The sequence below is a fragment of the Homo sapiens genome, chromosome 2 (genome assembly GCF_000001405.40).
Source record: "Homo sapiens chromosome 2, GRCh38.p14 Primary Assembly".
NCBI lineage: Eukaryota > Metazoa > Chordata > Mammalia > Primates > Hominidae > Homo > Homo sapiens.
Window position 1 is genome coordinate 120,523,115 of NC_000002.12, and position 69,787 is coordinate 120,592,901.

At 51.2% G+C, this 69,787-nt stretch overlaps 1 long non-coding RNA gene across 4 annotated transcripts, besides 6 other annotated features; it reads right to left on the reverse strand.

Moving 5' to 3' along the window:
• Nucleotides 1-19,790: 19,790 nt before the first annotated feature.
• On the reverse strand, nucleotides 19,791-31,533 carry LOC105373585 (uncharacterized). Of its 4 annotated transcripts, XR_007087218.1 has the most exons (5): nucleotides 28,774-30,271; nucleotides 24,132-24,223; nucleotides 22,725-23,645; nucleotides 21,103-21,268; nucleotides 19,791-20,212 (listed from the first exon to the last, which is right to left on the reverse strand). It is a non-coding gene; the product is annotated as an uncharacterized LOC105373585 (long non-coding RNA). The 4 variants fall into 4 exon arrangements; XR_002959417.2 differs by lacking the exon at nucleotides 24,132-24,223; XR_001739681.3 differs by lacking the exons at nucleotides 19,791-20,212; nucleotides 24,132-24,223 and adding exons at nucleotides 30,435-30,955; nucleotides 31,363-31,533 and having other exon boundaries at nucleotides 20,762-23,645; nucleotides 28,774-30,210.
• Nucleotides 20,397-21,596: an enhancer, noted in NCBI's record as "BRD4-independent group 4 enhancer chr2:121301087-121302286 (GRCh37/hg19 assembly coordinates)". NCBI's record gives its function as "activates an origin of replication core promoter dependent on BRD2, P300/CBP, MED14 and CDK7 cofactors, and independent of BRD4, by STARR-seq in HCT116 cells {active_cell/tissue: HCT116}" and the evidence as "EXISTENCE:reporter gene assay evidence [ECO:0000049][PMID:35650434]".
• Nucleotides 28,749-28,898: an enhancer, noted in NCBI's record as "active region_16461". NCBI's record gives its function as "activates an Ori minimal core promoter by ATAC-STARR-seq in GM12878 lymphoblastoid cells {active_cell/tissue: GM12878}" and the evidence as "EXISTENCE:reporter gene assay evidence [ECO:0000049][PMID:35858748]".
• Nucleotides 29,913-30,042: a silencer, noted in NCBI's record as "silent region_11919". NCBI's record gives its function as "represses an Ori minimal core promoter by ATAC-STARR-seq in GM12878 lymphoblastoid cells {active_cell/tissue: GM12878}" and the evidence as "EXISTENCE:reporter gene assay evidence [ECO:0000049][PMID:35858748]".
• Nucleotides 36,817-37,318: an enhancer, noted in NCBI's record as "H3K4me1 hESC enhancer chr2:121317507-121318008 (GRCh37/hg19 assembly coordinates)". NCBI's record gives its function as "activates a minimal SCP1, AML or CMV promoter by ChIP-STARR-seq in naive H9 embryonic stem cells {active_cell/tissue: H9 hESC(naive)}" and the evidence as "EXISTENCE:reporter gene assay evidence [ECO:0000049][PMID:30033119]".
• Nucleotides 51,897-52,499: an enhancer, noted in NCBI's record as "NANOG hESC enhancer chr2:121332587-121333189 (GRCh37/hg19 assembly coordinates)". NCBI's record gives its function as "activates a minimal SCP1, AML or CMV promoter by ChIP-STARR-seq in naive H9 embryonic stem cells {active_cell/tissue: H9 hESC(naive)}" and the evidence as "EXISTENCE:reporter gene assay evidence [ECO:0000049][PMID:30033119]".
• Nucleotides 65,010-65,903: an enhancer, noted in NCBI's record as "NANOG-H3K27ac-H3K4me1 hESC enhancer chr2:121345700-121346593 (GRCh37/hg19 assembly coordinates)". NCBI's record gives its function as "activates a minimal SCP1, AML or CMV promoter by ChIP-STARR-seq in primed H9 embryonic stem cells {active_cell/tissue: H9 hESC(primed)}" and the evidence as "EXISTENCE:reporter gene assay evidence [ECO:0000049][PMID:30033119]".

Here is a 69,787-nt window from a genome sequence, read left to right on the forward strand (position 1 = left end):
CGCAGTATCCAAGCATGTAACATTGCAGAGAAAATGGCTGGGGGAGCAGAGGAGCAGCCACCCCTTACTACATTCCCCAAAGGGGCTCAGGTCACCCCAATGGGATGTTTTGAATGAACATGTCACTCTGATCATTACTGAGATCATGAAGAAAAGCCTTAAAGGAAGCAGCCTGAACACCAGGGCCAGTCCCTGTGATTCACAGCATAAGAGATCTGTGCCTAGACCAAGAGATGAGCTGATAAGGAGGAGGAGGGATCAGCTTTTGAATGTGCTTGCTTGCGCCCCACCAGGCAAGACCCTCCACTGAATGACGGGGGCTGAGGAGGCAGCACAGGGCACCAGTGAGGCCATTTATTGGCTGTGTGACCTTGCACTATTTACTTAACTTCTCTGTGCCTCAGTTTCCTTCCTTATAAAATGGAGGTAATAACAATATCTACTCATTGAGAATTTCAGTCCATTAATATATGTAAAATTTTTAGAATGGTCCCTGGGGCAAAATAAGCAATTTGTTATGATAATACCACTATTATTATGCTTACTGTAGAGAAGCGCTTAACACACTTTTACTGTAAACCTGTTGGGAGTTTAATTGTGTCCCCGCAAAAGAGAGGTGAAAGTCCTAGACCCTGGTACATGTGATCGTGACCTTACTTGGAGATGGGATCTTTGCAGATGCAATCCAGTAACTATGAGTAGATCTTCCTGGAGTAGGGTAGGCTCTGTGCTATGTGACTGTGTCCTTGGAAGAGAAGAGACAAGAGACACACGCACAGGGAGAAGTCCATGAGACGACAGGGGCGGAGGTGGGAGTGATGTCACTATAGACCATGGAGCACCAAGGACTGGCGGCCACACCAGGAGTTAGGGAGATTCAGGGTGACTTCCACCCAGTCTCAGAGGAGGCAGGCCCTGCGGCCAGCTTCATCTTGGACTTGTGGCCTCCAGAACTGTGAGACAGACATTTGTTTGAAGCCACTCTGTTTGTGGCACTTTGTTACAGGAGCCTAGGAAACTAATATGATAACCAAACAAATGACTACAGGCTGGGAAGGAAGTCCCCAGCAAATGGTAGCTGCTCATTTAGGGCTGGCGGATCCATGCTGTGGGAGGTGGAGGATGTGAAGAAGCCAGACTCGAAGAGGGCTGAGCATCTGCTCCCTGCTCCCGGGTCTGGCTGTGGGCTCCAATGTGGCTCACAGGGACCCACGGGGCTGGCCAGCCTGTGGAAAGCACTGCTTCTGCTTTCTGATGTGCATGTCTGACCTCGAGGCCATGGGTCAGCCATCAAAGGTGAAGAGGGTGCGGGCACGGAGTCTTGCTGACAGAGTCAAGGGTCTCCAGATCAGCAACACCTCCAAGAGGATGCAGCTGCCTTTGAACCAAGCATTCTGGACAGACAGAAAACAGGCCCTGGGGCAGGGTCTCCTCCCTCCTTGAGCCTCCGTCCCCCTCGCTAAGGCCCCCCTTACAGAAGACTGTGCCCACTCTCACACCTACTTGGTCCAAACACCTTGAATCTTAGCAAGAGCCCTGGAGAAGTATTTCGGAAGCCCTGTGAGGGGGTGCTGAGACCCCGGGTTAGAAGGAGCATCCCCGTGTGCTCCCCGGGTTTGGAGTGGGGCATTTACACAGTGTAACTTCCTTAACCTTCACAGCCGACTTGATAGGAGGGCACCACTATGCCTATGTTACAAATGTGGAAACTGAGGTTCACTGGATTAAGTAACTTGTCCAAAGGCACAAACTAAGCCAAGGTCAGAGTTAGGCTTTGACCCTGGTTCCCTCTGACCTCACAGCCTGAGCCCTCTACCTGCTGTTTCCCTTTTTAAGGAGAAAAATTTCCCTTCTGGCTCTTCCGATTCCATTTACTTACCTTGAAACCCCTTTCTCTTCCCAGTAGTTAGGGATGCCAGTGCCATTAATAATTCTTTGTAGGTGCAATTCTGAGTCCCTTCCCAAACCAGTCAATATTTTCCCCCAGGGCCCTTGAAATGTCAGGCTCTACAGAAAGAGCAGACGCAGAAATTGGGGAAGGCAGGAAAAATCCTGGGGTGTGAATCCTACACTTGGCTCAGCCATTAACTTTTTCCAGAACCCTAGGCAGGAGACAGGAACTTCCTGTGCTTTCGATGTCCTGTGTATGAGTTACCTGTTGGAAGTGACAAACTGCCCCAAACTTGGTGACTGAAAAACAGATTTGCTCAGGACTCTTGCCAGCCCCGTTTATTCAGTCATCTGGAGGCCTTCTAGAGGTCCGCGATGGCCTCTTGCTGGCATCCAGCCAAGGCTGCCAGAGGGCAAGCCCCGGCTCATCAGCCCTCTGCTGGCCTCACCTCGGCTAATGCCAAGCAAGTCACATGGCCAAGTCCAGGGTCAACGTGGGAGGGTCACAGGGCATGTATACCAGGAAGTGGGATTGATTGGGGGCATTTATGTAACAATCTGCCGCTTCCTGTATGTCTCAAATTAAACATTCTAAAATGCAGAAAAACATTCCTAGATCAAGTCGTTTTGCTGTCATTGTCTCTGCGTGAAATAACATTCATGTAGGGCTTTACGATTGACAAAGAAACCACTTTTGACATAATGATGCTGTTTAATGTATCCACCTACCCTCTGAGAGAGAGGTCATTTTGTAAATTGGAGAAGCGAGATTTGGAAAAGTTAAAGCAACTTGTACAGGCACAGGTTAACAAGTGGGGTGGGGGCAGGACCCAGGCCAGACAGCATCTGAAGCCCATTTACCCTTCCCACGTGGACGCATCTGTCCCTCTGAGTTACTGTCGTCCCTGGACCCTGCCAGAGCAGGGCTCAGCACGGGCTGAGGCCCTCTCCCCTGGCAAAGGGGCTGCCTTAGGAAGAACCCAGAGCCATGTGTGGTTATCCAATCGTTGTGAAGTCTGGGAGAGAGGTGAGATGGGCATCTCACGTCGGAGAACCAGCTTTGCTGCCCCACCCAGGGGCCATTCCCATGGGAAGGGCACAGCTGCAGCGACTCACACACCCACTGTCTGATGAGTCTCCACGAGAAATGGCTCAGGACCTGTGGAAGGAGAGGGTCCCGGAGGTTAGGCTGGGGCCCCCGGGGAAGGCTGAAAAAGCTGCGATTCCTCAGCTGCAGCAGCCAAGTTGAATGGCCTGGTGCCCTTGTTTCCCTGCTGAGTGTGGTTCCACAGCACCGGAGCAAGCTGCGACTGTGCCGTCACCAGCCTCAGAAAGTCCCTCTCTGGACCAAGGGCTGCTTCCTACTATAGACTTGGGCTTCCGTCTCATCCAGGGTCTCATTTGGGACGCGTTGTTCCTTCTGGCAGTGACGCCATCACCTGCTTCTAGAAGGGAACCTGCCCATTCATGTGGGCGGGCAGCTGCTGAAGAGGGAAGATTCATTGTTTAGGACCATTTGCATAAGTAACGTGTGCTGCCTGCAGGAGGAAAAAGAGGCTACTCTGCGCTCCTGGGCTACTTCTCAGAGTAGATTCCAGCACATCTTCCTTTCCAGATTGACTTCAGGTCACACATACATATGAACACAGATGACACACTGGAGTGAGGCCCCAGGCACACATCTGATGTACAGGCGTCCATCTGTGGAGCGAGCCCACACAACATACAGTGACACTTTACACGGGTGTGTATATGTGTACCTTAACATGAAATCTGTATATAAGCACCACGTATGTGCATACTCTATGTAAGTGTGGTTAGACACACGCACCTGGTATTTATGTGCCATTTCTATAACTAGGCAGGTCAGCTCTGGACACGCGCACCTGTGTGCACTATGTCTGCACCCACACCCGCATAGCATGTGTTTGCATATGCTGTAGGAGCATCTGTCTATAAACACACATTGTAAGTCCTGTATGTATGTTGTGTATGTACTCATAAATATGCAGTCTGTTTACTCTAAATTCCTTATAAACGCACACAGCACACGGGCATGGGCACCTGAATGCCTGCGTGTGTGTGCACGTGGACACTGATGCGCCCATTCCTGTCTTTTGGAGTCAGTTGTTGCCTGGGCTAGCCCTGCCTCGGCCCCAGGTTCCACCTTTGTGTTTGTAAACAGTTCTGGCGCCGTCCCTCCATCACAGCTTAATAGATATTGTGCCTGAGCTCTTCTAATCCTCCCATGATTCAATCCCCTAATCACAGAGCCTGATCTCTTGGAATATCTGCTTGGAAAGGAGAGGGGATGTGGCTGGTCTCATGGCTGTTGGAAAGAAGGGACTCATTCCTCCCTTGTCCCGCCCAGATGCTGTGGGGCTCTCCAGGTGTGACTGAGCTTGGGACCAGGGCACACTGAGCCTGCCGCTGGCTCTGAGAGAGGGCTCTAAGGGCCAGGCCTGGATCTCCATGACACCTGGCACCTCCTCCAGGAAGCCCCTCACCCCGCTCTCCCTGGCACTGCTCTGACTGGACCTAGCACTCCACTGCACTGAAGTCTCTTGGGTCTCCTTGTCTGTCACCTAGCAGCTGTCTCTGATGTGCAGGCTGGGGGTGGTGGGTGGGGGTACAATGCCTCTTCTCTACTCCTCAGGTCCTGTGAGGAGGGATTCCTGCCAAGCACCCCCAGCCTCCTGCCCCAGCTCCCACCTCTTACCCCAGAGCGGGAGGAGCGCCCGGGGAACACACACTCAGCAAGCGGCTGCGCTCCTCAGAGCTGCTGGTGCCTGGGGATGAGTCCTGGGTGGGCCGTGTCCCGTTGCTGCCCCTCACCAAACCACAACCTCCACTCCAGCCTCTTCCTGTCAAAACTGGTGTTGTTATCTCCATCTGCCAGGATTTTAACCTCCCAATTAGTTCCAAAGTTGAGTTGAAACAATGTTTTTTGTTTTTGTTAATTCAGTCTACTCTAACCCCAAATTATTGAAGCCCGTTGTGTTCCAGTCACCACACATGACACAGGAGACCCCTGACAGTGAAGCAGACATAGTCCCTGTCCTCATGGAATGCAGGGTCATGTGGGGAGGAGAACAGCAGGCAAAGCAAGCCACACCCGATGTGTAATTACACTGTGGCAAGGGCTTGGAAGGAAAGGGAGAGGCTACTGAGACAGAAGAACGGTCTGGGCAAGGAAGGGTCCAGATAGAGCAGTCAATGAAGACCTCTCCTGGGAGAAACAGGACAGATGAGAGTCAGTCTTGCAAAAAACTAGAACAGGGAGTGCTGGGGTGGCGGAAAAGGCAAGTGCAAAGGCCGTGGGGTGGAGTGTGGCCGGCACGTGGTGAGGGAAGGAAGAGGGGCAAAAGCCGAGGCTGGAAAGGGAGGCAGGCTCATCCATCCATGGAAGCAAAGTGGGTTCTGTCTGAAGGGGGCTGGGAAGCCTTGGAAGGTTTTGGGGTGGGCAATGGGCAGTCACGTGATTCTTGAGTTTAAAGAGCACTCTGGCAGCCCTGAGGTCAGAGAGGAAGTGGGCTGCAGGGAGAGGATGAACTCTGTGCTTTCCATGAGCACTGCCTGGCAGCCACTGAGCTGGCCTAGACCTCCATCCTCTCAAATCAGCCCTGCAGAGTGGCGGCGCTGCTGCTGCCTGCCCCCAGCCCACAGGCGAAGGCAGTGCTAGAGAACAGGGCCAGCCGTGCTGCTATTCAGACAAGAGAAACACCACCGGCAGCAACAGGCATTTTCTCCTTCAGTCCTCACACCCTCTAGCAGGGGACACTATTTGTATCTCCATTTGTCAAACACGAAGCTGAAGCCCAGGGAAGTTAGGTGACTTACCCAAGGTCACACAGGCCTTGGAGTACCAGGCATGAACCACAGCTGGCCACCACCCACACAGCTGGAGAGATTGGGATGCCTGTCCTCGCTCTTCCCGAAGGGCTGTATTTTGTCCATGGTGAAGATGCTCTCCTTTCATGCCTCACCAAGCTTGTTCAAACATTCGTAAAAGACACAATAACTGCTATCGTGTTTGCTTATTTCAGAAAAAAACCTGGTCTTTATTCTTTGGAGGGATCGTCCAGGTCAGGGTGGAGACATGCGTGGGGAGACAGGGATGCAGTCGCCACCTCCCCCAGCAGGCTCCCTAAATGGTGCTTTTTCCATGGCTGTTAAGATGATGATGAAAAGATGAGAACAGAGTGGGTGCAATCGGTTGGGAGGCAGCAAAGCAGGAGCTGCAGGGGTGCCTCTTTAATGTGCTCACTCCCTGCCAGCTAGCGGCGGCCCAACCCCGATGGCAGCACACAGGCAAGCCATTAATGGGGACCCTATGAACCCACAATATCCCAACATCGAGTCCTGACAGCCCAGAAGGGGGGAAACGTAACTGCTGGAGATTTGATAGACTTGTTAAAAATACTTGAAGCCCACCACTTAAATGGTGAAACATGCTGGAAAATGTTCTACTTGATAACACAAAATCTCAAAGCAAGGTCATGATGGTCATCTGCTAACTGACTGAGACCACAGTGTCATGTTGTCTGTGACTCCTTTCCCAGCCTGCATGGGTACACAAGTGCGCACACACACATATCCTTCATGTGCACACACACACACATGCAAACTCACACACACCTCCATACACGTACATGCACATACATATCCTTCATGTGGACACACATGTGCACTCATACACACACACACATCTCCATACGTGTGCACACACACACACTCACACAGAGACATACTTTTTCCTTGCTTAGCTTATAATTCAGAGACATGGATTCAGAGACATCTCATCAGGCCTCCATGCAATGCAAATTTTTCTGCCCATCACACTTCTTTTTCTTCCAGTTCATCAATTCTCTTTTCGGCTGTGGCCATTTGTTTTTCATTTCAGTAACCATGCTTTTCATTTGCGGAAGTCCTATTTCATGCTTTTGCAAGTTTACCTCTTCTTTTTTTAATAGTGTCCTGTTTTTAATTAATTTTTCTTGTCCTTTTATCTGTAATGACTTGAAGTGCAATTAGTTTGCAGTCTCTTTCATGTTATTCTCGTTTCCATTCTTGGGGTGCCTGCGTGGATCTGGGGTTTGCTTCCTCATGGGGTGTGTGCCTGTTTATCTCAGCAGGGGTTGTTTTCAGAGTCCCACGTGTGGGTGGTGGAACAAGCTCTGCAGAGAGGTTTGGCTTTCCATTCTTCCAGGGCTCCAGGGGTTTCCCTGGCTCTGCACTGGGTTTCACGTTAGTTTCTTGGCTGGGGATTCCTGCCAGGCATGCCTTGAAGCTCCACTTCCCCGCACAGCATAGGCTTGGGCCTTCAAACTCTCACCAAAGACTTTTTAAATCCCACTCAGAGCCCTACGCAGAGGGAACATACTCTCTTTTCTGGGTGAGTGGGTGGCATTTTCAAGTCCCATTGTCACAGACTGGGGCTGCCTTTCAAGGGTCTTAGTATTCTGTAAGGGTCTCCTTTTTCAGTTGCCCACCTGCACAGGCCAAGGCCATAGCCTGCTCCCACTGGGCATTCAACCCCAGCTTCCAGCACCAGCAGACTCTAACTGGGCTGGAAACAGCTACGGGCATCTGAGGTGTTGGCCCGAGAATTTGTGTTATGTGTTTGTTACTGGCCCAGGGAGTTCCCTTTAAGATCAGCTCTATATTTAAAACATGAAAATTAAACCATTTTGTGCATCAAAAGACATTATCAACAAAATAGAAAGTCAGCCCATAGAATGGGAGGAAAATCTACAAATCATATACGCAGAAAAATTACAGCATTCTTAAAATCAGCAGAAAAACCAACAGCCCACTTCAAAAATGAGCAAAGGACATACACAAATATTTTTCCAAAGAAGATATATGAATGGCCAATAAGCACATGAAAAGATGCTCAACATCACAACTCATCAGGGAAATGCAAATCAAAACCACAGTGAGATGCTACATGACACCTGTTAAGCCGGTCACCACCAAAACAGAAAATAACACGGTTGGCGAAGATGTGGAGGAACTGGAACGCCTGGACTCTGTTGGTGAGAATGTAAAATGGTGCAGCAGCTGTTGCAAACAGTATGGAGGTGCCTCAGAAGATTAAAAATAAAATTACTATGTGATCCAGCAATTCTACTTCTGGGTATATACTCAAAGGAACTGAAAGCAGGGTCCTGAAGAGATATTTGCACACTCATGTTCATAGCAGCCTTATTCACAATAGCCAAAAAGTGGAAGCAACGCAGGTGCCTATCGACAGATAAATGGATAAACAAGATATGATCTATCCATAGAATGAAATACTATCCAGCCTCAAAAAGGAAGGAAATTCTGACACACACTACAACTTGGATGAACGTTGAGGACAGTATGCTAAGTGAAATGTGGCAGTTGCAATAGGACAAATACTGTATGATTCCACTTATCTGAGGCACCTAAATAGTCAAATCCATAGAAAAAAAAAATGATGGTTTCCAGAGGCTGGAGAAAGGGAGAATGAAGAGTGATTAATGGGTGCAGAGTTTCAGTTCTGCAAGATGGAAAAAGTGCTAGCATGGATAGTGGTGATGATTGCACAACAATATGAATGCACTTAATGCCAGTGAACTGCATACTTAAAAATGGCTAACATGGTAAGTGCTGTGTTATGTGTATTATACCACTGCAAAAAACTGCACAAAAGATATTCCCCCAAAGATCTGTTAGCTTGTATATAGCATTACTCTATGTTTGTGTCAGAAGAGAGGGGTCTACATTAATTCAGTCTGCCATGTTGTCAGAAGGTCAAGTTCTTGCATCCCTCCCTTCCACTCGTCCTTTTTAGTTTTTAAAGGATTTGTAAACATGAATTTAGTGATTACTTCTGTGATCTTATTTGTGGTAAGAATGATCACAAGATTGGGATGAGACTGAGCCATGTCAAGGGAATGGATGCTATAAGCCCATCAAGCAGGTGCAGAAACTTAGCCTCAGAAAGATTTTGTAATGTACCCAAGCTGCACACCTGCCAAGCATTGGAAACAAGATTCAAATTCAGGATGTTCAAGTCCATGTGCTTTCACCTATCAGATGCCTCCTGAGCAGAGCCCTGCTGCCCCTCCTGTGGGAAGCTGTGGAATAGCACGTGGAAGGTGGGCAGTTGTTGGATAAACAGTGTGGGTGGACCTCTGTTCAGGAAGACTTCCTGCAGAAAGTGAACTTGGTGAAGTCCTCAAGGGGCCAGAGGCCTTCTTCAGAGGCTCCCCCTCTCCCTTGGGTCACTCAGTCTCCCCTCCTCCTCAGCCTTCCCCCTCCACTGCCCCAAAGGGAGACACATCTCGGTCAGCTGAGTGTTGTGTTGCCTTCCCAGGAAGTCTGCCTCTGCCAGAACATTCTGTCCATCAGTTCACATGTGTGTCTGATCTTTGTGGACGCATGAGTTTGGACAGCTGTCCTGGACTGCGTGCAGCTGAGACCACTTCTTGACCTTGAATGTCTCCAAGAGGGCCAGCCTCTCCCTCAAAGACCTGCAGACCAGAAAAGCCCAGGGAAGGCCAATAGGGCAACTCATAGCTGGCTGGGCCAGAGCTCCTGGAGCCAGGCCCATGGCCACCAGAAAACAGACTAGTTTCTTGAGACCAGGAAACCAACGTGGGTAGGGAAAGGCCATCAGCTTCAATGGGGGCAGATCTGAGTTCGAATCCTGGCTTTGCTTTAACCTCTCTGTGTCTCAGTTTCTCATCTGCGAAATGGTTTATAGTGCCCGCTTTGTAGAGAGGTCTAGAGAATTACAGAATCATGTACGTGAAGTGTTAGACCAGGAAGAGAGTAGGCGTTCCATGCACAGTAGCCCGAGCCTCTCAAAGCACCCTGAGAAGTCACCGCGCTCCCAGAAGTGTGAGGGGAGCTCTGATAAGCTATTGTTGACTTCAGCTTTGGGGTGGGAGGGGGATCGATTGGAGCTGGGGAAGGACAGGAGGTGGAAAAGAGCAACCTTAAACTTGAATGGGCTCAGAGTCGCAGTAGGGCGGACCGTGTGGGAACTCTCTATGCTCTCTTCCGAACTGTAAATCTAAAACCGCTCTGACATAAAAGTGGACTTAGTGTCCATGGGTCTTGTTAAATGCAGATTCCGAGGCAGCAGGTCTGGGTGGGGCCTGAACGTTTTTTTGTGTTACTCAGCTGTTCCCAAGTCTTTGGACCTCATTCTGGGGGCAAGGGAGTAGTGCATCCACGTGAAGGGTAGGGGACTCTGACAAGAGGGAGGTGCCCTGGGTGGAGGTGCGGCTCCCCCTTCAGTGAGGTGGCATGGCCTCGTAACACTTTCAATACTGGGCTCACCTCCTGCTGCTGCTGAGGAGGAGGATGAAGATGAGGACAAGATGAAGGCCCTGTGGGGGCTGGGGAGGGGCCCTGCAGAAACCACATGTGAGTTGGTTGTCCCTCCTGCCTGGCTCCCAGCCCGCCAGCCCCTCCCCTCTGCACCCCGAGAGGAAGGCATGGTGGACACTTGACATTTGTGGGAGGCAAGAAGCCACTTCCCTGAAAGTCACCTGAAGCCTTAAATGCCCCAGCTGACCCTGGGATTTTCCAAGTCTGGATCCTTCCCCTTCATAGTGGAAGCTGGGAGCTGTCCCTGGGACCCATCTCCCCACGGGGACAGGGGCCAGGAAACGGCTGCTTCTGCCCCTGGGAGTTGAAGGTGGCACCTGAAGCCCTTGGAAGTCTGGGTTCCCATGGAGAGATCAGGGCCTGGTCCCCATCCTGAGCCCCCGGCGTGGACAGGCTGGGGCCTGGCCAGGCCAAGCAGGCACAGCCTTCCCACAGCTGCCGGGGACCGGCTGCCTCCTCCCCAGCCTTTGTTCTTCCTCAGCCCTTCTCTCCATCCACTGCATCACCACCTGCCTGAGGGGGTTTTACTCCAGTGGGCCTGCTCAGACAGCTGCCTGCCACAGGGGCCACAGCCCGGGGTGGGGAGTCAGGGTGCCTGTTCCCAACCATCCGTTTGGTCTTTCCCCTTTCCATGCCTCAGTTTCCCAGCTATGATGCAGGGGTTGGACAGGATGGTTTCCTCGTGCTTCTCCAGCTCTAACCACCTCGGGTCTGTGGCAGTGAGTTGGAGCCAGGGGGCCTCCCAGTCCCAGCTGCCTGCTCCCAGCCCTGCCTGTGCCCATACCTCTGTGTGCCCCGCCATGCTGCTCTATCCATGCTCTTCACCTGTGTCCAGGGCAGCTCTGGCCAGGCCAGGAGGTGGGGGAAGCTGAAATGCAGCCTCCCTGGCCTTGCGCCCTGGCTCAGGGCCTGTCCTCCTACAGGCTGCTTTGGACTGCTGGCACCATCTCAGCCTTGAGAGTGAGCCCCTTGGGGGCACTGACACTGGCATCCCTGCACCTCACCAGCCCAGCTCGCTGTGGGGCTAAGGGAAGGCTTGGGATGGGCAAATGACGCTGCCTCTGCCCTGGAGTTAGGATGCTCCTGCGTCTGCCCACATGGCCCTCCCAGAAGGGGTCAGCAAGTGGCTGCGGCAGGGGGTTCCAGAACTAGAGTGAGAGGGATCCCCCAGGCTTCAGGGCATCAGTCAGGGCTTATAAATGTAAAGCACAGTTAAAGCCGAGGAGCCCAAGGCCAGATCCAAGGCACAGAGGCCACCATGGTCACCACATCAAACCACTGGGCTGGGGTCAGCCGAGGGCAGCCTAGGAGCCACCAGGACCAGCAGGGCAGTGGGTCTCACCTCAGAGGCTGTCCAGACAGCTACAGGCCTGGGGCTGGGCTGGCTCAGAGGCCCAAAGGGAGAGCTGAGAAAGAAATGACACCCCCCTGGTCACCCCTCAAAAAACATCCATGAGGGCATGTCAAGGACCTTCCTCTGGGTCCTCCTTGCTTTTGGCTGCATTTTCCTTCTAATCCTCTGGGACCCCAGGGCCCCCAACCTGAGGAACAGTGACAGGTGCAAGCCCGAGGTTTGCACCCCATCGCAGTGAGGCAGCTATCAGTGCCGGGGTTCCCTGCCCCAGGCAGGCTTAAGGCAGTGCATGGGCGGTGGGCAGCAGCCTCCCTCCCCAGAACTGAGACACTACCTCAGCCATGACACCAGGACGAGCCCAGCCAGCCCCTTCCCCCAAATCTTCCTCTTGTCGCCATCCAGAGAGGCCAAGACCCCCTTCCCCTTGGAGTTGGGAGAGTATCTCTTCCCACTGGGGGTCCACCAGGACAGAGGAAAGCCTGATGCTATCTCGAGAGGGTCTGCCAGGCTGCCGACGTTAGGTACTCTGGGACAGGAGCCTCAGGCAGCCTCCCAAACTGCACTGGGCCCACCCAGAACCAACTTCCACTGGGGTCTCAGAGCCCCTGAGCAATGGGGAGTGACCAAGTTCTGAGCCAGTGGAGCCTGGTTAGAGTCAGGGGGGCCCAAAGGCCAGATGGTCCCAGAAAAGGTGACTTTTGATTTGACCCCGTAGTGTTGCCCCTGCCAGAGGAGAACTGAGGCAAAAGGACAGGGATCCCAGCATGGGGGAGCCAGCATCCGTGGGGCAATGAGCATGGGGTGCCAGAACTGCTTCCCAGTGGAGCCCTGGTCTACCCAGACAAAACCGGAAGAATATGAGCACTGGCACCCCATGGGCTGGACCCCCAAATGCGGCTCCCCACCAACTGAGTGTCTGTGGCAGGGGGGCTTTACCTCTGCATCTCAACTCATCGTCTTCACAATGGGATGGGAGCATCATTGCCTTCCGAGGGTTCTTGGGAAGGCCCAGCAAGATGATGCCTATAAGGCACCCGGCAGTGTGACCAGGACGGGGAAGATGCCCAATAAATGGAAGATGATGAAGATATAACAATAACAACCACCACAACAGTAATCATCATCATCAATATGGTGATTATCATTTTCTCATTATACAATGATACATTAATCCAGCACAGGATTCTGTCTCCAGCAGAAACTGAGGGATAGACCCAAATGGCCTTAAAATATACTGTGGTTAATTATTCTGGTCCTTAATGTTTATGGCAACCTTGACTGCTTGCTAAGTGCTTTCCCATATAGGATGGTCCAAAACAGGCTTCAACAGGTGAGTCTCTACTGTGTGCCAGACACAGCCACCCTTTGCCTGGGATCAGGGTGCATTGAATGCCCACCGTGCAGCCCCCTTAAAGGTCACACAAGACAGCCATGGTCCTTGCCTCGTGGAAGGGGACAAGAGAATGAAGAGGGGTTTACAAAGAGCACAGAGTAATGCTGACATAAGAGCTAAAGCTACAGAAGGAAAAAAAAACTGAGACTTGGCAGAGTCAGTCACTGGCCCAAGGTCACCCCCTGGTCTTGGCAGAGGTGAGGGCAGCACAGGGTTTGATTGCAAAGCCCAGGCTCTTTCACAGAGCGTCACAAAGTGCTGGTTGAATTTATGCCACCATCGCCACACTACAGGGCTGGCACCTTCCACTCCCGCCTTGAGGCAGGGCTCATGGCCTCCACTGCTGCTTGGACTGAATGAGTCCACCCACAATCCATAGGTTGGAACCTAGTCACCAAGGTGATGGTATTAGGAGGTGGGGCCTCTGTGGGGGGTGATCAGGTCATGGCAGGGGAGCCCTCAGGAATGGGATTAGTGCCCTCATACAAGAGCTCTGCCACCCCTTCTGCCACATTAAGGATGCAGTGAGAATATGGCTGTCTGGGAACCAGGAAGCAGGCCTCAGCAGACACCAAACCTGCTGGTGCCTTGATCTTGGACTTCCCAGCCTGCAGTACTGTAAGAATTCCATTTCTGTTGTTTATAAGTCACCCAAACAAAGTACTATCTATTTTGTTACAGCAGCCCAAATAGACAGAGACAATCACAGTGCAACCACCTTGAATCCACCAGCCCCTAGGGACCCCAATTTCCCTGTGTTCTTGGATCCCACGCCATGGAGACTACACAGAGTAAATGCTCAGGAAACACTTGCTGGGAGAAACTTCTTCAGAGCAAGCTCCTTCCAGCTCTGACAGGCCATGGGTCTGGCAGGGTCTGCCATGTTGACTGGGCTTTAGCTTGGCAGGTTAGGCAGTGAGCAGAGAGCAGAACCCCACAACAGGAAGGCGGGGGGCATAAGTGTGGCGGCCCCCCCTTCCATAGCCACACGTCGTCTCTAACCACTCGTCAGTCAGAGATCTTCCCAAGGAATAGAGGGGTGGCATTGGAATCCTCCTGTCGTCAGTGCTTCAGGCTGCGCCGTGCCCTCAGTCCGCTAGATTCGAGGGGAGCATGAAGCTTCCCTCCATCCCTGCCCTTGGTGGTAGGATGGGGGTAGGCAGAGACAGGAGAAATGTTGGGGGAAGGATGAAGAGCAGTGTGCAATCATCCAGAGAAGGGTACACAGGTGGGAGGCAGCACATAATAGGGACCAAGACTTCTCCATCCTTGAAGTCAATATCATCTATTTGTCATCCTCTTACGAGTCTTCAAGAAACAATAGAAATCAACAAGAATGAGCGGCAATAAGCCCATTAGCAAACAAGAAGGGAAATGACCAAGCTCATCAGTAATTAAAGAAATGCAACCAACAATCTTTCTTTCTTAATTATTGAAGAGGCAGTGATTTAAAAAATAAAATAAAATGGAAAACCCAGAGCCGCTGCCATAATAAGGTTAGTGCTGTGTGCTTGCTTGGTGGGGTGTCATTCTGCTGGCAGTTTGACCATAGGTATCAAGAGGCTTAAGAAGGATGATGGCTTATAATCCAGCAGCTGCATGTAGGGTATCTGAAATACAGACCAAACTTATGAACAAAGATGCTCACCATAGCGTCACTTATTATTTTGAAAAATAAGAAACAGCCTCAATGTCTTATAATAGAGGGTTGGTAAATAAATTACGGCCCATCCATTAGATAGAATATCAGGCAGCCAATAAGACGATTCTCAAAAAGGACTGCTAACAATGTGATGTGCCATTGGGATGGTCTGAGTAGAGCAGAGGGCTCTAGTTGACTTAAACAGTAAGGGGTGTGCTGTCTCTCAGAGCCAGAGGCAGGTCGTGGGACCTCATTCCCTCCAGCTCTCCCCTCGGATACCTCCTCTTGGCTCCTCCTAAAGCTGGTCTTGGGTTGCAAGGTGCAGCAGCTGGCCCGGGAATCCCATCCAGCTGCCACTGTGCCCAGAGGAGGAACAGGGACTTTCTCTTTCAGGATTGAGAAAACCCAAGAGGCCCCCAACAAACTTCCCCTTGGTCTTGTAGCCTGCAAGCGGGTGTAGGCCCATATGTAGACTAGTCCATGGCAGGGAGGGGACAGGCTCTACCAAACCTGGCTGTAGATGATGTCCAGGGTGGCTGCAGGCAGGACCTCCCACCTCACGTGGGAAATCATGTTACAGTGTAAAGCAGGAAAAGCAATAGCACCCCCAAAAAGTATATAACAGAAATTACCTCTACTGCCCTGGCAGCTCTCCTTTAATTTGAAATCATTTCAAAATAAAAAATATCTGAGATTACTTTCCTAGGTTACTTTAGCAAATCAGTGAGAGGTGAAGAGAGTGCACTGATGGTAGTAACATCTGTTTCTGTCATCATTTCCTTTTATTTTCTTGATAAAGAGGAATCAACTGTAACAACCTCGTTGGACTGTCTTGCAAGGGGTGGGTATTTAGTCAATACTAAAGCTATAGAACTGAAATATGCAAATAACAAATGTTTAAATTTGTTGCCTCCCCTTCCTAAATTGTATGTATAGCATGACCACAGTCTCAAACTGGGAGCAGAGCCAAAAGCTGGTGTGCAGGTAGTTTATTTGGAAACAGTTACCAGGGACTAGCCTGAGGGAACTGGAGAGAGAAAGGGGAGGAGGGAAAACGAATCCACCAAGAGCACATGGTTCTGTTGACCATCACTGTGGACAACTGGAGCTCCACCCCACTGGAGCCTTGTAAAATGTGGCTCAGACCAGCCACCCAGGAAACAAAATGGGGAGCGTTTGTCCACTGGGTCGCGTTCATGGGCAGAGCACACCGCACTTCTGGGCTGGCCATGCACAAAGGCTGAGGGCTGCAACATTGGAGAGGCACCAAGGGTGGTCACAGGCAAAGGGCCGTCACCTCTGCACAAAGCTGCTGCAAACCCACACGGAGCCAGTCTCCCTTGAAGTGGTGCCCAAGAGGTGTCTGAAACATCCTATAAAATCAAAAGCCCTGCACCCCGGCACACAGTGAGCTCGAGGGCACAGATTCTACCATAATCAGCTCTTCGGCACCACTGAAGGGAGGATCTCAACAAATGTTTGCTGAAAAAGAATGAAAAGCTGATAGAGGAAGGCACAGACAGGTTAATGGTTACCTTTGGGTGGGAGGTTAAGGGCTTCCCCCGACCCCATCTCTCTGTATTTCCTATGCTTTCTCTAATAGAAACGTTCTTTTCATGAGGAAAACATTGTATTTTCCTGTTTTAAATCCCCTCAATAATTTCAGAAGGTATTGCAGAGGAAGAGTGAGCCTCTGACAGATAAATGCTCTTTTCTCTCGAGTGATCTGATGACAAAGTCATCCACAGAGACTGGTGTTTCCCACTGGTCATTTTGATCTTAGCCAGCCGGTTGTCATAAATAAAAGGGCCGTCCCTCGCAGCCCAGAAGACAGGCCATGGGTTGAATGCTTTTGTTCTTTTTCTGGGAGTGAGGGGTACTGTAGACTGAACCAGGCACGTGGGCTAGAGAGGAAAGAACGCTGGCTTCAAAGCTGGCCAGGCTCTACTCCTGGCGATGCCCCCACCAGCCGAGTGACCTAGGGCAGGCATACAGCCTCTCTGATCCTCCAGTTGCTCTTCTCCAAAGCAGTTCCCGGCAGAGCTGGAGGAGGATCGGGAGCGAAGGGGCCTTCCTCACCCAGTGGGGCTCAACAAAGATCAGTTCTTGTGCCGTCCTTCCTGGTTTGTGATCAGACCATGCGAGGGAAAGCCGGCCCTGACAACTGCCTGCGGTGGGGAGCCAGGGAGGACAGGGCAGTGGGCGGGTGCAGCAGGCACAGCAGCCAGGACTCCCAGTGCCCGGGCCTGGGCCCATCCCCTTCACTGCATGGAGCACAGGTCAAGTGCCAAGTGTCCCGCGATGACCATTGATCACACAGCCCAAACAAGCCCGAGATTTGGTTTTATTTCTCCTCTGGAAATTTAAGGACAATAGCAGTCTCTTCCTTAGGAAACTTTGGAGTGGACCAAATCACATGTGCGTGGCACTTGATTAACAATGGCGCTACAAGGGAGTGTTTGATGTGCACCAGGGACTCTCAGCGTTTCAGTCCTCACCATAGACCTGCCAGCCCAATAGGAAACTGAGGTGGACAGCAGGGAGGAGAGTAACCTGTCCAAGGCCACATGGCTTAGTGGCTCAACTGGGAATGAGACCTGGTCTGACTTCAGAGCCTGAGCTCTGATCCCCTACGCTGTGAGTCTCTGGACACGGCGGTGCTGCTTGTTTATTTTTGCAGCGGGGTGCTGTTGTTGCTGACACGTCTGTGCCCATGTAAGGCTGGGCCTGCTGCTTCTGCTGGAGCTGGCCCTTTAAGCCTCCCGGGTGTGGGGAGCCTGCCCTATGGTGCAACCCTGTTCCCTGGAGCTGGCGGCATTACTGCTACAGTAAGGAATGTCCCTGGGGAGATTTAGTGCCTGGTGATAGACATGTGGGCTTGATTTACCCCCGCACTGCTCCATTCAGCCCTAGGCAGGCAGTGCACCGGGGCAGAGTTGGTGAATAACTAGAGAAACCAGAGGGGTGCACAGGGTGCTGGGCGAGGGGGCACGGAGCCCGCAACTGAAGGGCACTTTTCTGTGCCAGGCCTGTGATCTCAGCAACTACTCAAAACAAGCCTATCAGGTTACACATCCATTTTACAGAGGAGGAAACGGAGGCTCAGCGAGGTGAAGCCACCTGACCCAGGGAGTAGTCAAAAGAACTGAGGAAATCTTTGCTTACTGCAAGGAAGGGCCTCCTGGGACCATGGCATTTGTCTGAGCCTCTGGGACCAGGCCCTGGGGGCTCCGAGCCACTATCCCAGCCCTGCCAATCTTCCTGTCACCAGAATCCAGACCCTTCTCACAGGGCTCTCAGTTCTGCAAGCCCCCTGTTTCCAGTTAGTGAGAGACTCCCTTTATCAGCCTTGGCAAGGAGCCCTTCAGTCTGCCAAGCCCACCCCTGGGCCCTGGCAGGGTCTCTGGCAGGAATGGCTGGAGGGGCTTCCCTTTCTGTCTTCCATGCCGTCTGGGGACCTTCCCACCTCCTCCCCTTTGTCCTTGCTGTCTGCCGTCTGCCACCCCCTCTGCCCATCCCTCCTGTCCTGCCCAGGTGCCGCCTCTGCACAAGGCCTTCCCTGACTGTGCGCTCAGGGCTCTCCTCTTCTCTCTGGCCTTAGTGCCTGGTGACTGCACAGGATGGAGAGCTCAGCTCTGGCCTCTGCGGTTTTGCCCTCATTTCTGATCTCTCTCATCTGGCCACCTCCCCAGGAGATCTCAGGAAGATACCCTGCCAGGGCACCTTGAGAAGTCAGATGGTGCCATGGGCTCTTCCTCGCCTCCCAGCACCTGCCCAAAGCATCAGCCGGTGAGGACCTTAGCGCCCCAGTGCCCTCAGCTTCAGCAGCTGAAGGAGGCTGCTGGGCCTGGAGGGGAGCAGAGCTGGGCCAGCCAAGGGTGCGCATTGTGTGGCTATGCAGCCTGGGTGTGTCACCGCCTGGTACGCCCAGATGTAAGATGAGTGGGCTGACCCAATTCCTTTAATTCCATCCCTTTAGGAGACTGAGGTTCAGTCTCCACACTGTGCTCATTAAGGCAGGAAGGAGGGAGCTGCTCATGGCCCACAGTGGCCTATCATTTGGAGTTATTGAGCACAGACTGTGCCTGAGTTAGCCACAGAGCCCTGAAGGTGCTCCCGCCCCCCGGTGTCCTCATGAAACCTTGAGTTTCACTCATCACGGTGCTGCTATTGCAGATACTCTACTGGGCGGATGCCACCTGCCTGCTGCTTGCAGGATCGTAAATGGGCAGTGCCCAAGCAACAGAGCAGGTAAGCAAGGGAGGACATCCCCCGATTCCTCAATGGAGGAATCACCCCTTTCCCAGGGACACTGCAGATCTGGCTTAACTGGCCCTGGCGGAAGAGGACCTGGGATCCTTGATTCATTCACAATGTATCAACAATGCACCACATCTGTTGTGTTTGCTATTGCTTCTATTGCTTCCACTGCACCTGTTACCATCAGTATTAGTTCCCATGGGGCTACTGCAATGGTCACTGGATGGGAATCTGGAGACCTGGGTTCTAGGCTAGCCTCTGTGTGTCCTGAATTATTCACGTCACCTTTCTGTTGTGTTTGTCAGCACCCTCTCTGTTATAAAGAACAAAATCCCCAATAACACATTTCAAAAAGAGAATTTGTTGGTCACATAATTGAAAGCTCCCATAGTCTTGTGGGCTTGAGGTACAGGTTGACCCAGTGATTTTCGGAAGCATCAGGCTCTGGTGCTATTCTGCCATTCCTTTTGTCCTTCCTCCTGCAGTATACTGGGCTTTCTCCCTAGGCGCAGGCCCTTCAGGAGATCAGAAATACCTGCAACAATCCCAGGCCACATCTTCTCACATCCCTGATCCTGAGGAAGAGAGGGCCTGACTCCTCTCACTCCTGGCAGAAAGGATGCCCGTTGGGCTAGCTTAGGTCTCAGGCTGGTCCCCAAATCAATCACCATGACCAGAGGAACAGAACGTGGGGGTTGGCTTAGCTAGAATCAGAAGCCCACCTCTAAGACGAGGTGAAGTGGACTTTCCCAGGCCACATGGAGCAGTTAGGGAAGGCGAAGGTGGTTACGGATGGAGAGGATGCAACACAATTTACTTTGTTTGATTTTGGACAAATCAGTTACTCTTCCTGTCTCTACTTTTTCATTTACAAAATGAGAGCATTTGTCCAAAGTCCGTTTTCTTTATTTTTAAAAAGTATTTCACCTACCAAAATCAAAAGGATCCAAAGTCCCTTCTAAAGCTAATATTCTGAGACTGCCCGTCATCTTCATCTTCCGTGCTGAACCACTGAGACCACAGCAAGGGCCATAGCTTGCCTCATGCTGTCCATGAAGAAAGGGTTTCCTGGGCAAAATACTGAGACCAGGTCTTCACCAGCAAACAAGCATTGGTTGTGTTCTCGTTCTGTGCATGTGCACATGCTACTGCTGTGAAAAATCCTCGGAGGTATAAGGCCCAGTCCATGGAATTCGACAAACGTTGACTGGGTACCTACTGTGCACAGTGCAAATTAAACATAACAGTGACATGGTCCAGTTGGGAGATCTCCAGTTGCAAAGTCCATTGGTGCCTCCCAACAGTCCTGCGAGGTGGACAGATGACAAGAGAATAAGACAAAAGAGAGAGAGGCAAGAATGGCTCACGGTTGGTACGGCCATGACTGTTCTACGTGTTCAGGGGCAAGGCCGTGGCTCCAGGCTTAAGTGATTATGAAGGGGGAGTCACTTGAATGCACTTTGAAGGCAGGGCTGGCTACATTATTTGTGAGGCCCAGTGCAACGGGAAAACATGAATCCCTACTCAAAAAGCAGGAAAAAGTGCCTCTCAAGGTACTAACATATAAAGCTTTTTTCTTTCTTTTGTGGTTTCTCTCTCAACTTGTGATGTTTGTTTTGTTTGTTTGCTATTTAATGTTACTCTAGGTAAATAAAAGTAAAAACTAAATTATTAGTAAAGTTAAACTATTAGAATACATTTTACTCTTTATCTTTATAGTATACAATGGCAGTTTTAAATGCAAATATAAAAACATTTAACTCCTATGCAGAATCACTAAAATTACACACTTTGTATTTCAAAGCATATACAGCATATGTGTTTTGTTCTCACCAGAACAGTGGAAACAGTAGAATACTAACTCGACTGTTTTTATTTCACTTCTTATTATGCACACATTCTACCAACGCTCTCCACCTCAGCTCGCTGATGAGGAAGGAAAGACGTCAAGGAAAAGGAACTGCGGGTGGCCCTGTCTTTCCCGGTCCTTCCTTGTCATCATTTCCAGCACAAGTGGTTGCTCACACGGGGAAGCGATGCAAGGAAGAGAGGATATGACAGGGCTCCTTCATCATGTGTGTTTCTCAGAATGCCACGGCCTTCTGTCTGCGCTAGGAGCAAGTTCTGGTTGGAATGGAAAGCGAGACCTTTCGCAGTTGCCAGCGCCCCCCGTGCTCAGCTGCAGGAGTAACTCACTTCTCTTGTACTCAGTGAATGTCGCTGAACTCTCCTGCATCGTGGGCTCCCTGGAGTTCTGTGCTCTGGGGCATCACAAACGCTGGAGGTGAATGCAGCAGCCAGGAACGGGTTTGTGCGGATCTCCTCTTCTCCTTTGCAGGCCCCAATATCCCATTGGATTTCACTCCCAAAACACAAGATAAAAGATAAAATTATCAAAGAGTTTCAAGATGGCAAGATCGGAGCAATCAACCGAGCTTGGGATCCTTCTGTGCATAGGGCCCTGTGAAACTGCTCAGGTCCTATGCCCGTGAGGCTGGCCCTGTCTGAAGGACTGGCAGGATGTGTGTGGGCAGAAAGAGAGGACAGAGGGCATCCCAGGCAAGAGGGGCTTCAGCAAAGACGCAGGGGTAGGAACATTCCTGGAACACTTAAAAGAGAGAGAGGGAAAGCCTGGTTAGGAATGGGGTCCCGTTGGTGAGCATGGGCCAGGAGAGAGGCTTACCATCTTGGAAACTTCCGTATCACTCCGCTGGGCCTGTGGACCCTGAACATGTGGCTCCCGTGCCTCCCCAGGCCTGAATCAGCTCTGCCTGAGGCTCCCCGCACTGTTTCCCCACTGGACCTTTCACGCATGGGTGTAATTATTTGTTAAATGAGGGCCAACTGCACTGGACCCCACGCTCGTTGAGAAAGGAGTAGATGCTGCTCTGTGTTTCTGAACCTCCCTTAGTGCCTGACATTATGGAAGGAAGAAAGAAGAGCTCACTCCTCAGGAGTTACACTTTTTTAGCATGGGATTCAAGTAGCTGATTCCTTAAGCTACCAGCAATTTCATCTTGAAAAATGACCTAATTCTCTAGTTTCCCATTAATTTAGACTGGCTTTCTCTTTGATAGAACAAAAGAGAGCCGCACCTCGTCAGAAGAGTGACTGCAGATGCACGAAATGAGTGGGCCTTTCTGCCTATGGGTGACATCATCTTAAAGCTTTAGAAAAGTCACAGACGTGGCCGGGTGCGGTGGCTCACACCTGTCATCCCAGCACTTTGGGAGGCCGAGGCAGATGGATCACGAGGTCAGGAGTTCGAGACCAACCTGGCCAACATAGTGAAACCCCATCTCTACTAAAAATACAAAAATTAACTGGGCGTGGTGGCGCATGCCTGGAGTCCCAGCTACTCAGAAGGCTGAGGCAGGAGAATCACTTGAACCCAGGAAGCAGAGGTTGCAGTAAGCCAAGATCCTGCCACTGCACTTCAGCCCGGTTACCGAGCAAGACTCCATCTCAAAAAAAAAAAAAAAAAAAAAGAAAAGTCACAGACGTTATGCTCCTTCGGTAGTGGTAGTGTAAGCGATGAGATCTGGCAAGGGCAAAGAGGATGACTGGATGGATTATAATAAGGCAGATAAATGTGGAAGATAAGACCCCAGACCCTAGCGTCTTTCCAGCTCTGAAATGCCTTCGTTCTCAGTGAGGCTGGTTGAACAACTATGTTGTTGATTCAGGTTGGTTTCACATACCTCTGAGAGGAGAAGAAAGAAATATTTCTGGGCTGTTTGGTGAATGCGTTTCATGGATAGAGAGAGGGCAAAGAGGGACAACCTTTACAGATTATATATTGGCTTAAGTCTACTCACCACCAAGCAATTGGCTAAAGATGTCAAGTTTTCCTGGTTCGGTTTTCAAAGTTACATTGCAGAACAAACATTTAAATTCCTGGTGGATTGTCTCCCGGTTTCCCTCCAGATGTTTGGTGTGGTGTAGATATCACAGTAAATAAATGTGTTTAAAAGTCTAATAAATTAGGCTAGAGGGTGTGTGGGGGAGGGGGGTGCTATTTTGCTGTGGCCCTGGGACAAAGACACAGTGGGGATCAAGAGGTTCCTTGCACCTTCGGCTTGGTAGGTATGGCGGGGAGTGCTGTCAGCAGGCTCGGGAGCAGTGAGGTGGTGTGGTGAGGAATGCACCGGAGAGGCTGACACTGCCCGAGCTGTCAGAATTCACATTGCCGGAAATGCAGGAATGAGTGGAGAGGGGGCTGCGGGGGTGTGTGTACGTGGGAATGTGCAGAAAGACAGTGCGTGTCCTCGTTGGCGGCGGCCGTGGCTGGGCTGGAACTGAACAGGGCGGGAGGCAGGGCCCAATCCTGGAATCCACTTGTCAATCCCTGGCTCCAGATGTCTGCACTGGGGGATTGGGGCTGCCTGGATGGGGAAACTGACAAGCTGTGGTTACGTCACCGTCCAAAGGCCTGATTGACTCATGCCGCCCACTAGATGCCTTTTATGACTTGTGGCGCTGGGGCCAAACGAATTTGCACGGTCATGTGTTACTGAGCAGTTGAGGGGGAAAAAAGTCGCTTTTGGTGGTTTTAACTGTGAGATTAAACATTCTTCAGGAGGACAGCAGAAAAACAGGCTGGGAGATTAAACGAAACAAACCCAGCTGTGTTTGGGGAGTTGAACGCTTCTCTTCCAGTCTCCTACTCTCAGAACAAGATCAGGTGAGGCGCAAGACATCTTCTCTGGGAAGGTCCCTCTCTGCTGGGGAGGCAGAAGCTGCAATAAAAATGACACACACTGATGAAGGTTGGGACCTGGGGAATGTGCCCATCTGCCGCGGGAGCTGCCTCTGTTGTGCTGCCGTCTAGCTGTTTCCCAGGGTCATTTGCCAGCTTTGATATCCCAGAGGGAGTTATTTAAGTTGCCACCTTTGAGACAGGTGAACTGTCGCCTCATTTATGACTGACTGAGCCCCAAGCTAAGGTGCCTGTCGATCAGGATCACTTTTTCATACACCCAGGGCCTGTGGCTGAGCATAAGTGTGTCAAACACCTGTAGGCCAGAGCTGACTGCCCGAGGGAGATGCTGATCGGGCAGGCCTGGGCTTCATGAGTTTAGCCTGCCTTCTGGTAGCTAGAACCTGCCACTCTGCAGCTGGGAAAACTGAGGCCCAGAAGGAATCAGGCCTTACTCTAAGAACCACTACATAATGGGCGATCCAGACTTTGGACCTGGAAGCAAAACTGACACTGCCCTACTCACTAGCCATGCGACAATTGGTTAATCCTTCTAAGTCCATTTTCCCATCTGTTAAACGGGGGTGATGATGATACTAGCATCTTCTTGGGGCTTTCCTGTGAAAGTTCAATAAAGATTCATATGTAATGGGTGATTTTCTGAGAAAAATTCGCATCTTAGCCTTTTTACTGTTAATGAATTGTTCTCTGGGGCAGCTGGGCATCTGAGTCCCATGCTCCAGCCCCTAACAGCCTGTGGGTTTAAGGGCTTTAGGGTTTTGGGACCCAAAAAGGATAATTCAACCATGGAATCCCAAAAAGACAAGAAATGGAGGCTTTGGTATACCAAATGAGAGAGAGAGAGAGAGACAGAGAATATGTGTAGCTCAGCTCTATGGGGCTGATGAGGAAGGAGGACAGAGATATAACAGGATGGGCCATGGGACCTGGGACTTCCAAATCCATAGCCACTCAAGTGGCCCAACCTATGGTGGAAAAGACCACCTTGGTACCTGGGACTCATGAGTCCAACCAAGGAGGCCCCATAGCCTGCATGAGGTCCCTCTAGCTGGCTGGCTTCAAGGAAGTGTGGCCAACAGCAGGAGATGCCCTTCACAGCAGGGGCAAAGCTGAGCTGGGCAGGAGGCCAGGCTGGCAAACCTTACCCCAAAGATGCCTGCCAAACATGCCCAGAGAGGGGACACCACTGCCCACTATGCAGCAGAGCTTCCTAATATGCCTTAGGGCTTACGCAGGGAGGGAGGGAGCATCAGTGAATGACTGACATTGTCATGTTTGCCCAGCTGTATCAATGGGGAGAAGGTCTGGAAACAGATATAATGGATTAGATAAATCGATGTGACATTTCTTACATTCAAGCATCATGGATAAATTCACCTCAGAGTCTAGGACACACTAGCCTAGGTATGCCCTGCAAATGACTATTAATAAAGGACTGTTAAAAATGGACTGGCAACTGGGTGCAGTGGCTCATGCCTGTAATCCCAGCACTTTGGGAGGCTGAGGCAGATCACCTGAGGTCAAGAGTTCGAGACCAGCCTGGTGAACATGGCGAAACCCCGCCTCTACTAAAAATACAAAAATTAGCCAGGCGTGGTAGTGGGTGCCTGTAATCCCATCTGCTTGAGAGGCTGTGGCAGGAGCATCGCTTGAACCCGGGAGGTGGAGGTTGCAGTGAGCTGAGATCATGCCACTGCACTCCAGCCTAGGTGACAGAGTGAGACTCCATCTCAAAAAAAAAAACCAAAAAACAAACAACAAACAAACAAACAGAAATTGTAGTCATGCACAACCCTTAGGCTGCTTCTAGTTTCGGTTGATGAGTGTAGCTCCTGTCAAAGTTTGAAGTGAGCGAGGGCTAGCTTCTTCTCCAAACCTCACAACGACGTGAGAACGGAAGCAGTCTCTCCAAATTCTGCCACATGGAGACATTTAGAAAACAAGCATTCATTCACGAGGAGCCCCAAATGGCTGTATAAACTCCTGAGTGCCACTGGTGGAATCCGGGCCCTCTGCCCTTTGAGGAGCTCCTACTCACTTGCATGTGCTTATCTGCAACAAATACAATGTTCCTGGCAGGACTTCTTTGTCCCCACAGGCCTCTTACTCAACATTAGGCAAATGGAAGTCCTCCCAGGTGAAGGACTACACCCAGGACTGACAGGCATCAAGCTTCGGGCAGCAACGCCACAGGGCAGAGCCTCCAGGCCTCACTGGCTTCCTACACAGTTCTTGCAGCCCTGCGAAGTGTCTCTAAATCACACAGGCCTTGAGTACCTCGACTTTCACCAAATGGAAGCTTATTTCTCATGTCATCATGCTGCTTAACAGGCAACTATTTTTACCAAAAAGAAAACACACCCTCGAACACCCATTTCTGACATTCTCTATGATTGTTGGCCAAGTGTGGGGTGTCGATGGAGAAAACAGAAGTGGGTACAGTCATCATTCTGGTGTGGGGGCTTCCTCATGAGATTGCCACGCCCACCTGGCCTGGGACGTGTGGTCAGTGACTCGCAGCACCCACCTGTGGCTTAATTTTTTTTTTTTTTTTGAGACAGGATCTTGCTCTGTTGCCCAGACTGGAGTGCAATGGTGCAATCCTAGTTCACTGCAGTCTTGAACACCTGGGCTCAAGCCATCCTCCCACCTCAGCCTCCCAACTGGCTGGGACTACAAGCATGTGCCACCATGCCTGGCTGATTTTTAGATTTTTTTTTTAGAGACAGGGTCTTGCTATGTTGCCCAGGCTGGTCTCAAACTCCTGGGCTCAAGCAGTCCTCCCATCTCGGCTTCCCAAAGTGCCGGGATTGTAGGCGTGAACCACTGTGCCTGGACTGTGGCTTAACTTAAGTGGCATTCTCCAAGTATCACATTGGAGCAGGCCCTCCAAATGTGAGGCAGAAGTGGAACTAGAGCTCTGGGCCTGAGCTGGTGGTCCCTTAATTAAAATATAAAATAAGTTAGGAAACAATGCCAGGTTCCTTTTCTTTTGGTATCTTACTGCTCCCAATTAGCTTACGAGCTTCTTAGGAACAGGGCCAAGATTTTCAGCCACATAATGCTAGATGCATTGTATTTTCTCTTTCTTGAAATATTTATTAAGTGGCTCTTTGGATAGTGGAAAAGTTGGCTGAAAAGACATTTTGGGAAATGAAGGCCTCGATGGCCAGGTTCAAGAATCTGGATTGCATTCAGGGGAGCCAGGAAACCAATGAACCCTTTTGAGAAGGGAAGTGGCTTGATCAAAGGGATGCTCAACAAGGAGCACTTAGCTGACCAAGCAACCATCCAAGGGCACCCAAGTCCACGCACGAAGTCATGCTTCTCCCTGGCCGTGCTTCAGTCAAGCTGTTGATTAAGAACAGGGGCTACGGCATATCTATTGTATGCCAGGCACTCTGCTAGGAGTCTCAATTCCCAAGGCATCTGAGTGAACCATCCTCTTCCCATTTTCCAGAAGAGGAAGCCAAGGCTGAGAATGAGGAGTGACGTGCTCAGAATCACACAACAGGAAGGGTGGAGAATCTCTGCCTGGCACAAAGTGCTTCTTTCTATGTTCTGCCTCGACTTGTCCCCAACCCAAGGGATTCTGAGCTGCTCTGGAGGTATCTGGAATAAGAAGAGACAGATGCAGAGCAGGACAGTTCCAGCTCTTTCTTGGGAACAGCAGTACAGAATGCGAAATGCTTTCAAGCAATAAAACCCGTTATCTGTGCAGAAACCCATCTGTGCTAAGGAGAATTCCGCAGGGATTATTGTCCCCTGGAGACAGGAGAAGCCATTTGGTGGGCTAAAGCATCAAGACAAGACCTTGGCTGATTATAAGTCACATTAGACAATTACATTCTTAGCTCCTGGGAGTAATGATGGCTGGATTTGCTCTGATTTCTTCTTGTTGCAAAATAATGCCTGTTTAGGATATTTTGGCCTTCTGTGTAATAAACCTGTGTATTGGATTGAGTCGAAATATTTGGCACATTAAAAATTACTTTCAGTCAAGGTTTTTTAAAAGCCCCATTTTTCTGTCCACATTCTCCTTCATTCCAGAGACCCTAAATGTACTCTATGTGGAGACTGATTAGTCATCCCGGGTGTAGGACCAGCTCTGGGGCAAACAATTAGGGTTTTCATTTTACTCTTTCATACCCACCATGTTGTGAGTGGGGAAGAAAAGCAGGACTGAGGGATGTTATGGCTCAGGCTAGCTATGTGTGCCCTCTTTATCTCTGACCTTGGGAAGCCCACACACTGCAAAGAGGCCAGCAGGGATCTGGGGACAGGCAGACTTGGATTCTGATCTCTGCCCTGCCTCTTCCTAAACCTGTGACCTTGGGCAAGTTGCTCAACCTCTCTGAGGACTGATCTGTTTCTCTGTAAAACAGGGCAACTAATTGAATTCTTAGGGGATTAAACGAGGCAATGGATACAAAAGCATTGTGACTGTTCAGGAAATGTTAACATGTGGCTGGTAGTTGACAACTTCACTGTTGAGGAGTTCCCAGTCCCCAGCCACAGAGACAAGATTAGCAGAGATTATCTCTCATGGGGCAGAGGAGAATATGGGGGGAAATATGGGCTTTGGGGTCACCCAGACCTAACTTGTGCTCTCCTATCTCTTTGTCCTGAGCCGTTACAATAGCTCTCAGTGCCTCTCTTTTCTTATCTGCAAAATGGGCTTATCATAATACATGCCTGGCAAAATGTGTTAAGATAGCTCATGCCTGAGAGCCAGGTTTATATTAAGACTTTATTGGATGGCGACAAAACTGGTGCCCAGCAAGGGGGCCTGCCAGATAATTCATCAGGGTCCCAGGCATTATCCATGGACAGAATATATTCTCTCACACGCACTTGTCTGCATGGTTTTGAAATGTAAACAGAGGCTATTGCAATAAATGAAATAAATTCTTGCCAAGACACTAGTGAATTCATTTCCTCTCAGCCAATGGATTCTAAGAGGCCGAAAAGGAGAAGTGAAAATTTTGTTTTAGCACTACATAAGGCTTCTCGTACTTGCAGCCAAAGAGGTCAGAGATTTGGTCCCAAGACCAACTTAGAGTCATGTGTGACACTGGGATTCAGAGGCTAGTTGTGGGCCACAGGGAGGAAGCTGACCCCTGGGCTCACCCAGCCCACCCACTCACCAGCTCTCCTTTCCTTCCTGGGTCCCTTGGGGAGGAGAAGCCATCCACCTCATGGAAAGTGCTTTAGAGGCTCCTCTGTGGGTGCCCTACTCTGCACCCTTTGCGGGGACTCTCTGCTTCAGTTCGCAGGACAACCTTAATAGCTAACTGCAGAGAGGACTGAATGGTTAAGTAGCTCCTCCAAGGAAGCAGAGCCAAGTATCAGAGGCCGGTTTCCATCCAGGGATTGAGAGAAGAATCAGGAGCACATAGGCTGTGGCAGTAAAAAGCAGATCCCAAAGACAGTATAGGGCGGCTCGAAAGGGGCCTTCCTACATAGCCACCACCACGTGCTCCGGCGCTACCTCCAGGGGGCTGGGCGCAGCTGGAGGACACAGTTCGGCAGCTTGCTAGAAGCCTCCAGCTCTTCCTTTTCTGTATCCTTCAGGTGACTGTGGAAGGCTGGCCGTGCAGCCTGCCATCAGCCTGGCCTCAGCCGGGGAGGGGGACCTTTCTCCTGGAGGCCACAGAAACACTGAGGACCTCTCAGCTGAGAAGGTCAGATGGAGGTGCTGGATGATTGGAGGAGATCAAACTGATGAGGAAAACGCAAATGGCATCCTTCAGGAGCAAAAGCTGTCTCCTCTTTTACTTCACATGTCCACCCAGCAGCTCTATGAGTTCTGATTCAGCATTGCACTTACCACCCACCCTCCCCGCCTTTTACAGAAAAGGAAACTGAGGCTCCGAGGTTGCGGAGTTGCTTGCTCCAGCTGATGACAAAGGCAGGTAAAGCCAGGGCTAGAGTCCCTTCCCAGCCCTCCAAATGCCGTTAGCGCCATGATCCTACAGCCTCCTCAAAGTCCAGTCAGGCAAACTCTTGCCCTTGTTTCCATTAAACACATATCTTCATCTTTTTCGTACTTTTAATAATAGCAGGAAGTAAATCTGGCCATGTAATGTGAGAAAGGTAATAGTCCCAGGTCAGGAAATCCTGTTGCTTGGAGTCTCTTGGGAATGTTAACTTTCCCACTCTCACCCTACCGGGATCCTGACCTCCTGCACAGTTGGCTTCCTCAGGCAAAACTGGGCCAGAAATTCTGGGCCGTTGGCCAGAGTCAGACCTTCGTCCTCTGGTAGCGTCCGCTGGAAAAGAGGAGGCGAGAGTCACCAGGAGGCTGGCCCCACTCGCAGGCCCTGCCCTCTGCCGGTGGGTCCTATGGATGACACGAGGCCGCACTGGGCTGGAGAAGAAGAGAAGCTCCTGAGACACGCCCACTCTGCAGAGGGAGGCAACCGCACAGGTAATCCATCCTCTCTAGGCTTTTCTGTTCCCGTGCAGTAAGTGAAGTGAAGCAAGGTGAAGAAGTGAAGTGAGCATTCAGGACATGAATTGGCACGTGGTCGGTGCTAGAGGAGCTGGCAAGGTAGACTCTGGTCTCTTCTGTGGTGCTGAAGCTGGGGAAATAAGGAACAATCTCATCCACAGGCCAGGCCTCCGGCGTGCTCGGGAGCTACTGACGGAAACTCCTAGGGAACTTCCCTTGTGGAAAGAACGTAAGCTCCGCCCACTCGGGCAGCTGAGGCCATTGATTCGTTCACTCATTCGCTGGACTATTTCTCCAGCCCATGATCTTATTTTATAACAAGTACAACATTCATTCATTTTTACACATAATTACCTCACTTATTCCATGGAAGAACCCTGCAAGTTTGATGGTTGTAGCATGCAATTATCGATGGTTGCTCATGCAATTATTCATTCCTTCAACATGTAGCAATTGAGCTTCTTCAAATTGCCAGGCATGGGCAGGTGCCCAGAACACAGGCACAGTCCCAACCCTTGAGGAACCTACAGCCTGTTAGGAAGGCAGACCCTGATAAATAAACCATACAAGAAATTAGATCATTACAAGGCCAGGTGCAGTGACTCACGCCTATAATCCCAACATTTTGGAAGGCTGAGGCAGGAGGATTGCTTGAGCCCAGGAGTTCGAGATCAGCCTGGGCAACAGAGCAAGACCCTATCTCTAAAAAAAAAAAAAAAAAAATTAATTAGCCAGGCATGGTGGTGTGCCTGTAGTCCCAGCTAGACATGGTGGTGTGCCCGTAGTCCCAGCTACTAGGGGGGCTGAGGCGAGAGGGTCGCTTGAGCCAAGAAGTTTGAGGTTGTACTGAGACATTGTCCTATGAGACCCTATTCCTAAAAAAGAAAAAAGAAAGAAAATAGTTAATTACAGTGACAAGAAGTGCTTCAAGGGAGAGGTGCTTGGTGTTAAGTGAGCCCCTAACAGAGAGACCTGATGAAGTCTGGGGTCTGTGAACACCTTCTTGAAGAGGTGACCTGTGAGCTGGGGACTGGCAGGGGCTTTTTTCTCCAGTCTGGCACAGATCCCACCTGGGTCATTCATCCAGCATCAGTAAATTACATCACCCTCTGGCCCCTCTGGGTGCTGTGTTTGTGCTCCCACTTTATCATCCCATTGTGGCTGTCCTTTCTTTCGAGGTGCCAAACTTAGCTTGGATTTAGGGTTGTGGATGTGGTGTCTATCCTTGGAGGCAGATGTCTGTCTCCCAGACCATGATGTCTACTTTCTAAAAGTTCAGCACCTGGTTCTGATGCTCCACCAGGTTTGGGAATGTCTGCTGCAGAGATCTCAACCTCCTCTTCTCATATGAGTCCCCAGCAGAATGATAAGACACAGTTCCCATCCTCCAGGAACACGCAGCCCTGCAGGAAAGCAGTGTCATGGAACCATAATGTAACCTGATAAAGGTTTGCACAAGGTGCTAAAGAGGCACACAGGAGGATGCCCAACCCAGCCAAGGAATCAGAGAAGGACTCCTCCCTGGAGGAGGTGATGCCTGAGCTGAATCTGACAGAGTGAGAGGCAAAGAGAGGCAACATTCCAGGGAAAGACAGCAGTGGGTACAGAGACTCAGAAATGAAAGAGAGCAAGGTCCAGCCTAGGAACAAAAGGTAGTTCTGTGCAGCTGGAGAGTAAAGTGTAAAGGACACTTAACACAGCTGGGGGCATTCAGGAAGCCTTCCTGGAAGTGGTGCTCTATGAAATGAGACAATCCAAAGAGCCAATGGGAGCTAGCCAGGGGGAGTAGGGGAAGGATATCATAGACACTGAAGAAGGGAATTATATTAACTAATAATGCTGCAAAACAAACCACTCCAAAACTTAGTAACTTAAAGTGATGATAATCATTTATTATCTCTTTTAGTTTCTGTGGATCAGGATTTGGGGAACAATCTGGATAGTGGTTCTGGCTAGGGGTGTCTCAGAGTTACATTCACCTGTTGACTGGGCTTCCTGGGGCTGTGAGATGTGCTCACTCACAGGCCTGGCACACTGGTGCTGGCTGTTGGCGGGAGGCCTCAGTTCCTCATCCTGTCAGCCTCTCCACAGGGCTGCGCTCAGTGTTCTCACTGACAGGCAACCAGCTTCTGCTGGAGTGAGCGAGGCAAGAGACCAAGGAGAAAGCTGAAATGGCTTTTGTGACCCAGCCTCATAAGTCACAATTATTATTCCATTTGTCAGCTAGGTCAGTCCTGCTGCAACGTGAGAGGGGACCAGGGCCAGAACTAAGTGAGGCACTTGCTTGGGTGCAAAATTTAAAGGGGTAAAAAAAAGCCTCTGTGGTGAAAACAAGTAATATTTTGAAAAATAAAAATGAATGTGAAAACATCCATGGCGACAAAATACCAATCTTTTAAATAAAGACAGGACCCAGCACAGCTGGGATTTGGGTGGGGCGAGTGAGGTGGGACAGGCAGGTATGAGGCTGGACCCTACCCATGTGCATGCATTCCAGGAGGCAGGGGTCATTGCAGGCCATCCTGGAGACTGGCTGGTACAGGGACCAAGCTCTGGGAGGCACGGTCCTAGTTCAGAGCCTGTGAGTCTCCGACGCAGGTGGCCCAGGGGCAAGGAGGTGAGTGGCAGGGAAACCTGCTTCTCCATTGTGAGTCACCAATTGGAGAGGAAGAAATCCACGCACACCACAAACATAAATGGCAGCCTAATTTCCAGGGAATTCGGGTTGGATGTTGTATTCATTTCTTAGAGCTACTGTAACAAATTATCACCAACTAAGTGAATTAGAACAACAGAAATGTATTCTTTCATAGACTCTGGGGGGTGGAAGTCTGCAGTCAAGGTGTCAGCAAGGTTAATAATGCTGTAAAACAGCAATAATCACCATATTATCATTATATGATTATCATATTATTATATGATTACTATAATAATATAATAACATTATTACATCACTGTTATTATACTTCTGGGGCTTATGAAGACGAATCTGTTCCATGCCTCTCTCCTGGCTTCTGATGGCTGCAGGCAATCCCTGGGGTCCTTGGCTTGCAGACTCACCACTCCAACCTCTGCCTCTGTTGTCACAGAGTGTTCACCTCATGTGTTTGTGTCCAAATTTCTCTCATCTTATAAGGACACCGATCATTGGATTAGAACCCACTCACATCCAATGTGAACTCATATTAATTTGGTTACTTTGGCAAAGACCCTACATATCTTTGGGAGACGCAATTTAACCCACCACAGTAGTATAAGGTTATTCGAATGGTGGATTCACTACATCATTGGAATTGGAAGGAAGACAAATATTTAAAAATTCACATTTCATGCATCTGCTTTTTAAAGCATGAACAGGAAGCATAAAGTGCTTTTGAATAAAAGTGAAAAAGCAATAAAATATCTACTTCCACTCTGTTATGAGCTGTCTGGGGACAGTGACAGAGAATGCATGGATGAGGTGAAGGGGGATTCAGTCACCCAGAGACTGAGGCAGACAGTCAATCTCAGAGACACATCAAGCGAGAGGGGGAGACAGCAGCAAGGACCCTGAGGATGGGGCAGCCCCGAGGCCTCTAGGAGTCTGTCACCGGAGACTTCCAAAGCCCTGTTATGTTTTTGCAACAACAGGCACGCAGGAAGCGCTCTCCTTGGGGTGGAGGACATGGCAGGAATGGGACTGGCCTGATGGTTGGGGAGGCTCCTGGTCTGCACACTGTTGCTCAGAATTTATCAAGCATACTTTGATTGTCATCAAGAAAATGTCAATGTTGTGGTAAGTTGGAAGGGCTTGAAATGAATTTCAAGTTCAGTGATGGCAAATGGGTTTTCTCTCTGACACCCTGCCTCCACTGCCAGCTGTCCTGAAGCACTGTGGGGAGAAGACTCCAGGCTCAGAGATCTGTGATTGATTAGCTATGTCTGCCTCAGGTGCAGGAAGGAGAGTGGCCCCTTTGCATATCTGCTCTTCTAGATCAAGCACAAATATTGTCTTTTGAGGGTGAGAAAATCGAGACCAAGTAGGAGAAAATAACGTGCCTGAGATGTTGCTAGTTCATGGCAGAGCACAGATATGGCCAGTTTCCCGTGCTCACTCCAGCCTGGACTGTGTTCTGCCATTCTCCATGCCAGCGAGGGGCACCCACATCCATCCTGTGGCACGGAGTCACCCTCAGCACCTTCCCTCCCACTCCCACACATTCAATGGCCAATTCCTGTTCACTCCCCGCTTAACTTTCTTCTCTCCAGCCATCCACTTCTCTCCATTTCACCACCCTCCTCCTGGTCCAGGGTTCTAACAGGGGTCAATGCTGTCCACCAGAGGACTTCCAATAATGTCTGGAGACATTTTCAGTTGTCACAATTTTGGGGGGTTATACTGGTATCTAGTGGGTAGGGGCCAGAGATGCTGTTAAACATCCTGCGATGCACACGGCAGCCCCCCACAACAAAGAAGTGTCCAGCACTCCATGTCAGCAGTGCCGAGGCTGAGATATCTGCCCTAGTCCAAGCCACCATTGTCTCTTGCCTAGACAGGCTCAAAGGACTTCCCACCAGCCTTCCTGCCCCATCTTGCCCCTACCATCCATTCTCTACCCAGAAGCTGGAATAATCTTAAAACATAAATCCTAATACTATACTTGCACAGAGACCCTTGCTCCACACCACAGCTCGGTAGACCCTGAGCACTCTGGCCCCACCACCTCTCTGTATCCCCTCCTCTCACTTGCCCCACTGCTGTGTTCTCTCCCACTGGCCTGCTTTCAGGGCCCAGAGGTACCGCGCTTCTTCCTCCTTCAGGGCCCTTGCAAATGTTGCTCCCTGTGTTGGACACACCTACCCTCAACCCCAATCTCTTTGCCTCATTGACTCTTGCTCTCCCTGCTGATCTCATCACTTCCTTACGGAAGCTTTTCTTCCCCTCCTGGCTGGCCTAGGTCCCTCTATGCCCTCTTCGTATTATGCATTATTATCTGTCACAGTACAGTACATGTCACAATACATGTATTTGTGAGATTGCTTGATGAATGTCTTCCAACTCCCATGTCAATGTAAGTCCCGGGGAGGCAGGAGCAGTATCTGCTTTAACCAATCTGTTTTCAGCATCTAATACTGTATCTGGTGCTGGGTGCAGTGGCTCACACCTGTAATCCCAGCACTTTGGGAGGCCGAGGCGAGCAGATCACTTGGGGTCAGGAGTTTGAGACCAGCCTGGCCAACATGGTGAAACCCTGTCTCTACTAAAAATACAAAAATTAGCTGGGCGTAGTGGCGGGCACCTGTAATCCCAGTTGCTCAGCAGGCTGAGGCAGGAGAATCACTTGAACCTGGGAGGCAGAGGTTGCAGTGAGCCAAGATTGTGCAGCTGCACTCCTGCACTTCAGCCTGGGCAACAGAAAAAGACTCCATCTCAAAAAAAAAAAAAAAATTTCCTGGAACCTAGTAAGTTCTCAATAAATATTTGTTGAATGAATGAATGAATGAATGAACAACCTCAGGTCTCCAGACGCCTTGATCTTCTATTCACTCTATTACAACCAGGGTCTCTCCTATTCCTCTTCTTTTCTATGTCTCTGCTTTTCACGCTTTTCCTTCTACCCATTATTTCTCTATTAACTGTAAACACACAGCAAATGGCTGCATGTAAGTGTTTATTGTGCTGATCAAATGTCATTCTTTGTTCTGAGAAACAAATTCAGTTGATTTTCTTATTTGCATATCCTTCTACTAATGTTGCCAGAAATGAAAAATAGTCAAATATAATGAGCTGTCAATGCTGGATGGACGCCTGGCTCTGCCTGAAGACAGGCACTGAACCAGGTGGCCTTGGCCTGGGAGTCAAAGTCAGTGGCCAATTGTTATCCAGCCCCAGCCCCAGGGGGGTTGCAGGTCCTGGCTCCACAGCAATGGAAGCTGGTCATTTCCTGGCTCTGCTCAGGGTTGGCACCTTCTCTCGAACTCCTGGCCTCACACAATCCCTCTATCTCAGCCTCCCAAAGCACTGGGATTACAGATGTGAGCCACTGTGCCCGGCCTGGGCTGGCACCTTCTCAAGCTACAGGTCTTAGTCAAATGTCATTTCCTCAGTGAGACCCTCCCAGACCACCCATCTAAAGCTGTCCAAAGACCAAAAGCCCAACTCAGGAAACAGTGCAGGGTTGGGAAGAGGTAGGGCCCTTGACATTCTGCAATTCTACGTTCTTCGATTCTACATTCTACAATTCTACGTTCTTCAGAGATGTAGAATTCTTCATCTCTGCGCTTCTTGCTGCATGAGGTCATTAAATGTTTCTGTGGCTTAAGCCACTCTTAATCAGATGTCTTGTTATTTGCAGTTGAAGGTACTCTAACTGATGCATTTTTTTAAAACCACATGTATTAGTCTGCTAGGGTTGTCATAACAAAGTACTACAGACTGGGAGCTTAAACAGCAGAAATGTATCGTTGCACAGTTCTGGAGGCTGGAAGTCCTAGATGAGGTATTTGCAAAGCTGGTTGCTTCTGAGTCATGAGGAAAGGCTCTGTCCCAGGCCTTCTCCCTGGTTTGTAGGTGCCACCCTCCCTCTTTGTCTTCGCGTGGTCATCCCTATGTGTGTGTCTGTGTCCAAATGTCCTCTTCTTATAAGGACATCAGTCATATTGGATTATAGCCCACCCCAATGACCTCATTTTAATTTCATGACCTTTTGAAAGACTCTCTCTCCTAATGCAGTTATATTCTGAGCTACTGGGGTTTAGAACTGCAACCTACGAACAGGAGACAGGGAGGTCACAATTTAGCCCATAACACCACAGATCCAGAATTATTTTCTGTCAGCCAAAACCGGCTCCTGGGGCTGGAGACAGACAGGGCGTGGAGCCACCCACAGAGCAGGAATGGCTGTTGGGAGCCCGGGATGATGAGCTGACTGCCCAAGGTGAGGGAAGGCAGGAGACAAAGGTTCTCTCCAGGATTTAAATCTCAACAGCCAGTGGGAAAACACACCAATAAAGTTAAAAACCACCATCATAATAATAGCGGCCGCCCCTCATCCACACCATGCAGTGGGCCCTGTGTGAGGGCCTCCTTGACACTGTCTTTGACAGCCCTAGGACGGAGGCACTGTTCCTCACCCAATGACGAGGCTGAGCTCAGAGCTGTTCCTCACATGCCAAGGGTCACACGGCTGGGATGGCAGCCTCAGAGGTGCCTCTTTAATCTCCTTTTAAGAGAGAACTTGCCCTCAAGCAGCGGAGAGCACAGGAGCCACCAGGCTCCCTGCAGCACTTTCAGGACCCTCCTCCACTTCCCAGCCAAGACCCCGCATCCTGGGTAGCACTGGGCCACGGACTGAGCAGGGTGGGGCAGGGCACTAGGTCCTGCTACTCCTGCCCACGTGGGACTCTTCTGAGGGGCCATCCTTGCTCTGGATCTCCCTGTAAAGCTGGCCAAGAGGTTGGCATGTCTACACTGCAGTATCAGTGCCTCCTGCCCATCCCACTCCCCGTAGCCACTCCCCATAGTTCACAGGCACTATCTACAAGAAATCTTTCAGGTTCCTAAGTCAGTCTCAGTGCCTGCTTTCCAGAGGACCCAGCTGGCTCTGGCTGGGGAGGGCAGACCAGCATTAGGACCATGACCTCCCCCTAGGGATGCGTCACCACCTCTCCCATCACTGCTCAATCTGGAAGGCAAAGGCTAGAGGGTTTGAAGACAAGAATTGGAGCTGGGCCCTGTGAACCATGAAATGCGGAGCTGGTGGTCAATTTCACCTGGTCTAATGAGTGTGTGGCCCAGGCATCCAGGGCCAGGTACCAGGGAGGGCCAGCAGCATTGCCCAAGGCCAGCAGCTGCTTGGTGGTAGAGCAAGGCCAGAGTCCCAGGTCCTTGGACCCCATTTGAGCCCCTTACATGGGTGTGGACCTTCTGCCCAGCCAAAGTGACTCAGAACTGTGGCCCTGAGGTGTTTCTGAGGAGGGATGAGGCGGGATGGTGGAGGAGCCAAGGGCTCATCCCTCAGCTGCAAAGGCTGCAAGGACCCTTTAAGGCCTTCCACCAGGACCTCCTGACGATGGAGGGCAACCTGCCCCCAGGAGCAGAACTCAGACAGGCGGCTTATGCCCCTCTGCCCAGCCCTCATTGACTTTGCCACTCATCTAAAGTGGGCACAAAGCCATCTTCTTGCTGGGGAATTGGGAGTCTTCAAAAAGCTGGTGTGGAAAGAGCCCCCGCCTGAACCAGGACCCCTGTCCTTGCCCATTCTGACAGTGCTGCCCAGAAACTCAAGTGCTGGCCTCACCACACGCTGATTTATGACTGTGATGACCCGAGAACCCTCTGAAGGAGCCCTGGTACTTGGTTTATAGCCTTTACCATCTCCAGGGCTAATTAGTTTTATGGCCAACAGGAGAGAAGGGAGGTTTAGCGGCTTGACCTGTCTCTTTGGTTCAACAGCACAAAGTGCAGCTGTTTATTTTCCAAGGGGCTCCAGGCAGAGTCCCTCCCTCCCTTTCTCTTTCCTGCGGCCGCTGGCCTGGATGACAGAGGTGTGATGGGGCACCACGGGGTCTCTCCAAGGCTGGTGGAGAGCAGGCAAGGGGAACCTTCCCGTTTCAGGGATGTATTCTCACCTAGGGCTCAGGACTACACTGGGGGCCCTCCAAGCAGGGGCTGGGCTTGTCTTCTGGATGGAGGGAGACTGCTCACTCTCATTTCAGGGTATCTTCAGCACGATGTTCCCACGGAGCCCTAACGTCCACTGTCTGCCCACCCTTTCAGGCCAGTTTTCCAAGTTAAGCATTTGCACTCAAGTCTGGCCCTGCTCCTCCTTCACTGACCTTCCCAGCAAAGGCTATGCTCCTGATGTCCTCACAGACGATAAGAGCAACCGACTGGTGCTGGGTCTGCACTATTAAATGTACAGTGTGTGTGTCTCTGTGTGTCTATCTCCAATCACTGTACCCAAACAACACAAAGCAAACACTCTGAAACCAGTCAGATGTGATTCTGCTGCTACTTCAAGTTAATCTGTGGGCCTTAGACCCTTCATCTGTGAAATGGGGATAATAATGCATCCTCAGGTTGCTGCTATGATTATTAGATGAGATGGTGCAGCAAAGCACTTAGTCTGGTGCCAGATCTGGACTCAACAGATTTATTAACATTCTGAGGAGTGGGAAAACAGAGGGCACAGGACAGCCCTCCAGGCGGGAACTGTCTCCTCCACTGACACAGCAGGGCTCCCTTGGCCGTCTGCATTCCCGAACATTGGTCTGACAGCTGAGGTCATCACTCACCTGGCATCATCTAAGAGTTTGTATAGACAGAAACCTCTTGCACACGCACCCTTGCACACTCATGTACATAGGCTCAAGCATTCAAGCATATGTGTGTGTGCACACCAGAAATCATACTCATGTATGCAAGTGTGTTTGCAGATGTGTATTCTTGCACATGGAGACACATGTACACATACACACATGCATGCATCCCATATGCGCTGCACAGAGTCCTACAGACACACGCCACATGCACACACGCACACATTCCTGCACACATGCGCAGAGTCCCGTGCCTCTGGCACCTGTGCAGGACAGAGGAGAGGGCTGGGCCAGACACGGTGACTCACGCCTGTAATCCCAGCACTTTGGCAGGCAGAGGCGGGCGGATCACCTGAAGTCAGGAGTTCGAGACCAGTCTGGACAACATGGCCAAACCCCGTCTCTACCAAAAATACAAAAAATTAGCCAGGCATGGTGATGGGGGCCTGTAATCCCAGCTACTCGGGAGGCTGAGGCATGAGAATTGCTTGAACCCGGAAGACGGAGGCTGCAGTGAGTAGAGACTGGGCCATTGCACTCCAGCCTGGGCATCAAGAGCGAAACTCTGTTTAAAAAAAATTAAAAAATAAAAATTAAAAAAATAAACAGAGAAACAGGCTGACGATGCCAGAGCCAGACAAGGTAACACAGTCAGCTCAGAGATTAAGGCCCAAGGAAAGGTGGGAAAGGAGACTCGTTTAGCTGCTAAAGGACATCTTGAAGTAAAAATAGCCCAGCATAGGCCTGCTAGGAGGGGCCTGGGTCACCCTGACACCCTGATGCTCCCTTCCACGCCTCCTCTCTGGAAGTCTTCAGGTGACCTGCCTCTGTAGCCCAGAAGCCCCCGTGAAGGGGTAGCAGTGAAAGGACAAGACACCCTCTGTGCTCTCTCCTCAGGGTCAGGATGAGGGCAGGATGGCTGGAGAGCTGGCAGTGAAGGGAGCCCAGCATTCCTGTCCCCACCACTGCCCATTTAACCCTAGAGCCCTCTGAGGACCTCAGCGTCTAGATGCAGACACTTGTTCCCATGTGGTGACCCACGGTGCCTCACAGTGTGCCTGACTTATCTGCTGTGGTCCTACCGCTATAGGGAGGGGCAGGAAGCCAGGTCCCCAGATGAGACACTTGGCTAGAAGGAGAGTTCTAGGGCTCAGGGATCACCCTGGCTTTCCTGTTAAGAAGAGTGTTCAAACCTTGATAGGCAAAAGGCCCTGCAGGTCCCACTCAGGACAACCTGGGCATTAAGGGAAATTAATACAAGTGCTACTATGTCTAATACAATTGCATGTCATAAACTATATTGCAATCATTGAGTTGTATACTTCAAAGGGTGCATTTTATTGTATATGAATTACACCTCCATAAAGTTGGTTATGTATCTCTTACTCCCTAGCACTTGTGTTGGGCACTCTGCACGCTTTTTAAGTGGATTATCTCATTAAACCTTCCCCCAAACCCACTCCACATGTGAGGAAAGGAGGTGGAGACCTGGTTCAAGGCCATGCAGCTGGTCAGCGTGGAGCACTCAGGACCCCACTTGGCAAGACTGGCAGGAAGGCTCATTTCTTCTTCCATTTATTCAGTCAATTTTCACTCAATCAACAAAAAAAGTAGATGTCCAGAACCAAACGGTGCTGGTGGTTCCTGAACTCCTGTATGCAGCAGAAACATCACCAGAAATGCTTATTAAAATGCTGGTTTAGGGACCCACTGCCCAAGTTATGTCTCAGTGGGTGGGGGGCAGAACCTGCACTCCAACCGCCAGCCCAGCGGGCGACCCCTGGGGGCGAGGCGGGCAGAGGGAAGGAGGCGCCGGGCGCCTGAGCACCTGCGCATGAGGAGGCTGAGTCACAATGTGTTTGTGCTAGGGTAGGTATTAATAGAAACATAAAACCCCGGATCAGCCATTTCTTCCCCCTCTGGACAAGCCCGGACGACACGGGGCCACTGTTCTGTGACTCTGACCTTTGCCGTACATTAAACAAGAGGAGGGCGGGTCACATGGACACCTCATTAATTCGCCCTCCCTGTGGCAGGAGGATGGAGGGACAACAGAGGGCAGAACTCTCCACACTGCAGCCTTATCAAGGATAACGAGTGACCGTGTTGGGGGCTCAGGGGAGGGGCGAGTATCCCTAGGGGCGGGGCCTCAGTGAAGGGATAAATTAGTGCATCCTTTGTTTGCCTGCCAATAGGTGCTTCCAGGGGAGCCCTGGGGGCTAGGGAAGTTTGTTTGCCCAAAGCGTTTAAACAATCCCCCTGCAATCCTGTTTGCACTCTTCATTTGCTCAGCAAACCTGCCCCTCGGATATAGCTTTGGAGTAAACTCAGGCCCAGCTGCTGCTGAGCTCAGGGATGTTGTTTGGCCCTCCCAAGCTGGGGCAGGGGCTCCAAATGTACACAATGCCCCCCCAACTACCACCACCACGCAAATAACACCCCATCTGACCTCATCCTGCTGGGCAAGTGAGAGTTAAACATCCTAGTTCAAGTTCATTCTGTCTCTTATAGCTAAGTACCTGACTTTTCAAAGGTCAGAGCTGCTGCAGGGCTGTCTCTGCTCTCAGGAGGACACCCTTCCTCCCACTCCCTCTTTGCCAGGCTGCAGTGGAGGGGCCTGGTGGCCCTGGGGTGTTGGGTCGGGCCATCTTGCTTGCAACACGCCCCGCAGTCCTGGGGCCGGCGGGGTTGGGGCGGGGAGTGGGGGGGTCCTGAGGTCTGTTTACTACACCTAAGCCATGCAGGGGAATTGCTCTGGGCCCTGTGGCTGGGTCCCTATTCTGGGGCTGCCACCTGCTAGAGGGAGGTCTGGCTATGACCCCAGTGACCCTTGGCACGGCTGGCTGCTCTGCAGTTTTGACTATAGGGCACCGGCCACTCTCAGCTCCCTCTGGTCTGCCTTCCACACAGTTGGGAGCCTAGGATCCTGGGGGTGCTAGGCAAGCCCCTCTGGTACTTCCTGAACCTCCCACCACCATCTACTCTGGGTAGCAGCCTGATGTTGTAGAGGTGGGGTCTTTGGCACCAGAAGCACGGGGGGCAGGGGAGGGGTCAGGGTCAGCATTCCCTTGGATCTAGGAAGTTTCTTACCCCCTCCTTGGGTGCAGCCTCACATATCTCCCTTCTGATGTCTTATGCAGTTCCAGTTCACCTTCTTATCACATTCTGTGTCCTCTGCCCGACACGGTCTTAGAGTAAACCTCACGCTCAGACCTGCAGGCATTGCACTTGATATAGAAAGGGCAACGTGCAGACGTAGAAAGCTTTTTCCCCTGCAGGGAAGCCTGGCTTTCAAACCCTTCTTGCTGTGGGCCTGGAGATCCTAGTCTGGCTAGGCGCTCACTTGCTCTTTGTGTCTTGTAACAACCCTGATCCTCCTGGAGGCTTGGGCCTCTGGCAGACTAGTGGGAAGGTCACCAACAGGGAAGAAAAGAAAAACACCAAAGGCATTCCCACATTTTAAATGTACTCTTCCATTATACATGTCAATCTGCCCTGGAGATGTCCCAGTAAGGGCACCGGCTGAACACAGGAGTGTGTGGAGGGGCCCCCATCTGGGCCCAAGGATCTTCTGGCATCAGGGGTAGAGGGCAAAGGGCCCCTGCCGCTTCTTATCAAGTGGTCAAGTGCCTGTGGCATAGGAACAATGACGGCTGTGTCACAAAGGTATGAGGATTAACAGAGTAAACGCCTGGTGTAGCCTCGGCTTCACCACTGGGCACACGTGGAGATGCTCCTCGTCTTATTCCCTCTCGAGCTGCTCTTAATGCCCAGATAGACCGAATTTGCCCCCAGAACAGGAGTTCCCCATGCCTTCCTCTTCCAGGGAGATTTCAGTGAGAGCAGCAAGTCGAAGCCTGATGCAGTTTCCAGGTGTATAGGGCAGAAAGGGATCGTCTCCCCAGCATGGCTTTTTGACAGATAGAAGGCATCGGTGTGACAGAGAAGGAGGCTGGATCCTGGGCTACCCATCAAGCTGCGGGTTACTCAGGGAGGACCGGGGGCTGACAGCCCTTAGACTACCCTGACTCATGCCTGGAGTCAGACATAGGAGCTCCCTTCCCCCCAGGCCACCTCTGCTGGGATGTGCTTGCCCCTCCCCACCCCACCTCAGTTTCCCCACTGCACAGTGGACACCAAGCCGAAGTCATAGGGTGTGGGAGCAGTGAGTCTGAAGAACACCACAGTTAGGAAATCTAAAGCAATCTTTTTCTTGGTGCTGGCAAGGGTAGCTTGCATGAAGGTCAAGATAAAACCCGCGGGGAGAAAGGAGCGGCGGAGTGTTTTGTTTGGCGCAGGCCAGCCGGCTGTTGCCTCGGTAGCTGAGAACATCGGCTCTGGTCACGCTTGCCTCTGCTCCAATCCTATTACTCCATGCGGTTTGGCCTCCAAAAATAGCCTCTGTCAGCTCCATCATCATAGTTCAGCATTTCCACCACCGGTCACTTATTGTTCCGTGGACATAGTCATCGTTAACCCCTCCTCTGCCAGCCGGCCAGGAGCACCTGGGCTAAGATTCCACCTCTGGGGAGAGCGTTTTTCTTTTCACAGCCCCATCAACTCTGCAGGGAGAGCCAAAGGGCGTTTCCATGGGACGGAGCTTCCACCCGGTCCAGACACCACAGACCTACATGGTTTCTTTTTTAACTGCCCTACAAGGTTTAGAGGGGTTATCTGCATTTGGCAGAGGAGGGAAGCAAGACTCAAGGAGGTGAACTGACTTACTCAAGGTCATCAGCCAGTGTGTGGCTCAGCCCAGGTGCAGACCAGGACTGCCCGACTTCAAGGCTGGCCTGTGTCACCTGGTCCTGCAACCATAGCTCTTTTGCCCCAGCTGAGATGAGGCCTCCTCCCCACAGCCTCCTCCAGGCCCCTTTGGTCAACAGACCCTGGACTGAAGGCATAGGGGGAGAGTGCTGCCTGCCTGCAGGGTCACCTGAAGTGTTTGTGTAGAGTGGAGATCGCAATCCCCTGCTCCCAGACAGCCTGACTCAGTAACCCAGGGACACAGCCTGGCAGGGCTCATAAGTCTAAGCACCACGAATGTCCTGAGAGTCTGCAGGTGCCACTGGGAAGGAAGGAAAATTGGTCTTTTTGGAGTCTGGCATGGCATCCAACACATTAGCATATAACAGTGTGTTTCTTTTCAGCAGTCAATTTTTTAGATGAGAAAGTGGAGATTCCCTCCATGGCACCAGATTGTCTCTCAAAAGAAAACAGCCAACAATTTTACAGCAAAGATCAGCCTGGACGATGGACAAATGTGTCACACAGACCTGAGTGTGGAGTAGGCGCCCAACAAGGAGGCAGCTAGGGCAGTGGCTCTGAGCACAGGCCTGTGGACCAGGCAGACCCCAAGTGCTTGGGGCGTATAAATGAGATGATGTGGGTCCAGGGGCAGCACAGAGCCTAGTGCTAATGACAGCGTCTGGGATCACTGAGGCCTCAACATGTGCAAGAACATTGTCCTAAGAACCTGCTATTGATGAGCTTGTTCACACTCGTTAGGCAAATTCTGCTGTTATTCTCATTTTACAGGGGAGAAAACTGAGGAACTGAGAAGTAACTTACTACTGGAAGTAGGATGGGAAACCAGGCATCTACCTTCAGAGCTTTGTGCATTCATCATTACATATGTTCCCTGGGGACAGAGCAGTCCTGGTATAATTGCTGGGGAGCCCTGGCCTGCCACTGAGACTCCCCCACCTCCCCTCTGGCTTCTCTGTCTGCCCCTGCAGGGCCTGGACCAAGTGCTCCCAGGGGCCTTCTGGCCCTGACCCACTGAGGATGCATCCTGCTGTGGCCTCCTTGCAGTAGCCCCAAGACTGGCCACCCTGGCTCCTGCAGGCCAAGCCCCTGGGGCTCCTGGCTCCTCCTGCTGTGTCAGGCCCAGCCTCCTTCCAACCTGCTGAGGTGCTGACCAGCCCCAGTCATTCCTCAGGACAGTCTCTGAGTTTGGACAGCGACCTCTAAACCCTGCCCATGCTGTGATTTTATCCTGGCCAGTCTTTGCTTGCATACCATTGCCATTTAAATCATTCTGCCGGTGGAAGCTGGGTTGAAGAAACCAAGGGTTCTGGGTCCCCCAGTGCTGACCCTGCACCCACAGCGAGGAATGTAGAGGTTGGAACAATCTTCACCTTTCACAGGCTTGGAGTTCACTTGCTCCAGAACAACTTTGCGACTTTTTGGGAGAATGCCAGCAGTAATCTCCATGTGGCCCCGTGGAAAGAACCTGGGCTCTGCCAGGCTTTGGTGCCCTCTCTGCAGCTCTCAGGCTGAGTTTTGGTGAAATGATGCTTGTGGAACGCCTAGCAAAGCACCCCCGCTCACAGTGGCCCCACGAAGCAGTAGGTCCCCTAAACTACCTGCACTTGCCCATCTGAGCCTCCCTCCCACTGCCCCTTCTCTGTGCCCCAGAGCCTGACCACATCAACGAGTCCCTGTGCTCGGGTGCTGGCTGGTTTTGGCCAGTGGGGTTCCCTGGCAGGGGGCATGTAGTGGCCACACTCTGGCTGAGTGTCTTGCCCATCAGGAGGCCCTGGCCCGGCAGGAGGCCCTCCCCACTCAGCCCTCCTGCTGGGATCTGGACTATTTCCCTGCTTCCTCATCCCTTTAGGCCTAGAGGAGGGAGCAGACCCCTCGTGGTGTCCTATACCCTGGCCTCAACTTGTAAATAGTTCCTTTATTAAACTCTCAGGTCCTTCGACTTTGAGTGTGTCATCTGTTTCCTCCAGTTACCCTGACTGGTACAGTGGCTAAAAATATACAAAGCCAAATGAATAAAAACCCTTGTTTTCATGGACCAGCGCTTGCGGCTCTGAGACAGGTGGTGAGCTGCCCAAGGTCTCTGGAGTTAGTGGCACACCTGGGCCTGGGCTCTGCCTCCTGCCTCCTGTGTTGCTCTTCCCTCGCACCCTGGGACCTCAAACAGTTGGGCATTCTTCAGAGAAGAGGGAGCTCAGCCTGCCTCCCAGGGAGGAGACCCCAGACCCAGGGGCTGTGGGCTCTGGGCCCCAGCAGACCTGGCATGTAGGGGATATTCTCACTCCTGGCCAGCTGTCCCCACCCTGGCTAGGGACTGATGGCCTATGTGAAGGGCACTTGTCTTATTCAGTCTTCCAACGCTATTGTAGGGAATTGCCTCTTTGAGTTTTCTGCCCACTCCACCCCATCGTTGGGGTCTGCCCCTTCTGTCCCTTCTGTTAATGATCAGTGGGCTGGCACAGAGCCCAGCATGCCCTGCACCCCTTCTCTCTCTCACCTGTGTGTGGGCACAGTCAAGCTCCCCATCCTGAAACTGACGTCCAGCATCCCCCTCAACTGCTACTGATGGCCCTGAAAATTCACCATTAACTGCATGGCTCAGCCTGAGGCCTCGATCACGTGCAACGTGCAAATGGGGTATGCTGAATGAATTGGCGCCACTATATAAATGAGTTTTTCCGAGCTCAACCTGGGAAAATCTCCCAATAAAAGGAAGAATGTAAGAGTCACAACTCTCAGTGGGAACTGGAAGGGCTCTGACTGGCTCGCTTAGCTGTGAAGCCCAGGGCAGTCCACGCGAAGCCCTGTAGGGTCCTCCGGATCAGCCTCTGCCCATCTCCTGGTTACGAGGGCTGGGTCTCCAGAGTGGCGAGAAAGACGCCCACCTCCTGCTCAGGCTGCTGAGAAGGCCCTGGGGAAGACAATACCCTTAGCCTCAGTGCCTGCCTCCTTCCCTGCCACTGGCCTGTCTTGGATCACGCAATCAAGTGCTCTGCAGCCAAGGGAGTGACAGGGCCTCAGCACGACCATCCTGTCCCAGTGCAATCGCAGGCACCAAGAGTCGGGGAGTATGGGCCCCAAAGGAGGATGGGCTGCTGTTTCCCATGTCCGCCAGTGGGAAAGAAGACAGCAGGAGGCTTTTGGTGCCTGAAAGAAGGAGAGCTAGGAACTGCGGGAGAGAAATGGAGGCGAAATGCCTCTCACCATTCTCCCTTGGCTGGACCTGGTGCTGGGGATAGGTGCTGCCTCCTCCATGGGGCCATCTCTGATTACCTCGCCTTGCATCTGGGCCCAGGGATCTTCAGGCTCCTGTGTCTCCCCCGGCCCACGATGGACTGTTTACTTATCTCTGTTCTGTACCAGATGGAACGCTCCTCCAGGCCAGGATAACTAACAGGATACCTGTTAGTTACAGTGGCAAACACCTCCCCCAGCCCACGTCTTAACTTCATTCAAGAAGTTGACTTCTCTGGCACACAAAGCTCCATGTGGATGTTCCCAGCTGGCGGGTGGCCTTCCACCTGGTCAGTAGGACCCCGGGGCCTTGGAGCAGTGCCTCCAATAGAACTTGCTGCAATTCTGTGCCCATGTGGCTACCGAGCATTTGAAACATGGCCTGTGTGATGGAGGAACTGAACTTTTCATTTCACTCAATATCAGTTAATTTTAATTTAAACAGCCACATGCTGGGGCTGCTGTCTCACTGGGTGCAGGCTTGGTGCTCTCTGCCCAATCTTCAGATTTCAACTGGAAGACAGAAAAAGGGAGAGGATTTTGAGTTGGGCCTGGTGTGCCTCTTGCTTACCTTGTCACTTGACCACCTCTCACTGCAGTGGATGCTGGGAGCTATCACCTCACAAGGAGCCCTGGAAGTGGAGGGATGAATTTGGGGAGGGCAGCACACCTCGCTGAGTCACCTCTCTGCTTCCCAGCCCTGGCAGTGCCTGGCAGGATGCTGGCACTCAGGAAAGGCATTTTGGATGAGGAGATGTGAATAGGAGTAAGAGGATGTGTATAAATATGAATATGGGGAAAAGGCGTGGCAGGAAGACTCCTAAGTGGATCTCTGCTTGAGGCCACTCTGTCTTCCCAGTAGATGCCGTGGGCTCCAGGCTACCTCCCTGAGCCCGGGACCCAAAAGGCAGGGCAAAATGCAGAACCTCAAGAATGGGGAAACAGCATCTTTCAAACAGCCACTATTGACCCTGTGAGGAGAAAAGCAAAGTACAAAGTGCGGAAGCACTGGGCTCAACCCCTGCCAAGTAGGGTAGGAGGCACTTCTCAAAGCTGGGGCCCTGGGGTCAGGGACAGAGTGGGGGCCAACCCTTTATCTGACTCTATACACAAACCAGTCCCACAGCATGGGGTTTGTATATTGCATTCTAGGAAGCGGGATCTCTTTGGAAGGTAGTGACACCACTGAAGGGATCCCAGGGGCAGGGAAGGGGTGTGAGGAGGAGTCCTAGCTAAGGTCCCAATTAGGGGCTGACTTCCCCTCCTGCCTCTATCTCTAACTTGTCGTGGGACTGCAGACAATTTCCCTCCCCGCTCTGGAATTCTGTAGCCTACTTAAAAATAAGAGGTTTGGACATAGGATTTCTAAGGTCCCTAATGCCCAATAGACCTGAGATTAACTTTTGTCTGCAGCCCAACAAGCCACAGAGACTTTAACAAGGTCTTGGACCTTCAGATGCCTCAATTGGGCCAACTATGAAGGGAGAGGAGTGCCACTAACCTGGGACTGTGTGGGAAAGAAGCACAGATCCCTGGATCTATGGTAACAGTTAGCAGCAGACATGGTAACCCATCTCCTCCGCAAACACGGCCCATCTTGTCCCCAGCATTGAGGAACTGACCTGGGGTCTGCGGAGGTGATGCGGTCACCGGAGGTCTGTCTCACAAAGAGATTCAGAGCTCCTTGAGGAAAGGGACCTTGCCCAGTGCTGAGTTGGTTCTGAGGAGGGACAGGAGAAGCCTGAGTTGCAGTGTCTGCCCATTTTGGGGGGGTGGATACCCCCATGGCCAGTGTCAGGTTACCCACAAGATGTCACTGAACATGGAGCTGGAAAGAGGTGCACAGTGCTCTGGGAGCTGTGGGGAGCTGGCTCCAGTGCCCCACCCCCCAAGACAGGCCCTGTTCATCTTGGCACTTCCAGGACCCAAGAAGGGCCTGGCACGGGGCAGTGCTCAGTGCTCTCCAGCTGAATGAATGCTGAACTAATACAGGCTGATGCCAGGGACGGCCCTCCTGCAATTCCTTACACTGAGGCCCTTCTTTGTGGGAGCAAATGGTGACATAAGGAGAAGTTAGAGACCAAGGCATGGGATGCTGAACTCATTACAGCCCCTCATCAGAAAACCTCCCTCCCCAGTTAGCAGCACAGACAAGGGCAAGTCTCTGGATCCCTGGAAGGGTCCCCCTCCTTCGAGTGCTTTGACACCATCCCAGTGGCTGGAGGAAAGCACTAGAGAAACCTTCAGGCCCCCACCCCTTCCGGCAGCACATGGCACACCTCTCCTGGAGACCCTTTTGGCGTCTGCCCCACCCATTTATCCACCGCACCAAGGAGAAGGAGAGGCAGGGCTTAGGTCTGCAATTTGGGGCAACAGTAACTGGCAGAGGCCACTATAGCCTGTGTGGAGGACGCCAGGCTATGAATCATTCTCCTCATCTATTTCTCCCGGGGCACGGGGCTGCCAGTCCCTGGCCTCCTAGCAGGTGAGTCTGTGATGGACAACCCACCCCCAGCCCCTGGCAGGAGCCCCGTGGGAAGCAGCAGGCTGGGGGCAGTCCCAGGGGCATCCCCAGAGGCAGCCCTAAATGAACCTCCCCTTCTGTTCAGGTCAGACCCTGTGTGAGTGCCCTGGAGCCCCTGAGCCTGCCTGGTTACTGACCTCAGCTGACCCTGTGGGCTCCCCCTCTCTTGGGAGATTCAGGCAGGGCTCCACTGGAAAATCATTCCACTCTCCATGGCATCAACTGTGGGTGGGCTGGTCTAGAGGGTCCAGTGTGGCTTCACTGCCATGCAGGCACAGCCGGCACCTGCTCCTGGTCTCCACAATGACAGTCCCGGAGCACTTGGACTTAGGAGGCAGCTGGCTTCCCCAGAGCAAGCATCCCAAGAGAAGCAAGGGGAAGCTCAGTGACCTTTTCGGACCTATGATAAGAATGGAACATGACTTCTGGCCCCAGGTCCAAGGAAGAGGGGAATGACTCCACTTCTTGAAGGGGAATGCAGAGTGCCAATGCAGAAGAGCATGCAAAGTGGGATAGGCTGCTGTGGTCCTCTGTGAAAGTACAATCTGCCACAGACGGGGAACCCGGTTCCTTGCCTCTGGGGCAGCCTAAGGAAGAGTAGGCTTGAAGGATCTGATTCAGAAAGCATTACTAAGAAAATGCCAGGTCACAACTTTCGCATAATACGATAGTTAAGGTTATTTGAGCAACTACTGTGTGCCGGGGACTGTCCTAGGTACATGCGTGAGTAATCTCATTTCATTCCCACAATAATCATGTAAGGTAGGGACTGTTATTCTTCTCCCCAAGATGGGGAAACTGAGGCATGTTGGATGTTTGTCCCTGTAACTTCCCTAGAAGAAGCACAGGCAAGATTCAGACCCCAGCATTGGGGCCCAGGGTACAAGCACTGGTCCTTATGTTTCTTTCATGGGAAAACCACGGGGTCACACAAAGTCAACTGGCCTCCAGCACCACCAGGCTGATTGCAGTCCTGCCTGGACTGGAACGCTGGCACTGCCACCTATGAGCTGTGGCATACATCCCTTAGCCCCTTTGAGTCTCGGCTTCCTTGCCCATGAAATAAGATGCTTGTATCCACTTCCTGGGCTTTCTGGGGGATGATGTGGACTTGTGTGTAGCAGGTGTCAGGCAGGGGGCTGGCACCGAACAAATCTTAAGTCCCTTTCCTCCCCTGAACTCCAGGAAGGAAATGTGAAGACAATGCATATGACAAAACACTATTGTTCCCCAAGAGGGAGGGGACCTGGAATTCTAGTGATGCTGGGATTAAACCCAACAGAGAGCCCTCTGGAGAAGGGAAAAGGGGTGACCACTAATGTTTCCCGAATAGCTAATGTTTCCCGAGTGCCCACTGTGTGCCAGGCTGCCCATAAGGTATGTCATGTCCCTGAGCCCTCCTGACAAAGCTGCAGGGCACAAAAGTCTGAGATTTGGAGAGTGTAAGCAATGGACCCAAGTTCCAAAGCAGTCACAGCAGAAGACAGCTTTGAACCCAGCACCCTCTCATTTCCTGTGTCCCCTGCATCTTCCCTGGCTCCCAGGAGGTACTACTGAAGCACAAGTCAGTGTGCCAAGGAAAAGAGACACTTTGAATGTTACCTCTGGGTGGGGAAGTGCCTGCCTGCTGCCAATAATGCTAAGGATCTCTTGCCCTCTGGCCATTGGTGTCAGATCCAAACTCCTCCAAGCCTACAAGCCCCTGCCAGCTCTGGATCCCTCTGACCTCTCTGATCTCATTTCCTCCCACACTACCCCATCTGCCCCCTACTGCCCTTGCCAGTCACATTCCTGCCTCCAAGCTTTTGTGCCTCATCTTCCCTCAGCCCTGAACACACCGCCCACCTCAGTGTGGCCTGCCCTTCCTTCATCCAGGTGTCTGCTCTGAAGGCCCCTCCTCAGGGAGGCCTTCCCCGATCACTTCGCCACTATGGCTCCCCCAGCTTTATAGCTCCTTACTCGCCTTTTTTTTTTTTTTTTTTTTGGCTACCTAGCATGTAGCACCATCTCACTTTTTACTGCATATTAATCTACTTATTTATCGTCTGTGCTCCCCACTACAATGTGACCCCAAGGAAGGCAGGAACCTCAGTGGCACTGGTCACTGCTCTAGCCCTAGAGTTTAGCGCAGTGCTTGCACATAGTGGGTGCCCAGCAATAAATAGTCACAAGGCTGAGGCGGAAGGATCGCCTGAGCTTGGGAGATTGAGGCTACAGTGAGCCGTGATGGAACCACGGCACTCTAGCCTGGACAGAGCAATACCTTGTCTCTAAATAAATAACAGTCACAGAAACAAAGCCTGATTAACAGGACAAAGGGGAAGCCAGGGAGGCGGAGAAGCTTGTGACTTAAAGATTCACCCTGAAGGAGAATTTACTTAGGGTCCTTTTTGTTTTTAATCAGCGTTTCACTGACCTGTCTGGAAGAATGGCCAAGGCTTTGCCCACTGATTCCAGGATTTTCAGAAGCTTTTTCCTAATAAGAAAAATGTTGCCCTTCAGCTGAGTGTAACCACATTGCAGGCAGTGTCTCAGATGGGGGCAAGAGGCAGTATTTTAATAGTAGACACCTAACCCCCCTGACCTAAAGGCAGGCTGCCTCAGAGATGTGTGATCTGTGAGGTTGTACAGGGCCCCCATGCTGGGTTTAATCCTCTGTTGTCACCGTCTTAAAATTTTTCACTTTTTCACAAGGGACCTGCATTTTCACTTCACCCTGAATCCTGCAAATTATGTAGCCAGTCCTCTCCAAAGAACGAACCAGGGGTGGAGCCTCAGGCTTTCTAGATGTTGGATCTTTGTGGAGAGTGGTTCTTGTGGGTGCTGCTCACGAACACCATTTGCGTTGCCAGTTGAATTCATCTTCTGTGCACCAGGCACTGTGTTAGATGCTGAGAAGTGTAATGAATGAGGCTTGGCACCTGCCCCACAAGCTGCCAATCAAGAGAGCCTGTCAGGTAAAGAGAGAGGTGACACTGAGCTTGAAGGAATAGCAATAGAGAAGATAACAGAGAAAATAACAATGGAGGCCTGCAGTGGGCCAGGTGCTATTCAGACCATCATGCTCAGATCAACTCCAGGTCCCTGGCCCCGAGGCCCACATTCCTACCTCCCTCCATTAAGCCTCTGCAGAGACACAGAGAAGGGCCGGGAATGGGCCCAGCAACATGGTGGGTCCTGGAAGCTCTGGATCTGGACCTGGCTGGGGCCCTGGTAGGTGCCTGGGAAGTTGACAGGCCTGTCAAAGGGGCTTTGTCATCTCAGAAACCTGACCGCTTTGAGGGTAAAGGCACCCCGGAGGAATTTGGACCGAGGGTGGCCTGTGATCAGCTCTTTCGAGAGTCTTCCGTCAGCCACTGTGGCAGCACCTGGAAGAAGAAACAGAAGCAGAGCGGAAAAGGAAGGAACTCCCCAGAGCAGGAAAAGAAATTCCTTTTAAAACATCTTTTTTGCTTCCCCGTCCCTGGAATCTCCATCATTCATTGAGAGATACTATAGCCATTGATATTCATGTGACTCCTTCCATCCTTCTAACCACCCAAGAGTGTAACTCAATTTTTCAGAAAGGGAAGCAGAGAATCTCCGAGGGGGATGGAGAATGATTTGCCCAAGGTCACACCACACAGAGACACAGGATTAGGAAGGCCCAGGCCGGGACTCCCAGAGCCGCAAGGGCCTCCTCCCCCTAGCAAGGGGAAAAGCCTCAGGCAGGCCGCCTGCTCTGGGGCGTTTGCCCCGTGGGGCGTCGGAGGGAGTGGCCTGCGTCCTGGGTCCCCGAAAGACCCTGGGGAGCCCTGGCGGCCACCGAGGGGGCACGAGCTGGGCAGGAAAAGAGCCTCCAGCTCCCCAGCGCTCCACATCTGCGCGGGGGGCTCCCAGCGCCTGCAGCGGTGTCGCAGTGCGCGTTTCCGCGTCCCGGGGGCCGTGCCGAGCGGATGCTGCTGCCTGCGTGTGAACAGGGCTTGTTTTCCCTTCACGCCCTCGGGCTCCGTTTTTATGAAGCACTTCCTTCTGTTGGCGCTTTGGGAATATTCATTCTTGGCTCGCACCGCGCACGGTTGACAGTTGGGCTGGGAAATGTACCCGCGGCTTAATTAGGGCATCGCCAGACCTGCCAAGCTCCAGCTCCTCCCCTTCGCGATTGCCGCGACCCCAGGGACCCCCGGGACCCCCAGGGCATGCCCCACGCTGTGGGAGGGCGCCTCGCTGCTCCTGAGGCTGTACCATCAGTGCTCCACCCGTGTGCCCCGCCTCATAGAAACCTGTCCTGGCCAAGGCATACCTATGACCTGTCCTACAGGTAAGCAGCCCTATTGCACGCCTTTGTTCTTTCTGTTGCTCCCTCTGGAATGCCTTCCGCTGTCCTCTGGGCATAGTCAGAACTCTCCTGCCTGCAGACCACTCCAGATTCCTTCTACTCACCATCCCTAAATCTAATGTCCTGAAGCCTCACTGCTGCAGTGCCCCAAGGACTGCCCTGGACCTACCTACATGGGCCACCTGCTCTGTTTCTAGGCATCCTTACCTGGAATCCAGGAGGAGAGGCTCACCTGTAGGTTTCGTCCTGTTTTTGAGGAAGCTGAAGGTAGCATTAACAGGAAGGCTGGCTTTCCAAGCACTGCAGAGCTGAAAATGGACAGCATCCATCTACACAGCCAAGGGCAAGATCAGGGAAAACCTCGCACCCCAAAAGCCCAGAGGAACACCACGGAAGGAGGCTGGCTAGGTTGACTTTAAATGTCAAGCCAGAAAATAAATATTGAAAATTCAACTGCATGTGATATTAAAATCCCACTATAAAAAAAAAAACTAGAAAAAATATTTGCAACACATATGGCAAAGGGTGAGTTTCCTTAAATGCTAAAGCACTCCTACAGTCAGCGGAAAATCAACAACCCCAGGGGAACACGAGCAAATAGCAACAGGCCGTTCACAGAACACAGCCCCAAATGGCTTCCTCAGAAATGAGGAGATGTGCAACCTGCTGCACGATGACGGGAATGTGGAGGTGAAAAATGACATCCTGCTTTAGATTGGGTAGAGAAACACCTTCAAGAGTGTGGCTCTGTCGGGGGTACCCACCGGCTTGGATGGTGAGGGCCCAGCATGATTTCAGTGACAGCCTGCATGGCAGGGGGAGAGCCTGGGTGAGGTTTCACCACTTCCCAGTGGTGTGTCCGCCAGCAGCTTATATTCTCTGAGCCTCGGTCTTCCCATCTGTAAACGGAGGTCCTGGGAACTGGTGTTTCCTGGGAAGATGAAGGTGTGGTCGGGGAGGGAAGAATCAGGGAGTGCCACAGAGGCTGAGAGGGCCCTGGGGGAAGGACGAAGGGGTCCCAGTGGGGAAGAGTAGGGGCATGAGAGGGTGGGAGAGGAAGTCTTGGTGGGGGCAGACCCAGAATGGCGGAGGGAATGGGATGAAAATGGAGTTGGCCTTGGAGACCACATCTTCAAGATTATTTGGTGGTAGAGGAAAGGAGAGAGCCTGCAGGAGGGATGGGATACAGATGGGAAGGTGACGAGGATGAGGGACATGAGAATATCTGAAGACTGTGAAAATGGCCTAGGGTCCCAGGCCCTGGCTCTGCAGCAGCATCTCAAAGCCTGGCCCACAACGAATTCTTCAGGCTGGCCTTGTTTTATGTGACCCAATCTAGCAGAAGGCCAGGTTGTGCTTGCACAGCTGGAACGTACCCAGAGCCCAATAGAGGGATGGGCCCAACCCAGCTTCCCAGGAATCGACTGGCGATGGTGGCATTTAACTCAGATCCACGAGGACAGCAAGACCAGAGGAACAGCCCAGAGCATGACATGTGAAGGAGGAAGCAGAAACTCTGGCCGAGGAAAGGCCCAGCACCACGGCCAAGCAGCAAGGCTAATAGGAAAACTGATTCCAGGGTCAGAAGCTGGGAGGAAACCTAAAATGTGTGCTCACGAAAAGGTGCCTGACATAAAGAGGGCGTTCCACTAACATTTCACAAATGCGTAAACTGAGAGCAGACTCAAGCTCGAGCCCATGAGTGCAGCGAGGATACAGAGGTACGGTGGCTATGAGGACGGGTGCAGAGCAGGTAGCACATGTGCGGTGGAAATGTCTGCTGCAGGCCTCAGCACTCTCGAGAGTGCATGTGCAATAGGCAAGCACTCTGCTCCCCAGAGAATTGTCATCTCAAAGGGAGGAAGGCCTTCCTTCCTTCAGTTACTGGGGGCCCAGCAGCTGAATGCAGGCTCCCTGGATTCTACAAGATTGCTTTCCTTGGTGCCTTGGGGTACATGACTTTCACCGTGCTGGAAACTCTACTAACCTTGGATAAAGAGAGAGAAAGCTCCTGAGCTCATAGCTTTCAGGGTCTCAAGGAGGGGCAGCGAGGGCAGGGGAGTAAGGGAGAAACCTGGGAAGCTCTGAGCACCTGCAGACTTCCGGCTCATATCCTTCCATCGTGCCTCGGTTCTCCCAGCTCCCTGTGCAGACTTAGGTCAGATCCAGCAGAAGTATCTGATTGGTGGCTGGCCAGCCAAAGGGTAGCACCCTCCAAATCCACTCCTAGTCCAGTGGGCTCCAGACTGAGCTTGTTGGGGCGGGTCACATTTGAAGAGGAAATGGGATTCAGCAGGCCAATGAGCTAATATCTGGGTTGTCTTGGATGATCGGTGGTTGACTCCAGAGGCTGCGTGATAGAGCAACGAAGGCCTGAAACAGCCTCAGCCCACCTGGGCTCTATCTCCTCCCTCCAGAGCTGCAAAATGCAGCTCAATCTCCCTCCCAGCCCCAGGTTCTGAAATTGCAAAATGGAAATAATAATGTGTTTGTCACAGGTTGTTGTGAGAAGAAAATAAGATAATAAAGAGGATAGTGCTCTGCAAACTAGAGATGAGTTGTTTTATTTCACACTCAAGGAAGTGAAAGTCTTGAGTTTTACTTTCCATGAAATCTTGGTCCAGCTCCCAGCCGATGCTGGGCACGGGTCAGACCTTACCCCTTCATCCACAGCTTGTGAGGGAAAATGCACGTAAGTCTTTCTGCAGATGGCACCAGGCTGGACCAGCTCAGCTTCAGTTGTATCGCTGTCCCCAGAGGAAGGTGGGTTAGCCCTCTGGGTCTCACTTTCTCCATCGGCAAAAGGGGCTTGCAGAGGACTGCCTCACTCAGCTCACACACTGCTGGAGGATTACATAATCCCCTTCTCCCTGCTTGCCTTCTTTGCTCCACATTTGCTTTCTTCCCCTGCTCTCTGGGGTTTCTGTGGATGGTGGCAGCTGACAAAGAAGGAGCCCTTTGGAGCATTTCTATGCCCTCAGCAAACTCTCCCTCCTGCCAATTCCTCTGAAACCCAGGCCACCTGCCTGCACAGCCCAATGCCAGATGAGAGTGCACTTTGCGTTCATCTTTAATTGTTTCAAGTATGTCAGTAACATTTTCACAGCTGGATTCTAAACCTCAGAAGTTGTTGATGATCTCTTTTAGGAAGGTCGCAGGTGCCCTCCCTGCAGGAGCAGAGCAGGCACACGGCAGCAAGTTTGTTGAGCGAAAAAGGAACAGAGCAGATCTCAGCACAGTGCTCTTGCTGACTCGACTGGTCCTTCCTTCCAGTTCTCAGCCTCTTGACCTCAACACGTTCCTCACTGTCCCCACAGCTTCAGTTTCCCATACTTTGCATGCTTGGAACAAAGTACTCCTCTCGAGTGGGCCCACCGAGCTCCTTCCTCCTGGACCCCTTCCCACTGGTCCCTGGGATCCTGGGACACCAGCGAGGAGGGGCTGTCGCTCCTGAGCTCGCACCCAACTCTGCAGGCCCGGGTGTTATCTCTTGCAGCAGCTGACAGTGGCGCCGGCACCACTTTGGTGTCACTTTTAACACTGCGCGTTAACACCACTGGCTGACTGTCTGCGCAAGGAGGCCCCGGCAGAGCCGCGTGCAGCCACACCCCACATGTGGAGTTGTTAATCCGGCAGTTGTTCAGCAGGTTCTCTGGGCCTCACCTCCAAATGTGTTACTTCTGGAGGGAAAGACGCCCACAGAACAGCACAAGCTCTCCAGGAAGGAACGACAGAACCGGCCTGTCCTGCGTTGGCCAGGAAGAGAAGAGGAGGCATTTCTGAGCAAGGACATGCAAAGTTTTGGTGCCTGGATCTCTGCCACCTACATACAGTTCCCTAAATTAGAAGAATAAGAGGAAGGAGAGAACGAGGAAGAGGGAAATAGTGTCACCATACAACTTAAAATCTTTTCTTAAATCTGCAGCTTTATCCGTGCCACATGTTTTCGAAGAATATTTTATGATGTAATGGGAAGAGACAAAAGCAGTGAAAAAGCAAAATCACAGACGCGATGTGTCTTCGATTCTGGGAATGTGTGGGGTGGACGTAGTCACGGTGTCCCAGGTCCACTCGCCCATTGCATCCAGGCACCCTGGAAGATTTCCCTTCCTCGCCCCTTGATATCAGGATGGTTGTGTGAGTTGCTTTGGCCAGTGAAATGCGAGAGAAGTAACCTGTGTCACTTCTGGGTGATGGTGTTCAATTGCTGGTGCAACCCTTCCCAGCCCACTCTCCCCTGGCCTAAGCAGTCATGGGAATGTGTATTCATTCTGAAGGCCCAGAAGCTCAAAGGAGCCTCTATCACTGAGCCACAATATGGGAAAGAGCACCTGAGAGTCACCCAGACTCCTGTGATCTGGGTATGAGCAGAAATGAACCTCTGTGCCTTGAAACCACTGAGATTTTGGTACGGTTTTCCCTGGACTATGATCTACACTGACTGATAAAATAAGTATACAAAATAGATGGAAAAATATTATCGAGAAGCATTGCAGTGACTGGTAATTTTTGTTTTTACACTTTACCAGATTTCTCCCATTTTTTACAGTCAGCATGTTTTACTTTTATGATGTTTAAATGTTCCCGGTCTTACGCATAGCTAGCTTTTTTGAGTAAATAAATGTGTCCTTGGTACGGGGCTATGTGTTTCACTGTGTCATCTCACTTAATGCTCTGAAAACCCTAAAAGGATTTTCCCATTTTGCAAATGAGATATTTGAGTTTTAGAGAGATTAGGTGCCAGGTATTCTACACTCATTATCTCATTTATCTCTTCAGAGGCTCAAAATATTTTCTACCAATTTTAAAGGTGAGGCTTGGGGAAGTCGCCCACAGTTAGTCACTTAGGAATTGAAGAAAGTGAAATTAAAACAACTACCATCACAACAGATACCCTTTATTGGATGCTTTTATGTGCCAGGTCTAGGCATGGTCTCATTTAATCCTTTCAGTAACCCTACCATGTAGGTGCTAATATTATCCTTACCTTCTAGGTTAAAAAATGGAGGCTCAGAGAGATTGAGCAACTGGCCTAAGGCCACACAGCTAGCAATCTGTAGAGCTGGGACTGGCACCTTGGTCTGTCTAAATTTTGGTCAGCTCATTTTGCTAAGAACGAGGCTGGTACAAAAGGTGATTTTTAGGTAATACATGCAAGAAAATTTTTAAATTAAACTTCTAATTTTATAAAAAATTGTATGTTCAAAATTTTCAAAGCCAAATGGTGCCCTGAGGCTGACAATGAAATGCAGCAGTCCTGCCTTGCCTCAGAAGAAGCTACTTTAAGTCTTTTAGCTGTTCCTTCTGACATTTCCTTTCATATTTCTAAATATCGTTCTCTAGATGTATTTTTCAAATATTATGTATTGGCTTCCTCCTGTGGAAGATTGCTGGTTCTCCACCAGCCACCATCCACAAACACACACTTTTTCTTCCAAGATAGTCCTATCACAGTTGCTAAATCAACACTCAGTTGTTACCGTATCATATCTACATATAGATTATTCACAGCTAAACAAGGGACTATATTATGGTTACAGTTGCAGTCTTGTACAGCTTTTTGTTTTCCCTGGAGTTAGTAAGTACCTCAGTTTTTAAATTTAATTAGTTTTTGATGTAAGATTACTAATTCTTCCCACAAACCGTGACAATAAAACTCTAAAATTTCTCGTAATATAGTCAAACACATCTGGCAACCTATCAGTTCTGTTTTTTTTCTTTGAGCCCTCCTGCTTCTACCTGGATCAGTTGCTCTCCTGGCCATTGTAGTAGAAGTTGTGAAATTTCTCTTCAACGTTACACTGGGAATTCCCTTTCCCTCTGTCCTGTGTCGGTGCCTTGTTTCTTAGATACTAAGTCATCTTCTTTCTTGCTTTACTCCCTTCATTTTGTTGTAATATACACGCCAGTAGCTTCCTTGGAGGCTGCATATGGGAGTTCAGTTTTTGGATAATTGATTGACAGTTTGGCTGGAGGTATAAATCTCAGTTGGAAATCATCTCCCCTCAGAGTTCTGAAGGCAGTTCTCTATTGGCATGTGGTGTTCTAGGTTGATGTTAAGCAGTCCGATGCCATTCTGATTCTCGATCCTCATGGTGTGACTTTTTCAGTCTCCAAAAGCTTCTAGGATTGTCTGCTTATCTTTTGTTTCTAAAAAAAATTTTCATAACACTTAATACTTATTCTGAAAAAAATGCTTTCAATAAGTTAGACTAGATGGATAATTCCATAAATTAGCATTTATCTATTTTAGCCCAGTCATCTATTTTATATCTAGAATAAGCCAGGGGGCAGATACTTTCCACACTGTCATCACCATCGCCACTACTCTGGAGGATTAGCCAATGCTCCAGGAAAGAGGTATCCGCTTGGAGAGGAGGAGGTAATTTATCCGTGTTTGAAGATTATTTGACCATTTACATGGAAAACCCACAAGAATCAACTGAAAAAGTTATTGAAAATGACTAATTGTGTAAGGTAGCTGGATTCAAAATTAGCGTTCTATTATCAATGGCCTTCAAATACACAGACAACAATCAGAACTAAAATATAATGGATATAAGACTCCATTTGCAAAAGCAACCTAGAAATAAACTTCTTAAAAAATGTGCAAAACCATTTAAATGCTGCCAAAGGATACAAATGTGAACTTACAGCACATTCTTGGGTTAAAAATCTCAACATTATAAGGATGCCAGTTCTCCTAAATTAAGCTACACATCAACACAATCGCAGTGAAAATACTAACAGAATTTCTTGTGGAACTATACCAGCTGATTTTAAAGTTGATATGGAAAAATATACATGCATCCAGGAAAAGTTTGAAAACAGAAATGTAAAAAGCAGAGATAACCCCATCCATTATTTACTTGTATTTTAAATCTATTATAAAGCTAAAACAATTAAAACTATGGCACAAGTACATGAATAGCCATATAATTCAGAAATTACTAGAAGTCATCCAATATATATAGGAAGTTACCATATGATCAAGTTGGCACTTAAAACAGGATTTATCCATATTTGGTATTGGAACAATTGGCTACCCATCTGTAGAAGAAATTAATTTAGATCCTCACTTCACATGTTATACCAAAATAAATTCTACATGAATCAAAGGTTTAAATGAAATTCTTAAAGAACCAGAAGAAAATAGGGGATATGGGAATGACTATCTATTGAGCCTTTACTTCAGCTCAAGGCCTGGTGACAGTAAGCAGGCCCAGCTCATGGACTGTGGGCTGAATAATGGATTGATTGACTATCAGGTCCTTTACTAGATGCTGTAGCAGTGGCTGCCAATTGCACGCACTGGTCTAGATTTGCTACATGTCTTAGTCCATTTTTATTGCTATAAAAGAACACCAGAGGCCGGACGCGGTGGCTCATGCCTGTGATCCCAGCACTTTGGGAGGCCAAGGTGGGCAGATCACGAGGTCAGGAGATCAAGACTACCATGGCTAACATGGTGAAACCCCATCTCTACTAAAAATACAAACAATTAGCTGGGTGTGGTGGTGCGCGCCTGTGGTCCCAGCTACTCGGTAGGCTGAGGCAGGAGAATTACTTGATGCCACTGGGAGGCAGAGGCTGCAGTGAGCCGAGACTGCGCCACTGCACTCCAGCCTGGGAGACAGAGCGAAACTCCGTTTCAAAAAAAAAAAAAAAAACAACAAAAAACAAAAATTAGCTGGGCATGGTGGCACGTGCCTGTAGTCCCAGCTACTCGGGAGGCTGAGGGAGGAGAATCTCTTGAACCCGGGAAGTGGAGGTTGCAGTGAGCCGAGATTGCACCACTGCACTCCAGCCTGGTGACAGTGCAAGACTCCATCTCAAAAAAAAAGAATACCAGCGGCTGGGTAATTTACAAGAAAAAAGAGTTTCTTTGGCTCACAATTCTACTGGCTAGAAGATTGGGCATCTGCATCTGGGGAAGGCCTCATGCTGCTTCCACTCATGGCAGAAGGCGAAGGGGAGCCATGCGTGCAGAGATCACATGGGGAGAGAGGAGGCTAGAAAGATGGGGGAGGGAGGTGCTTGCTGGACCCTTTTGAACAACCAGCTCTCACAGAAGCTAATAGAATGAGAACTCACACTGCTCCCCCGGCTGCCATCCCCCAATCTTCTGAGAGGGAGGGCATTAATCTATTCATAAGAGATCTGCCCCCGTGACCCAAATACCTTTCACTGGGGATCAATTTTCAACATGAGATATGCAGGCTGGGGGCGGCAGGGGAGATGCAAACAACCCAACTCTCACTACATGTCATTTGTCTGGTTCTACCAGTGTTAAAATAGTTTTTATTTTGGTCTGATATTTTACAAGGGAGTTTTCACATCAAAATCTGGATTTCGGGCCTCCCCTGAAAACGTATACCAATCTGGCAGCACTAGACCCTTATTCCTTCATGGACCAAGCAGCTGAGCCACTGCCCTTTAAAGGCCTGAGGATGGGACATATGGTCTGGGAGTCCTGAGGAGCCAACAGGACCCAGTGAACAGGCAGGTAATGGGAGCAGTGGCTGGTGGGCCCAGAGCCCTAGGGTAGGGGGTGAGGGGATGAGGCTGCAGCTGTGGCAGGGTGGGGCAGTTCCTGGGCTGCTGTTGTCACCCAGGCGAGAAGTCGTGGCAGAGGGAATGCGAGGGAGAGGCCTGGCTGGAGGGAATTTGGGACTTGAATCCACAGCCCACAGGGCTTGAGGACAGATGATGTGTGTGTGTGTGTGTGTGTGTGTGTGTGTGTGTGTGTGTGTGTGTGTTGGGGTGTGCAGGGGAGCCTAGCTGTTGGAGGAGGAGGTGAGGAAACACCCCAAGATGCTCACATAGAGAGGTAACTGCTCATGAACACGTAGACCAGATCCAGTCACCCTCCTGCTTAAAACCCAAGCACCCTACCTGAGAGGCCCGGCCCCTGCCCACCCCTTACCCGAGAGGCTGGGCCCCTGCCCACCTGGGTGATCCTTTGCTCTCACTCTGTGCTCCCTTGTACTCCAAGCCACGCAGCCCTTGGGCCATCCTAGAACCAGCCAAGGGCTTTTTTTTGGCCTCAGGGCCCTTGCACTCACTGTTCCCTCTGCCTGAGACACTGTTCCCCTGACTCCTTAGCTGGCCAGTTCCCTCCTCATCCTTCAGGTTTCCTCTTAAATATGCTCTCCTAAAAGAGGTCTGGAATAAGCTCCTAGAGGCCAAGGGACAGCAGGAATGCTGACTCCCACGGGGTCCCCGGGCCCATGGAAAGAGGAGTAGATTTCTGAGTGCAAAGGGAAACCTTTGAAGGGCTGGCGTGGGGGGTGGGGCGATGAAGCAGCTGGGTCTGATTTACCCCCTGAAAGCCTGCCAGTAGCACCCGCATGGGAAACCACAGGGCCGGAGTGGCCACTGGGGAGAGTTGGAGCCCTTGTGCTGGTGACAGGCGCAGAGGTAGTGCAAATGGAGAGAGGACATGGGGTATTCTGGAACCCACAGGACTTGCGGAAATGCGGGAAGGAGTGGGGTGAGAGCCATAGGCAACAGGAAAGAGTCAAGCGGGGTGGCGCTGTTTCCAGCCCCAGCAGGGGGTAGGAGGTGGTGCCAGTTTCCTACGGTGGAAACCCAAGGAAGGCACGAAGCAGGTGTGCTTTGGAAGGAACAGTTCTGGCGCAGCGCCTCTTCCTGTCGGCCCCCTTCTACAGTGCGCCTGGACACAGGGTGACGGCGCAGAGCTGCGCGGGCATCCCCAGCTCCGTGGCTCCGGCTCAGGTCGGCTGAGAGGCCTGGATCGAGGCACGCTGTCCCCGCGCCGCCCGCACTGCCAAGGGCAAGGGCACGGCCGTGACCGGGTAGGAGGCGGATCCCACCTGTGAGCCACTGAGCCACTCAGCCTCCGGGGAAGAGCGAAGATCAAAGCGGCACCCCACGTCGCGGGGCTGGGGAGGGAAGGGCATGAAGGCCTGTCCTCTGCGAGGCTTCAGGCGCCTGGAGGCAGGGTGGGAGGGCAGGGCGCGGGGGCTTTGTCTGCGCGGAAACGCCCTGCCCGGCGCCCGCACAAAGGCCGCTTTGTGCCCGCGGCCGGCGGAGGTGGGGGCCGCGCGTCCCCGGATCCCCCTGCCCCGGCCCGGCCCGCGGCCCCGAGGGGGCGCCCGCCACTTCGCCGCCGCCAGCCCGTGGCCCCGGGCGCCAAAGGGCCTCTTAATTGTTCCCAGAACGGGTGGCATTTAGGTCAATTAATATGCAAAACAGGAGTAAATCATCTCATTCGCGGGCCCCACGCGGGGCGGGGAGCCGAGGCATTTGCTAGGCAGCGAGGTCGCGGCCCCCGCCGCGTGTTTATCTGGGGAAATGGAAATCAGGCGACGCACAAAGCCGCCCCGCGGGCCGGGCCGCGCCCTCGGCCGCCCTCGGAGGGGTAGCCGGCGCCGGTCCCGACCTGCGGCCCGGGCTGGCAAGTCGGCTGCAAGCCTGGGGTCGCCTCTGGCCCTCTCTGGTCCACCGTGCCTAGCTGGTGATAGCAGGAGTTCTGTTATTACATAAATCAGGTATTGGGAGAATAATACGATTCCCTAAGTGCTTCTAATTGGAGCTTGCGTGCTCCTGACCCATTATTATGCTACTGAGCCTTGACTGAAGTCCAAAGCCTACTCGCATTCCTGCATTTAATCCTCAAAATCGCACTAAGAGGCAGGTGATTATTCCTATTGTTCAGCTGAAGAAACCGAGGCAGAGAGGTGAAGATCGTCACCTGGCCCAGACTAAGCCCTTCACCATTAAGGTGTGAGCCCCAGGCCTCTGTTATTTCACTGGGCAGCTCTCTTCGCTGGGGAAAATGGCCCCTGCAGGCAGAGTTCTGTGAGTCTCGCTACTACTGCACCATCCTTACTCATTCTCCCTGAATTCCAGAAATGTAACAGGACCCACTGTGCACCTGCACTCTTCTAGACTCAGACGGTTCCACAGGGAACAAAACAAGAGATTTTGGCCTCTTAGGACACCAGCGAGAGCACCTCCAGGAGAAGCCAGCAGGGCGACAGGAATGGCCCCTCGAAGGAGGTGACACCTGAGCAGAGACCTGAGGGAGGTGAGAGAGACTTCCAGGAAGAGGCAATGGTCTTGAGGCTGCAGCATAAGGAGGCCAGGGAGGGGGGTGTGTGGAGCAAAGCGGGAGGGATGGAGACAAGGCAGAGGTGGCCAGGGCTGGCACTGGGGGTGCCGGCTCTAGTTCCAGCTGGACACCGGAGTCTCTGGCTTCTCTTGGTCTGGGGACAGTCTGTGCATGGGGAATTGTAAAGGCTTCTGCTTGGCTCAGCCTGGTTCAAGTGGCCCCATCCTGGGCTAATTGGCAGTGGCTAGGGGCAGGTCACATACTGGACACACTCCCATCAGCTGGACACCCACCCCAATCGATACCCACTACGCAAGTAGACCCCAAACCTGGGCAGCAGGCAAAGTCAAGAGCAGTCCAGGGAGCCAGGGTCCAAAAGCTGGAGACATTTCTGAAGGTTGTCAATCTGTGAGGACAGACATGAGCCTGGAACTGAAGATTTGGATAACCCACGTGCACTGGGGCCAAGAGATAAGGGGCATCAGGTGTCCAGACGTGATGGAGGGATGGGAGGGAGAGGTAGGTGAACAGGGAGTGCTCAGAGCTAGGTGAGATATTTTAGCAAAATCACCAAACAGGAAAAGTTGAAGATGCTGGTCCCGTGCAGCTGCTTCTGTAGGAGTTCATGGGGACAGGGGTTACCAGAGGAGGGTTTGCAAATTTTTCCTATAGGATGCCCTCTCTATGGTGATGTACTTGGTCGTCAGTCAACTGCCTGGACAGCCCTGACTTTTCCCCTCTCTCCCCACCCTTGCCATGCGCTCATCAAGCCTGCCCATTCTTGCTCCTTAATGCCTCTCTCCCCAATCCCTTCCTTTCCATTTCTGTGGTTCTCTTTTGGTGAAGACTATCAATCATCTTTGGATCATTGCAGCGGCTTCCGCCCTGATCATGCTACTCTCACTCTTGCCTTCAATTCACACTCCAGATAGGGCACCACAGGAATCTTCCAAACACGTAAATCTAAGTTACCACCCTGGTTAAAACCTTCTATAATTAACACAACAACACAACCTGATTAAAAAATGGGGCAAAGGACTTAGGCATTTCTCCAAAGAAGATATACAAATGGCCAGCAAGCACGTGAAAAGACACCCATCACCCATCTTTAGGGAAACGCAAATCAAAACCACAATGAGATACCATTTCACACCCATTAAGATGGCTATTGCACAAATATGGTCCATTGCATAAATATATCTCTTCTCCTGTTGATGAACGTCTGGGCTCTTTCCAGTTTGGAGCTATTATGAATAAAGCTGCTGTATATTGGGAGACAATTCCCCATGAGTCTCTCGCATTTCTACACATCTTATGAGTAAGGCACTGATTGACCTATCTTTTCATGGGTGTTTGTATTGCAGACAGCTTTGGAAGATCAAGCGTCTCCCTCTGGAGCAAAGGGCAAGCACGCTTGCTTCCCATTGTAAAAGATCCAGGTTCCCTAAGCTCAGGGTTCCTCTCCTGTAATGCAATTCACTGCAAGTACAGGATCCATCTGGGCCCACTCACATTGTTCTGTGGGACTTGGGGCAAAAGGAACTGACGCAAATATGCTGATACACATGCTGTTTGCTGTGCTGTGAGGAATAACATCCTTTGTCTCTGACTCATGGTTCTGGCATCTTCTGCCAGCCTCTCAAGAGCCTAACTCATTACCTTTCAAGTTGAGTAAAATTTCAGACCCTTTATAGTTCTTGACATTAAGTGTTCTTATACAAGTGTTTCTGGGAACATATATTTTCCCACTTCTTCTTTGTCCTTCTCATCCTGCTGCCTGGAGTGCGGACCTGATGGCTAGAGCCCTGGTTACCATCTTGACCCATGAGGACCAGAGACGTAGTGGGTAGAAGGAGCATGGGTGTCCAAGGCTTTTGCAGGTCAGAGTGATCATATTGGCCCTGGAATTTTACAGGAGGGAAAATGCCTTGCTTACACCACTGTACCGTGGTGTTTTCCAACCCTATCTAATGCAACCCATGTCGTGGCTCATCCTGTCTGGGATGTTTTCCCGCCCTCCCTTCCTTTGTTCACTAATGTATATCATACTAACCTCAAGAATGACTCTTCATATTTCTAGTTCTTCCCACAATGATTGCTTCCTGTATCCTAGGGCCTTGTACAGTGTCTGGCACAGTAGTAGGTGCTCAGGAGGTAGGAGTTGATGAGGTGAACAAATACATAAAAGAAAAACGCAGGTTGGCAGAGATGATGGGAAAGCGGCATTCTCACTCAGAGGAACAGGTAGAGCATTAGGTTGTCGGGGAGGGAGCCCGAGCTATAGTCCTGTACCGGATGACACCACCGCAGCTCTTTCCTCTCTGGGCTCAGTTCTCTGGCTCTGCAGTGTGGGCTTTGGCTAGGATGATGAATGCCCATGGTCCCCACTGATTCTCAAGCCCTGTGCAAACTCTGAAATTTGAATACTGCTTTCCTGGCAATGCCTCCCTGCTTTTCTCTCCTGTAACTTATATTTGACCAGTGGCATCACTTGATGGCTGAGAAAGGTCCTACTCCTTGCTGGGCCCAGGACTGCTCTGCAACCCAAGCTTGGGGAGACATGGGTGCCTGGGCAGCTTAGCAGCTGGGGAGACTGACAGCTTTAGTGAGCCCAGCGGGTGGCATCAAGTTTCTGGGTGCCTGGTCACCATGTTAATCTGCTCTTGGTGCCACTAATACCAATTTGTGAGCAGACAGCCAGGATCAGACAGGCCAGCTGTCAGGCAACTGTGGACAGCTCAGTGTGTGGTTTGATTTTATGGCTTAGGGCTGGAATTATAAATTAATTAGCAAATTTAAGTTTCTGGAGCTGCTTCAGATAGGTAGCTCCCAGGGGCCAGGTGACACTAGTTTGACCCAGTGACCCCAGCCCAGGTCCTGCCACCCACCATTACCACCACCAAGGGAGTCAGAAAGAGTCCATCTTGTTTCCAGCACCACCACCACCCTGCTGGGGGACCCAGGTGGGCCCCTCTCCCTCTCTAGGCCCAGCCTCTTCATCTGTACACAAAGGAGCAGGACTGGATGCTTTTGTCTGTCTTCTCCACGCCAGCATTCTGGGATTCTAATTAGGCACAAGATGTCTAGCGTGTGGTAGAGCCAGCAAAGCTCTCTGTCCATGCTTCTGCCTCCAGGGCAGGTGGGACCACTTCCCCTGCTTTACCCCTGTAACCTTTACTGAGCTCCAGGGATCCTTGTTTCCAGAGAAGACAGGCAATAGAGTGGAGTGATCTAAAATTACACATGCAGCTGAGTCGCCCCTTCAGCCAATCTCCACCCTCCATCAGGGAGGTTTCCCAGTGTCCTGATGGCGGGGCGGGGTCTCCAGATGCCCCACTGGGCTACAGGCCCTGCCTGTCCTAGTGCTGCCTCTCATCCCCTCTCATCGCCCATGAACCCCGGCCACACCAGCTCCTCCCTAGTCCTCCTAAGGGCCAGCCGCCTTCCTGCCTGCCACAGGATCCTAGCATATGCCATTCCCTCTTCCTCCCCAGTGTACCCCCCCTTCCTCCAGCCTGTCGTCCTGCAGGCTAATGCCCCCTCCTTCAAGAAGCCTGACCTGACGCCCTATTCACTGCTCTCTGAGTGCCCTGCACTTTCCCTGGCACCCCTCATCACAGAGGGAAGCACTGACTCTTCGGGTCACTTGTTATTTCATGCTGTCCCCATCCCCCCTTCAGGACTGTGAGATCCATGGCAAAGGAGCACATCTGTTTTATTCACCAATTTTTTCAGAGCCTACTAGTGGTCTCCCAACATTTATTGTCTCCTCCTCTCTCCCAGTAAGAGATCTCTTGATTTTTAGCTTGGCCTGTGTTCACCCGAAATAAAGACCACAGCTCCCAGTACCTTTGCAGCAGGTTGTGACCACGTGATCAAGTTCCAGCCAACGGAGTCCGAATGAGCAGGCTGTGCGTGGCGCCTGGCTGTGCCTTTCCTCTTTCACCTCCTCCCGCTGGTGCAGGAGCATGAGCAGTGTAGGTGTGAGGTGTGCGGACCGTGCAAACAGGAGCTCGCTCCAGAAATGCAGAGCAACAGGTAGAGGGGCCTGAGCAATGCACCAGCTGTGGCTTTGACAAGCAAGGAGCCAGCCTATGTCTGGTTAGAGCCACTGTCATTCTAGCCCAGGTCATATAACTGCATCCTAAACCTAACTTGTATACCCCTACATCTGGTAGGCACCTGGTAAACATTTGCTGACCAAATGAGGGATTGAATGAATGAACGAGCAAAGTATTGGAAAACCAGAACTAATGATCCTAAGCTTCAAGCACATTTTGGATTCCAAGAGCTTTTATGGGCTGACCTGGGACCTAATAAACATTATTTGCTTGAAACATGGCCCAAGTCCTCCACAGATGGGCTTGTGTGTCCACAGACAGTGGCGGGCTTCATTGGCCCTGAGATGGGGCCTGTTGATCTTCTTCTTCCTGACACAGCCATAAGGCTCAGGGAGGCCCTTCCTGTGGCTAGCTGGCCCCCACCAA